The sequence below is a fragment of the Capsella rubella genome, unplaced genomic scaffold (genome assembly GCF_000375325.1).
Source record: "Capsella rubella cultivar Monte Gargano unplaced genomic scaffold, Caprub1_0 scaffold_4, whole genome shotgun sequence".
In the NCBI taxonomy this organism is placed as follows: domain Eukaryota; kingdom Viridiplantae; phylum Streptophyta; class Magnoliopsida; order Brassicales; family Brassicaceae; genus Capsella; species Capsella rubella.
Genome location: NW_006238920.1, coordinates 3,984,980 through 4,047,680, shown reverse-complemented (window position 1 = coordinate 4,047,680; position 62,701 = coordinate 3,984,980). Strand labels below are relative to the sequence as shown.

Here is a 62,701-nt window from a genome sequence, read left to right as displayed (position 1 = left end):
CCAACAAAACACGACCTTTACTCTTTTAAACGTGACCTAGGGTTAAACCCTAACCAAAAACCTCAATTGAACCGACGATTTAAAACTTAAACCGTCAAACCAAAATTACTAGTGTCGATCGACACCCGACCACAGTGTCGATCGACACCACCCGGATTTCCAGACACGGGCGTTACAATTCTCCCCCACTAACTAGGATTCGTCCCCGAATCCTCCAACACAACCGTCAGTACACAACTGACCTCACCGAGGCCCCTATCTAATCAATATACTCACGTTCCAGACCCTATTTGCTCATATACACCCACCTCCCCCGTCCATAGGTCGCAACCCGTGGATCATACCGGCTCGTCCTCAGGCCTCGGCCTTAGACTACGGTATCCAGGAAGCCTCACCACTTCCCCCGCTCTCAGGTCGCAACCCTCAAGTCATACCGGCTCACTATTAGGCCACCCGCCTTCTAGCTACGGTATCCGGGAAGTCACACGCTCGCTCTCGGGTCGTCACCCTCAAGCGTGCACTCGAATCGTCATCCGAGGCCATCACATCATATCCGAGCAAATAAGTCTAAACGCCCCCGAGCATATCTCTCGATCATATATACCTCTCGTGGTCCACTTATAACATCGCAATGCTATACTAACCACCACCCCGAGACTTTACAAAAATAGAACCGTCAAACCCGACACTTTCTATTTTTAGAAACTCGCACTTATTTCTCTTACACATGACACAACAAGTCAAATCCAAGAAATACTCATCTTATTAATCTCCAATGTCATAATCATTACACCAAAAATGAGAAAACAAAAGAGATACAACCAAAACCAAACTCAAAAACCTAACAAGCCAACGGTCTACTCCTCGACCTGCTTGTCAAACCACTTCCGGAACCTTGCCTTCATCCTGGCCACTGGCTCCCACGTCTCCTCCAAGACTCCATCACAGTCCCACTGGACTCTCATCAAAGGAATCTTCTTACGTCGAAGTTCCTTTACCCGCCTCTCGAGAACCCTCACTGGCCTCGCCTCCAAGGTCATGCTAGGCTGAAGATCTGCCGGGATCGTAGCCAACACCTCATCATCCTTGTGAAGACACTTCCTCAGCATCGACACATGGAATACCTTATGAAATGCATGCATTACCTCAGGTAACTCCAACCGATAAGCCACCGGTCCAACCCGCTCCACAATCCTGAAAGGACCCATAAACCTCGGACTCAGCTTAGTCTCGGTAAGGGACCTGTTAGGACCACGCAACATCGCCATCTTGAGATACACCATATCAGCATAACACTTCTGCCGATCATGCGCCTCTCTCATGTTCAGCTTCAGAACCCGAATCTTCTCTGAAGTCTCCTGAACAAAATCCGCACCATATATGCTCCTCTCCCCCACTTGAGTCCAGCATAGAGGTGTTCGACATGGCCTCCCATACAACGCCTCATAAGGAGCCATCCTAATACTCGCCTGGTAGCTATTATTATAAGCAAACTCCACCAAGCTCAAGTGATCAGCCCACTGACCACCCCAGTCCAACACACACCTCCTCAACAGATCCTCGAGTGTCTGAATGGTCCGTTCAGACTGCCCGTCTGTCTGAGGGTGGTAAGCCGTGCTCAAATGCACCTTAGTACCCATCTCCTTCTGGAAAGCCTTTCAGAACGCCGAAGTGAACTTCGAATTCCGGTCTGACACAATATTGGCCGGTACTCCATGAAGTCTCACAATCTCCTGCACATACTTCTTAGCTAGCACTGCCGCTCCATCGGTTTTCTTGATAGCCAAGAAATGTGCAGACTTAGTCAAACGGTCCACAATGACCCAAATGGCATCCTTGAACCGAGACACTGGCAACCCCACCACGAAAACCATCGTGATCATGTCCCATTTCCACTCTGGAATAGGGAGGCTCTGCAATAATCCACTCGGCACCTGATGCTCAGCCTTCACTAGCTGACATACATCGCACTCAGAGACCCATTTAGCTACGTCCCTCTTCATCCCGACCCAATGATAATACCGCTTCAGATCTCGGTACATCTTGGTCGCTCCTGGATGAATAGAGAACCTACTCGCATGAGCCTCACTCAAGATCTCTCGTCTCAACTCTTCATCCTTGGGCACACAAACTCGCCCATGCACAAGGATAGTCCCATTTGCTGCAACCTGATACTCTGACTCAGCATCCTTAGAAGCATTAACCAGCCCTGCATCCTTCTCCTGAGCCGCTCGAACTCTGGTCAGAAGGTCTGCTCGGTTAGCTGCTTCTAACCCTAGTGGCTCCTGAGAAATAGCACACAACCGTAAGGTGCTAAGTTCTCCCACCAAGGTCTCCATGTCCTACCCTCGAGCTGAAGCCGCTCGCTTCCTGCTCAGAGCATCTGCAACCAGATTAGCCTTACCGGGATGGTAAGCTATCTCCAGATCATAGTCTGCAACCAACTCCATCCAACGCCTCTGCCTCAAGTTCAACTCAGGCTGCGTGAATATATACTTCAGACTCTTATGATCTGTAAACACCTGAACCTTCGCTCCATACAGATAAGATCTCCAAATCTTCAGAGCGAAGACCACCGCTGCCATCTCCAAATCATGAGTAGGGTAGTTGCCCTCATGCTTCCGCAACTGCCGCGAAGCATAGGCGATCACCTTACCCTGCTGCATCAACACACAACCCAAACCAACTCCCGAAGCGTCCGTGCACACCACATACGGCTCTCCCTGCTCCGGTAAAGCCAAAACCGGCGTACTCGTCAACATCTCCTTGAGTTGAGCGAAACCCTGCTAACACTCAGGAGTCCACACAAAAGGAACATCCTTCCCCGTAAGCATGGTCATTGGCTGAGCTGTACTGGCAAAGCCCTTCATAAACAGCCTGTAGTAACCTGCCAAACCCAGAAAACTCCGAATCTCTGTGGCATTCAGCGGTCTAGGCCAATCTATGATAGCCTCAATCTTCTCTAGATCCACAGAAACTCCCTCTGCAGACACGATATGACCCAGAAAACCCATCTTTCTCTGCCAGAAACTACACTTGCTCAACTTAGCATACAGCTTCTGTTCCCGCAGCTTCTCCAACACTGCCCGCAAGTGTACCTCGTGCTCCTCAGGACTCTTAGAATACACCAGGATATCATCAATGAAGATGATAACAAACTCATCCAGAAACGTCTGGAACACACTGTTCATCAGCCTCATGAACGCCGCTGGTGCATTAGTCAACCCGAAAGGCATCACCACGAACTCATAATGCCCATACCTCGTCTTACGGATATCCGCCTCGTCGATAGGAATCTGATGGTAACCCGACGCCAAATCGATCTTAGAGAACCACGTAGCTCCCCTCAACTGGTCCAACAACTCATCAATCCGCGGCAAAGGATACTTGTTCTTCACTATGACTCGGTTAAGTCCCCGGTAATCGATACACAGCCGGAAACTCCCATCCTTCTTCTTAACAAACAACACCGGTGCCCCCCACGGTGAAACACTAGGACGGATGAAACCCTTACCCAGCAGATCCTCCAACTGTTTCTTCAGCTCCGCCATCTCCGCTGGAGCCATCCGGTACGGAGCCTTAGACAACGGCGTTGTCCCGGGCTCCAACTCAATCGTGAAGGGATCAGACCGAGATGGTGGTAACCCTTTTAACGACTGAAACACATCCTCGAACACCTGAACCACCCGGATCTTATCCACTGCTACCTCATCGACCGTCTCTGGCATGACGATCGTAGCCAAATAAGCTTCCCGCCCCTTCCGGATCATCTTATCCGCCTGAATCGCCGAAATCACTAAACTCCCCGAAATCGGTCTCACACCCTGGAAATACATCTTTGGTCCGGGACGCTCGAAGTATACTCTTCCCCGGTGACAATCCAGATGAACTCTGTGCCGCTCCAAGCAATCCATGCCCAGAATTACATCATACAACTCCACCGGACTAATGTACAGATCTGCCGGCATCGATTCTCCCGCAATCTGTACATCCACACCACTAGCCCGCCCCTGAACCGCTAGCAAAGCGCCTCCTGCGACTCTAACGGCTCCATAACAACCATCGGGATCTCCTCGGATGTTGCCACCCGTCGCGCACTCTGGGGTAATGAAGCTATTCGTAGCTCCAGAATCAAACATCACGTGGGACAGGAACCCGCTCACCAACAGGGTCCCTACACAAACCCTTTTCACTAAGACCGCCCACCCCAAAATCACAGGAAAACAACACAAATTCTAAAACAACGGAAGGAAACAGAATGAGTCTTAGAATTAAACCTGTGATCGGCCGTCCAGTGCTTGGCTCTCCTGTCTCCACGGTCGTATACCCCCACGATCCCTCGATCTGTGCCACCGGCGGTGCTCCCAGCTGAACCAACGACTGCCCTGCCAGCTGCAATCCTGGCTGCACCCACTGCTGCACCACTGGCTGCATTACCGGCTGTACCGCTGCTACCGCCATCTACTGCAACTTAGGACACCTCGTCTTGATGTGCCCCGTCTCTCTGCAGTGGTAACAGACACGGGTATCCACCCACGGCTCGCCCTTCTTCGGGCAGCTCGCCACCCTGTGATCCGTGCTCCCACACCTGAAGCACCTCCGATCACCCTGACTCACCCTGGAAGTGTCATCCCACTTCCTCTTCTGTCCCTGAGCAGGTTTGCCACCTCTGCTCGGAACCGACTGTGGCTTAGTCTTCTTCGGCTGCGCCGACGGACTAGGAATCACCCCGTGGCTCCTCAACTCGTCCTCGATCCCTGCAGCCACCTCAACCAGCTCCACACGCGATGCATAGGCCCGCACCTTGCACCGCACCCTCATGTCAAGGCTGAGACCCTTCATGAACCGACGCACCTGCATCTGCTCAGGATCTCCCGCACGCCCAGAGTACACCAAGAGTCGGCTGAACTCCGAGTCGTACTCCCGCACCGACCGCTCGCCCTGATTCAACGCCAGGAACTGCGACTCCATCCGGTCCAGTGCCTCCGCCGGAAAATACTTGGCATTAAACTCTGCCAAGAAATCTCCCCACACCGCCAATCCCTGCCTCCTCTTGGCTAGCACACTCCGCCATCACAAATGTGCATCACCCGCCAAGTAGTGGGCCGCTAGGTCCACCCGATACGCCTCCGGGCACCTCATCGACTGGAAATACCTCTCCAATCGCACCCGCCACTCATCCGCTACAGCCGGGTCGGAACCTCCGAAGAACAAGGACATCCCGAACCGCTGCAGCTGCTCCAACATCCGCAGGTAGTACGGCTGCTCGACCACCGCACCTACCCCCTCAGGCGCTACAACTCCAACAACAGGCTGCACACCCGGCATAACAGGCTGCACACCAGGCCCAAGAGGAGCCTGCACCTCAGGCCCAACAGGAGCCTGCACCGGCGGTACCGCACCCGGTAACCGCTCCAAGAGCTGCGTCAATAAATCCGCAAGCCGATCATTCTGACCCTGGGCTGCACCTGTTGGAACACCCCCAACCGGGTTTCCAACAACACTAGTACCGTTCCCGGACGAACCGGCTCCCACGGCACTCACACTCTCACCACCCACGGGCCCGTCCTGATGTGACTAGGACTCACTAACAAAATCGGCCGTAGCACTTCGGCCCACACTCGTGTCGCTATCCGAGGCAACACCACGCCCCCCACCGCAACCACGCCCACGACCACGACCACGACCACGACCGACAGCTCCACCTCTAACCATCTGCAAAACAACAGAAGGCTAAGAACACCAAACAAATCACCAAACAACACACTTACCGTGGAATCTCATTGAAGGCTCGAGAGGATGATCTAGGTCTCCATGCTCACACAATTGATTACACACACAATCATTCAGCATGCAATCCACATCATCATTCCTCATCAATGAAATTCACACATCACATCACAATTTTTACCAATTAAATCTCGTCCAAGAACCGTAAATGCTCTGATACCAAATTGAAAGAACCCATCCCATTTTTTTTTCTTTTAAACATGCAAACAATCCGGATTAACCCATTTAAAGCAAACCAGACAATCTTACTAACACAACCAATTCAACGTAACCAGCGGAAGACTTAAACAAAATTCCAATCAAACAATTCCATTAATCCAACAAGTTCAACTATCATTATTTCAGAAACGAATTCATCCTAACATGCTTCTAAATTCCATTCTAGCATCCTAACAAATCCTACAATCATCTAAACACCAATGAGCGCCTAGATCATCCTCCTCTCCTCGCCATGATTTCACGGATCACACTTTGCTTTTACCTGCATCAAAGAAAGAGATGCATAAGTATTTCATAAATACTTAGTGAGGCAATCATCCCACCACTGGCTATACACACAAGCAGAAATGAACACATTCAAGTATAACTCAAACAACCACCAATGCAACGCAAAACAACACAACATGACCCGTTCTGACGAGCAGTGTCGATCGACACCATCCGCTGGTGTCGCTCGACACTCGCGACCATCCTCGCGAGAAAGAAAGTTGGTGTCGATCGACACCCTCCCTTGGTGTCGAGCGACACCGAAACCCTAACATCGCTCCAGCCGCTTCTCATCGACGAATCCACCAACTCCAGGACTCCAGGCCTGATCTATCACCTTCCTAGACTCGTACCAAGACATCATATCACATAGACAAACATACAAACACAGAAATCAAATATCAATCAGAAGAAAAACTAAAAATATGCATCAATACTGCTTAGATCAGCCTAGTCATGCACTCACCTTTCAAAAGGACAGAAACAAGAACGAACAGATCACAACAACAGCAACCAAGGACTCTCCTAACACCACAGCTACGAGATCTCTCTTTCCAAGGACAGAAACACCAGGAACAAGCCTCAAAACACTTCTCAAACCTCACAAAACCTCTCTAGAGAACTTAGAAACCTTTTAAAAGAATAAAAGCGGCCCCCCCAACAAAACACGACCTTTACTGTTTTAAACGTGACCTAGGGTTAAACCCTAACCAAAAACCTCAATTGAACCGACGATTTAAAACTTAAACCGTCAAACCAAAATTACTAGTGTCGATCGACACCCGACCACAGTGTCGATCGACACCACCCGGATTTCCAAACACGGGCGTTACAATCCGTGTCAGGGCAGGATCCGAGGTCGAGGCAAGAGACGCTAGCGAGTCAGCAGCGGAGTTCTCTATCCTCGGGATTTTTACCAACTTGAAGTGCTCGAATCGCTCGGCCAGCTCCTTTGCCACGGCTAAATAGGCTCCCATGCGCCCATCTTTTACCTCGTACTCCCCCGAAAATTGGCTTGCTACGAGCTGCGAGTCGCAGAAAGCGCGAAGACGGTGGACTCCAATTCCTACTGTACTGCCAGCCGGAGTCCGGCTAGCAGTGCTTCGTACTCGGCCTCGTTGTTCGAGGCTTCGAACGCCAGTCTGAATGACTGTTCGATTACCTCTCCAGCTGGTGCGCAAAGCCTGACTCCGACACCGCTACCGTGTTTGGAAGAGGCCCCGTCGACATGTAATGTCCACGGACCTTCGTCTCCGTGTTCAGTGCTGGCAATTGGTAGCTCGATTAGGAAATCTGCGAGTACCTGTGATTTGGCGGCAGTTCGGGCTCGGAATTCCAAGTCATACTCGCTAAGCTCGATCGCCCATTTCGCCATCCGTCCAGACTGGCTCGGGCTATGAAGTATAGTTTGTAACGGCTGCAAAGTTAGAATCACAATCGTGTGAGATTGAAAATATAGCCGAAGCTTCCTGTCCGAGGTGACCACAGCCAGAGCCAACTTCTCCATCATAGGGTAACGAACTTCAGCCCCCGTGAACGTCTTGCTTATGTAGAAATCCGGTCTCTGCTCGCCCCTTTCTTCCCTTACTAGCACCCAGCTCACGGCGTGCTCGGACACTGCTCCATACAAAAACAGGGGTTCCCCGAGTTCGGGCTTGGCTAAAACGGGGGGTTAGATAAATACTGCTTGAGTTGCCTGAACGCTTCCTCGCACTGATCATCCCACCGAAAGTTCTTGTTGCCCTTTCGGAGGAGTTCGAAAAAAGGTAAACATTTATCTGTGGACCTCGAGATGAATCTGTTTAGAGCCGCTATTCTCCCATTCAGGCGCTGAACTTCGCGGAGATTTCGTGGTGAAGTCATTGACAGAAAAGCCTTTATCTGCCTAGGATTTGCCTCAATCCCTCTTTCGGTCACAATATAACCTAGAAACTCTCCCGAAGGAACCGCGAACGTGCATTTGGTTGGGTTCAACTTCATGCCGAATTTGTTGAGGATCGCAAAACAATCCTCGAGATGCCCGACGTGCTGGCTGGAGTCCATCGACTTTACCAACATGTCGTCGATGTACACTTCCATCGTTTTTCCCAACAGTTCAGCGAACATCCTGTTCACCAACCGTTGGTAGGTAGCCCCAGCGTTCTTTAGCCCGAAAGGCATCACTTTGTAGCAAAAAGTCCCCCGATCCGTGATAAAAGACGTCTTTTCTTGGTCATCGGGGTGCATCATGATTTGGTTGTAACCCGAAAAAGCATCCATAAACGTCAGCAGCTCGTGCCCCGAAGTGGATTCCACCAACCGGTCGATGTGCGGGAGGGGGAAACTATCCTTCGGGCAAGCTTTGTTCAGGTCGGTGAAATCAACGCAGACCCGCGACTTGCCATTCTTTCTTGACTACCACTGTGTTTGCCAGCCATTCCGGGTACTGGACTTTCCATATAAGGCCAGCCTCGAGCAGTCGGTCCACTTCAGCGTTCACCACTTCGGCCCGTTCCTTTCCCAACTTTCTACGCTTCTGCCGAACTGGCTTGAAAGTGGGGTTGACACTGAGTTCGTGAGATATCACGTCGGTGCTAATACCTGTCATTTCCTTCACCTCCCATGCGAAAGTTGACATATTCCTTCGCAAGAACCTTATCAACTCTCCCTGACCTCTGGGGGCAAGCCTGCCCCAATTTTTACTTTCTGCTCGGGAAACAACTCATTAAACTGGATCTCTTCGTAGAGGTCGCCGTTCATCCTACTCTTCATCGGGTTCTTGGCGACCTCGAGCTGTGGTTGCTATTGGATCAAGAGCTTGTGCCCAGCCAGATAGAAGCTCCTGGACATACGCTGGCTACCCACTATCTCGCGGACTCCGTTAGGCGTTGTAAATTTGACACACTAGTGGTAGGTAGACGGGACCGCCTTCATCTGATACAACTACGGAGTCCCTAAAATAGCGTTGTACGCCGCTGGTCGGTCGAAAACGGTGAACTTTACCATCTTGGACACTCCTTGCGCAGCGACCGGAAGGGTTATAGTTCCCAAGGACATCGAGGTTTCGCTGGTGAACGATAATAACGGAGCCGGGAGTCCGACGATGTGGCTCTTGTCTATGCCCATCCTTGTGAGAGTATCCAAAAAAATTAGATCTACCGAACTCCCCGTATCGACCAGCATCCTGCACACTTCGTGGTTCGCTACATCCAATGTAATGACCAGCGCGTCATCGTGGGGGGAGTCGAGGTTCTCTGTCTCCTCTTCCGAGAAAGATATCTCGGGGTAGACTTCGCGCGTCTTTTGTCTCTTTGGGGCCGATTCGTTTAACTTCCTCTGATGGTCCTTAATGGCCCTGATAAAATTCCGAAATATTCTGGACCCGCCCATGATCACGTCGATGCGCTTCTTTGTCCCCTGAGGGATTTCTTCGATAAGTGCCTTCGGTTTTTTAGCCGGAGGGAGCTCCTCCTCTTCGGGAACTGCCTCAGCTACGAGCTAAATTGCATTATGTGCTTGATCGAGCTCGTCGATTGTTATATCTGGCATCCCCCCGTTCATGAACCTTTCAGCGAGTAAATGCATGAGTTTTTTGCAGTTCCGGGTCGCGTGCCCAGCTACCTTATGGACTTCGCAAAAAGAATCGTCCTCCTTCTCTTCCCGGGTCCATTTATTGCTTGGTAAGGCCCCATTTCTACCTCGCGGCCCGAACCCTTGCTTCGATGGGGCGCCCTTAGGACCCCCCCCTCTGGTGGTCCACCGCGAAGGAAGCTGGTCCTGGCCTTTGTCCCTGCCCGCTTCGTTTACCTCCCTGGTCGAAGCTTGGTTTGGGGGCTACTTTATATTTTTTGGCGAGTGCGGCTTTCTCCTCCTCGGCTACGATCCAGTTCGATGCCCGATGAAAGGCGTCCTGGATACTGGAGGGGCGGTTAACCGTCAACTCTTCCCTGAGTCGAGACACTTGCCACAAACCGTTTTTAAGGGCGGACAGCGCCGCTGAATCGGAGAGTCCGGGAATCTGAACCATTATTTCTTTAAACTTGGTGATGTTAGACCGAAGTGAATCGTTAGGACCTTAGCTCAAGTTCCATAACTGAGCGTCGGTCACTCCTACTCATATGAAGCTCGAATATTGCTTCACGAACGTAGTGGAGAGCTGGGTGAAGCTGTCAATCGTCCCTTCCTGAGATGAGGCAAACCACAGGAGCGTTGGCCCGGCAAATGTCTCGGCGAAGAGCTTACAATACCCTGCATCCTCCTCTTGAGGCTCGAAGTCCACCCTTCCTACCGTAAGGAGGAAAGTGTGGAGGTGAACTTTAGGGTCACCTTTTCCTTCGTAGCTGAGAAATTTAACTTTTCGCGCATCCTTGATGCGCATCATAGAGATTCTACGCGAGAACGGAGTCCGCTTCGATTCTTCGATAACTCGATCGATATCAGGAGCGGAGCTCGTCGCATGGTGGACCTTTGACTGCATGGCCCGGATCTCATTCTGGAGGAATGAGATCTCCGGATTGGGCACGGTCGCCGCCCTGTGCTGGGTTGGCGTGCGGATATGGCCGGGCGTGGAGTTCCTACTCGTGGGAGGTGCTAGCGTCGACAGACCAGCCTCTCTTGGCTGGTTTTCCGCTGAGTTCGCAGCGGCTGGGGGAACTGGTCGCCCGTCCCCCGGTGACGCTGCCGGTAACCCTCCACCAAAATCGAGCATACGGGATCTGCGGAGCGTGGTGCTGACGGACGTCCCTTCCACCAGCGCGTCTAATTGGGCTGCGTAAGCGTTGTGCGCGTTGGACAGCTCGGAGGCGGTTTCGGACAAGGCGGCCACCGGAGCGGTGGACCGCTCTTCGAATCCTCCGAGCTTCTCCGAGAGCGCAGCTGTAGCTGACTGCTGCTGTTCTGTTCTCCCGGATAAATCCTGCAACAACTTCTGAATAGAACTGAGGGTTACCTGACTATCGTCGCTTGACATTTCGCTAGACTGAGGACAGAAGGTCGGAAACGAGGAATCAGTGGGTTAGGAAATAAGTGTCCCCACAGACGGCGCCAAAATGTGGGAGCTGGAATCCACGAACTGGAAACGTAGTGAACTCGAGTGGGCTCCTAATTCCCTGTCCGAACTCGTAAGTAGGATTGCGAAATGACTGAGAGAAATTTGCTTATCTTTATTTAGTATAGTTTTGCCAAAAGAAAAATCCGACCCTTTACACGTTGTTTTTCCCCCTACTTATACTACTTTAGCAAGCATTAAACATACAGCGAACTCCGCTCCGCGAATCGCGCCATTCTCATTAAAGCACCGCTTGACCCGCTGATAGCCCGTTTCGATTCCCCTTTCAAACCCTTGGTTCCTACTGGACTTCGCCTGACGGGCTGGGCAGTTCCGATAATGGGTCGTCGCCAACGGGCCTAAACGGAATGGGCTGTTAGCCCGGAACGTCAGTTCCGGTACCCACACATAGTTAGATTACTTCCAATCACTAACGTTGTCTACAAAGAGGCGTTTCAGAAATTTGATTACAATCAAGCCCTACAATCATGCTTTTTTAGTTAATATTTTTCCTTACAATTACAAATCACGAACATATTATGATATGGGAAATTAAATATGGCTTTGAGTAAATGATTAACTTGGGGAGGTATTATATAGATAAACTTAGAAAGAGGATATCATAGGACGATTCTAGCAATATAAGGCAAGAAGTTAATTTATGATCACATATTTCGGCATCTACTGCACACAAATCTATCGTTTACTTTTTGAATACCACTAAGGATACCCATTAGCAATATAATCTTTAATCTCATATGTGTTCAGGAAAAACTTAAACGAAAGCCCAATAGCAAGGTTTGTATTTCAAACGTGTGTATCCAAATTCTGTTCTCGGGTCGTTATTGAGAACGCTAAACCGAGCCGGAAAGGTTAATATCTCATTTAACCTTAATGAAATAGTTTGCTAAGGTCATATTTGAAGGACATGTTACGTAATAAACCCTTGATCGAAAGTGGTAAAAACAAAAGGCTGCAAAAATAATGAGATAGATAAAAAAAAACAGAATTAAAAACAATTGTCTTGAAAATTATTGGTTAAATGATTATATTTTCAAGGGAAAGGATTACGACATGCAAGCATTGATTAGAAGAGCAATAGAAGATGAAGAGGAATGGAGATTGAGTAAGGAAAGGCAACCCCAACAAATCCAAATGCAAAGACCAGAATCACAAAGGACTAAATGGAACCCTCCACCTCATGGCTGGGTGAAATGTAATACTAACGGTGCATCGAATCTAGAACATGAAAAATGTGGTCTAGGCTGGATTCTCAGAAACCATGATAAGGAGGTGCTATGGATTGTTGCAAGGGCTCTGCCTAGAGTAAAGACAGTGCCGGAGGTTGAGATGGAAGGCCTTAAGATGGGCAATGCTCTCATGATAAGACTAAACTACCGGAAGGTAATATTCGAAACAGACTCTCAACAACTTGTGTCACTGGTCAGAGATGAAACAAAGAAGTGCCAACTAAGCCCCATTATCAGTGATATCAAGCATCTGCTCCAGCAGTTTGAACAGAAAAAAAATTGTTTTTAATCGAGTCGCGGCCAGAATTGCAAAGGAGTCTATTTTGTGTTCAAATTATGATTCCTGTTTGTATTCTATCGTGCCAAGTTGGGCTAAAGCCTTTGTGGAAGTAGACAATGTAAAATTATCTTTGGAAAATGCAAATTTCACTCATACAGAAATATCCTAATCACAAAAGACCTAAAAGACCAGAAACAACATCTCTCTCCCTCTCTAATGGCGTTGCTGCTCCTTCCTCACTCTTCTCTTCTATCTTCTTTTCATTCTTCGCACATCCGATCTCCTAGAAAAGTAGTTCTCCCGTCTCCTTCCCCAATTCGAAATTCAATTTCCCCATCAATCTCTTCATCTTCTTCCTCCGTTACATCATCCAATTCGATCCCACAGGTCGTTGTAACCCGAGAACGAGGCAAGAACAAACAAATAATCAAAGCCCTTGTATGCATTTCTTGACCCTTCTCGCCAAAACCAACCAAAGTTGCAATTTTTTTTTTGAACTTTAAAACTTATATAATGTAGCTATAGGCTAATTTCAAGAATCTGGTTTACTCTGCCTCATTGAACAATATGAAACTTTTTTATGCAAATTAGTTGTTTTTTTCATGTAATCTGATCATATGATGATGTTTTTTGAATTTGTGTATTATTGAGTATGTAGGAGAAACATGGGATATCTTCATTAGAGCTTCCATTGATTCAACATGCTGAGGGACCTGATTTTCATCGGCTTGCTTCTATATTGAGTGGTGATTTCTGATGTAGCTATAAGAATTCATATGCTTATGTCTTATTGCTGTGTTATTGCTTAATGAATGGTTTTGAATGCCTATGTGTACTCAGTACTCAGTTTTCAAGATTGTTGTTATGATTGAGAAAAGGCTTCATAATTGTATTGTGGTGTAGATTTTGGTGTTATGATGGGTAGTTCTGACTTTTTTCGTTTTATGTTGCTAGATAAGAGCTTTGATTGGATTATTATTACATCTCCAGAAGCAGGTTCTGTTTTTCTTGAGGCATGGAAGTAAGCCCTGGTTCTTATTTCTGTGAATTTTGAACTGATTTAGTCAGCTATGTGTTGTCAAAAAATGCAATGAGTTGGTCTCTAATCTTAATCAGTTACTTCGAACAAAGTTAGTTAATATGCAATGTTTTGGTAGTGACCGTGTACTGTAATCCTAGAGTTGTCATTGTTATAGTTATTGATTGGTAATGTGACTAGTCTAGTTTTTATTTAGGTATTTAAATATATGTGCCTTCATGCATATTTCTGACACAACTGTGTAAAAAACGAGGTTAATATTAGAAATGATGGACAATTTGTGTCCTATTTTCCTGTTTTCCTTAGAGCAGCTAGCTCCCCAAAAGTCCAAGTAGGTGTAGTAGGAGCTGGAACAGCCAGGGTATTTGAAGAGGCAAGACAATTGACAGAAGGATTGCTTCATGTTGCCTTTACGCCATCAAAAGGTTTCGTAACTTTCAATTTATATAAAATTTCTTGACACTCCATTTTAGTCTTCATATCTGCAACATGTTCACCTTCAACACGTACATGCCTTCAACATGTACTCATGTATGACGATATCATCGTTATATATGTTTGGTTTGTGAGATTATGGATCATGTGCCTTATAACCCTTGTCATAGTTTGTTTCCGTGAATTATAGAGCATCTAAGATCATATTTAAGTTTATGAGATGATGAATTATCATTGAGCCAAGCTATATATTGTTCTCCGTGACATTCCCTTATCAACGTTCATGTATCTTTTTAATGTGTTTGCATCCATCAAGCCAATATATATATAGGAAATAGATGAGTGGTCGTGCATACAATGTTACAGTATTGGCTGGCTCATTCTCTTTGTTTTCGTTATTTCAGCAACTGGTAAAGTCTTGGCTTCGGAGCTTCCAGTGAAAGTTGGCAAAAGGTCCTCTGTCTTATACCCGGCTTCTCTAAAAGCAGGCAATGATATTGGTGTGTGTTGTTAGGTTTTCTCAATTAAATTGAACTTATTGTGTTGACCACATAGGAAAAAAATATTTAGGACTGAATAATAAAAATAGAACATGTGATTCATATCCTGTACAACTTTATAAGGCTGTTGCATAAGTATTGCATATCCGGAGAAATAGATTAGTAAATTACATTCTTGACTTGGCTATCATGTTCAAAGTGAGAGTATTCCAAAAGTTGAGAAACAATGGTACATTATGCTCTTTCTCTTTCCATGTAGCTGTGTGCTTTAATTCCAGGCATATGAACTAGTAACTAAATCTATGTTGGCTAGAAACATAGGTGAAGATAGCTAAGAGTAAAGTTGGTTTATGTTAATATCGTTGTAGATTCCAAATTCAGTGACTGACCAGCTTTACTCTGCTTCATGTTCGCAATATGAATCGTAGAGGAAGGGTTGTCCAAACGTGGGTTTGAAGTTACCAGGCTGAATACATACACAACAGTAAGCCGTCTTTAAACTTACTAACAAAAGCCCTTATAAAATGTTATTCATTGCATACGTTATTTGTCTTAGCCAGCATTTTTATTTGGGATTCTCACTTTTTAGGTTCCTGTACAAAATGTTGATACGGTACTTCTAAAAGAGGCATTGTCTGCTCCTGTACTTTCGGTAGCTTCACCTTCAGCAATTCGGTACGCACTATTGCAGCTTATCACCAGTCTGTTTTTTTATCACCCGTTATTGGTGCAGCAAACCGTCATTCATATAATCTCTCTAATATGGTCAAGTGGGTTTGGTTCATTGCTTACTTGATTACGACAGGGCCTGGCTGAATCTGATTCAAAACGACGAGCAATGGAGCAATTACGTTGCCTGCATTGGAGAGACAACTGCTTCAGCTGCAAGACGACTAGGATTGAAAAACGTCTACTATCCAGAGAAACCAGGACTTGAAGGGTAATATCTTAATCTTTTCATATGTTGTAACATGTCAACTAGTCTCTGAATTGAGTCCTCTTCTTACATAACTTATCGATGGAGTACTCTCTCGTCATCGGGATTTTCAATGGGTTTGAGTGTGTGTGTTGCAGGTGGGTCGAGAGCATCATGGAAGCTCTAGTTGCTCACGAAGAGTTACACAGAACCAAGTAAATCTAGTAGAAGCAATTAAACCACACTTGTTCCATCCTCTCATAGTGGAGGACTCTAGATAGGGACAGTGTCTGTAATTTATAAGACAAGGTAAAAGAAACCAAAATGATGGTGTTGATTAAAAATTCTCGAGCCCCTTTATATATATAGTGTAGCTTAGTTGCTTTTGTACCGACAAAGTATATAATGATTTGAATACTAACATCATAAGCTATCTAAAAAGCATAAAATTAATTTCTACTTCTTGTAGATGGTTTTTGAAAACCAAATTATTGTTCATATTTAATATCTATAAATACTTTTAATTGACTTCTTGTTAAATTGCTTTCGGAATATTTTTTTTCTTTCAAAATACCACATTTTCAAGTTTTGTTGCCAAAATTAGTACTATTAATTTTATGTTTCAAAAATACCATTAGAATTTTTGGCTTTCCCTAAATATGCCAAATACAAAAAATTGATTGTCAAAAATTAGAATTTAATTTTTTAAATTAAGATATAGTTTTTTAGGAAATAGGGTCTGGTGTTTAGCACTAATGGTTTAATTTGAAAATTTAAAATTTAATTTTAATCTATACTAATATTTTTAAAATATATTTTGCAAAATAACTTTTACTCATGTTTTACAAAAAATTGCATTTTAGAATTTTATTTTTGTTTCACAAAAAGTGTCATTCTATTTTTTCAATGCACCGTTTATATTAACTTTGCCCTTAAATCACTAATTATACTGACAAATCACTAATTATACTCATAAATCACTTACTAAATATAGGCATAGATGTATAGTTTAATGTTTTTTTTTTAGTTTGTGTAAATTTTCTAAAATAATATTTTTCTGAAACAGATAGAGTATTTTGTAGCGGGATTAATATCGATTTGCATAATAGTATTTTATCGGGTGATACAAAATATATAATTTTATATAGGATGAAAAGAATAGTCTATTTTTGCCTAGGTTGCATGGAAACGGAAACGCATATGCGGAAACGAAACGTTTCGGAAACGGGAAACGGGAATTTTTGAAAATTAAGGAATGGAAACGTTTTGGAAACGTATATATATAATTATATATATATATATATATACTAAAATACCAAATATAAAATCCATATTAAAAAAAAAAGAACTTTTGAAAACATAAATACTAAATAGTTAAACAAAACTCTAAAAGATAATACTAAAACGCTCAAATTCAAATGTTTGGACTAGCATCACCATTATCATTTTTATCAAATAAAACAGCTTCTATATCAGATTCGTCTATAGAAAGATCTTCAGACTCAAGTCTCCCAAGATTAGACTCATTTAATGAATCAAGTTGATCACCTCCATCATCCCACATATGATTAGGACCATGATTTATTTATTTTACATCTTTTTTTATTAGAGATAGATATAACCTTTTTTTTAATCACAATATATATCTTATATTTTATATTATTTTAATCTAAAAACGGAAACGAGAGTTTCCATCGAGTTTCCAAATAGAAATTTTTAGGAATCGTGTTTCCATGGATAGTTTCCGAGTTTCCGAGAGTTTCTGTTTCTGAAACGTTTTGGAAACGGGAAACGCAGTTCGAAAAGAGTTTCCATGTAACGTAGATTTTTGCAATCTTGTATTTATGGTCACATATTAACAAAAACAGATTGGTACAAAACTTTGAATCCTTTAGCCACTATCAAAGAGTATCTAGATGGATCGTGTGAAAACAAATTCTAAGTAGACCACAAAAGTCCTCTCGTTTGGTGACTGAATTAAATTTGAATCATATACATTATTTATTAGGACCACTGGTTAAATTGGCCTCGTGATCTTTAAAACTATGCTTTCGTAAGGTCCAACAACCATGTGGTCAATGCCGACTTGGGAATTTTGATTGAAAATTCAAAAGATGAAGTGTGGTCATCACCATACATCATTATAGACTAATCTTTTTTGTACATTAAACAACTTTAATATTTCAGACACATGCGGTCGGGAAAGGCGGCCCTGTCTTGTTTAATGGTTTACTATTCTTATCATTTGGAATATAATTCCAAAACATTAAAAAAAAAAATCTATTTGGTTCCAACTCTCAACTAAGATTTTTTATTTTATGATTTAATGTGTTTTATGTTCATTAGTCTAACTGTCTAACATACGACTTCGAACCGATTGATATAGACACAATCTGTATAAAAGTGTTATTTGCTAACGTACAATAATTTTTTTGTTAAAACTATACTTGGATAGTCTTAACTTGAAGGCTAGAAGAATGTTGGTTCTAATTTTATATATAATAGTTATTGGTATTCTTAAGAAAACTGACATTTTTTCAAAGAAAAATCTTACAAATATATTATTTTTGTTTATTTGTTTTTTATAAATATGCTATTTGGAACACTTCAAAATATCTATATGATATTTTTTTTTGCTAAAATACAAATTTTTTAGTAAATGTTAAGCTTTAAAAAAAAATTGAATCTACAAAAACCCAAATATAGTGAATAAAAAAAATTAATTGCGTTTTTGTAATTTGATAAATGATAAATCCATAAGATATATTGTACAAAAATGGCAAATCTAAAAATTTGCTTAAAAAAATGTGAAACTCATCATTGATTCTAAAAGTTATATTTGGGTTATATTTGTATTGGATTCAGTAAGTTGTTTAGTAATAACATAAAGGAAGATTCATGAAATTATATAAATCTAATCAATACACACAAGAAAATTGTAAAATAATTTAGAGGAAAATGTTTTGCATACATTTTGTAAAACATTCTTTCTTTTTTTGTCGCCAATTTTTTGTAAATTTTTTTTTTATCCGAAAAAAGTAAGGTTATGCTACAAGAAAAATCATCGTACACACTCTTAGAAGATAATCATTCTAAAAAGAAAATATTATAAGACATGCCCAAAGTCTTTTTTTTTTTATTCCTTTACCTTTAGTATCAATCAAAATATTTTAAGGGAAAGAGATTAATTTTGAGGAAGAAACTTCATGGCTTTGGGATAAGGATAGCATATTGAAACAAAATGTATTTGTCTCACTTTTAATAGAGAGGTATATATATACAAACAAAAACTATAAGTCATTACTTAAAAGCTATTAAAAATTTCTTAAAATATTGCAATTATTCATATCGTGCCAAATGTTGTTTTTTAATATTATATGTTTGGTCAGCGAAAACGGTCTAAAGCTCTCTTTCTTTCCTCTCACCTTCCTTCAATGATCCTTTTTAGTTCCCTTCATCTCATTGTTTCTTGAAACCATCTCCGAACTCATTGGATATCAGAAACAATGGAAGTGATGAGTTTGACTGCTCCATCTTCACCAAGACAATTCTCTGGTTGCTTCTTAAGTGCACCAACAAGCCCTAGAAGAATCACAGAGTTCTATAGAGAATTCAACGAGGGGACAGCAAGAAACTTCTCCGACCGTCTTACGGTTCCTTTTGATTGGGAAGAGACTCCGGGAACTCCTAGGAAGATCATCAACGATGAAGAAGATGATATTGTCGATGATTTCGCTTTCGAGATTGGTGAGAAGCTTGAAACGACGTCGCTTTTTGCTGAAGAGCTTTTTGATGGAGGCAAAATCAAACCCTTGAAGCCTCCTCCGTATTTACAATTAGATCATCAGCATCATCATCAGCCTCAGATTGTATCTCCAAGGTCTCCGAGATCACCTATTGCTCACGGTAAAGACATTATTCGCAAAGCTTTTTCTCCAAGAAAGAAACCGGTAGAGGTGGATCCTTTTGAGGTGGCTATGGATAACGCTCGGAACGGTGTAGAAGAAGAAAGAGGGAGAGGGAGACGTCAAAACTCGAACCGTAGAGTCGCCCGATCACTTTCTCCTTTTCGGGTTTCAGCTTATCCATGGGAAGAACAAGAACAAGAACAGAGAGAGGTACAAGAACAGAGGAAAGTGTCTTTGTCTTCTGTTCCGTCCACATCTTCATCAACTTGCGTGTCTTGCAAGTCATCTTCTTCAAGAAAATGGAGGCTAAAGGACTTTCTTCTGTTCCGTAGCGCATCAGAGGGAAGAGCAAGGCATAGTAAAGAATCCGTAAAGACGTTTTCGGGGTTCTTTAGGAAGCAAGAAGACACCAAGAACTCGAGTTCACGAGGAAAAGGGTCTTCACCATCTGTCTCAGCCCATGAGTTCCATTACATGGCTAAGAAAGCACAAACAAAAGATTTGAAGAAGAAGACTTTCTTGCCTTACATGCAAATAGGACGATTCGCCTTCTAAATTAGTTCATCTAAAGCCAAAAGTAAAATAGATTTATTTTTTTGTTCAATTATGTTATGTGAAGGACCAAGTCTCTTCTTCTCTCTTGTATGGTTGATTTGTGTTTGAAAGCCTGTAGAAATGAACATTTCTTGTGTACATTACTTTTCCTATATGCATTACTATGACTCACATTATGTGACTGTCCATCTTGTTACATCTACATATGTTGATTTGGTTCTTAGAAGACATGTCATTTTGTAAATGATGCATCCATTAAAAAGCTATCATTGTTATTTCAAGATTTTCATATAGATTTCAATTTAAACTCGTCCAATCTCTATATAAAAATAGTTGGCTTTCTTGTGTGTCCTGTTTTTGTGTTGGTCTTTAATTCTAGTTCCTTTGCTTTTAAACTGCTCATTCCTTTACATGCTTTACTTGTACAACCTCCTCATAGCTGATCATGGTTAAGGATATTTAAAATATAATTTGGTTTGATCCAGCAGTGGAGTTTTGATAGGTTCATCCACTTAACTTCTTCAATCACACTATTGATATTAAAGGTGTTTTGGATCTCCTATCTTGAAGATGCTTTTTTGGATCGTTCAGATTGCCTCTAACGAATGCTATGTGTTGGAAGATGGTGGTAATGATCAATGGGTTGTGTCACAGTTCTAGAAAGTGTTGTGTCTTGTGCCATTCCTCTAAATGTTACTTTGCAGAAGACACACCTCTGAAGAGAATTTCACATAGAATTAAAGGTTTCGTAATTTATGGCAAGGGCTCGATTATGGAAATGTTGCGAAATGCAAGAAATAAAACAGAGCAAAATATTAGATCACTTTCACTGCTATATGAATGTTTTAAAACCATACCTTCATATAATTGCAAGTGTATGGAAAAGTAGATGTAGCATTTAGGGATCAATCCATGGTAAAAAAAAAGTAAACAATGCATGAGTATGCAAGATATTATCAAATTATATACAAGGTGATTGATTATGATAAAATATCAGCTCAAGGTGACTGATTGAACAAAACAAATTATATATTGTACAACCTCTATAAATTAATAAACACTATAAATTAATAAATTTTGCTGGTCCTCAGTCGGGATAGTTTAAAATTAACCAAACTCGATAAGATAATAAGATAGTATTTTTTTTGAAATTTTCATGTAAAATATATTCCTAATAATATCAAAAACTAATAATCATTGTATATGTATGTATATATATATATATTATATATATATATATACAAGTAGATATAGTAATGTAATGTTTCGTGTTTTTGTAAAAATAAAATTTCTCCTTAAAATCATCTGTATAAAATAATTTTATGTTATATTTTTAAACTGTATTTTTGTAATATAATTCATAACATGTATATAAAAATAACTAAAATATTCTGTATCTTTTCAAACTCAAATTATGAATCATATTTTTTTTAGTTTTATAGGATATTAAAATATAAAAATTGAGGTCATTAATCATAAATTTGAATTTGTGTATATCATTGTATAAGTGAGTTTATCTATAATATTTAAAAATCTAATCTTATTTTTGTAAAATTTTCCCAATTTATATTTGAAAAAAAAATTTAACAACTAAAAATATCACTATAAATTGATAATTATTAATTTGTATAGTAAAATAATAAATATTAACTTATAAAAAAATTATATTATTATAAATTAATAAAATATCATGGTCCCAACATTATTATTTTATAGAGGTTTTACTGTATTAAACAAAACAATTTATTAAGATCCACACAATATGTTAACTCATTTTGATGATTATATAGTGTAATTAGATGAACTTTTTATTTGCTATTAAGAGATCACCAAGCATGAATTACAATTACAAGTCCCATAAATCACCAATATATATATATATATCAATATAATAAAAAATAATATTTTTTCTCATGTAAGGACATATCAACTTTTTATATCACTAAGAGCTGACACATCATTAAAAACTATAACAAATCAAATTATAATAATTAATACCACATAATTATTTTGCTAGTAATAGTTTCACACTCTTTTCCCCTATTTTCATATACTGATTTTTCATCCAAAGTTTTTAGACTTGGATCAGACTACATAGTCTGACCAGTTAAAGCGTGATGATATAGCATTTTTTAGTATATTTTGAGCAAAACTCGACATATATAGTTGAACCAAAATAGTCTGAACAAACATGCATGTTTAAATTGAAACTCGAAAGATTCTTGCTTTTAAGAAGGTTCATAGATATAATATACACAATAATAATGCATAATATGCAAATAACTAGGATAGAGGAGAAGAAGATGAATTGATGATAGAAGAAGGTATATGAAACAAAAGAAAATATTAAAGGTGTTTAATATATTTTAATATATTTTTTTAATATATGTTTTACTAACTAAAATGACTTTAGTTTATATGCACCGCTTTCATATTAATGAATTTTGGCTGACAAAGAAAATAAATAATGGTAAGTTTGTTGCATACGAGCTAATTACATAAACTTGTGCAACTAATGTTCATTTAAATAACTGGACTTTGTTCTCATTGTTTCTTCTTTCTTCTTTTTTTTCTTTTTTTTTTTATGGCTAAAGGATAAGGGAAATTGCAACTCATATACCTAGTTGACTATTTATTTAATAATCTAGCCTTCATAATTCATTAACTGAGTCTTTTTTTTCTAACAATTTTCTTCCTCTTATCCCTCTACAAAGCTACGACATTTTTTCATCTTCTAAAACTTTGGTTTTCATTAAATACAAATTGATTCAGTAGTTGGTACAATAAAAGCAGCTTTTGCATTTTGGTCTGCTCTGCTATTCTTCTCACGAGGAACAAAAGATAAACAAATTTCTGAAGCAAAAGAAAGTTTTTTGTAGCCAAGCTCTATAGCTTATTTAAGGGAAAATTTCACAACAATAGCCTCGGCCATGGGAGGGGAGTAGTCATTTGCAGAAGCAGATCTACCTTGTAGCTCAGATCTGGAGAGATAATCAATAAAGATCCATCCGATTCTTTCGTGTATCCTCGCCAAGCTGCATATGAGAAGCATCTGATGGTATCAACGCTCAAGTCCATCGCCAAGTTTAGCGTAGCTTGCCTTTGGATTTGAATTGGAGTATTTTGAGTAGTCGACCATTCCCGGGCTTGAGAAATAAAATCTTTTAAATCAAGCGTTCAGCGACAGACCTGTTAAGATTATCAGTAGTCGGCCAGTCATTTGGCCACAATTCAAGCGGAGCTTTCGTTGGTTTTTTTGAGCAAGATCTTCTCTCGCCATAAACTTTTTCATTTGGGTCGATCCAACTTTAACGGATAATATGTAAATTATCGCGATAACAGAGTACGTAACATGTTTAGAAATAATGAACATATAATATGAAAGGATAATATGTAAATATTAATTTACCGGATAGTATGTAAATTACCGCGATAACAGGTTATTTAACGTGTTTAAAAATACGTTATCAAATTTTATTAATCACTGATGAACAGTTTTATCGGATTTAGGGTTTGGATTTACAAAAGAATGGTTAGGGTTTAGATTTATAAATAAACAAAAATGTATTTCGGTTTGAGTTTTAAATTATTGGTTAGGGTTTAGTTTTTGTAACTAAACAAAATTATATTTTAGTTTGGGTTGGCAGCATAGTGGTTACGGTTTAGATTTTGTAACTAAACGAAATTATATTTTAGTTTGGGTTGACAAAATAGTTGTTAGGGTTTAGATTTTGTAATTAGACGAAATTATATTTTGGTTTGGGTTGAAAAACTTGTGGTTAGGATTTAGATTTTGTAATTCAACGAAATTATATCTCGGTTAGGGTTGATAAAATAGTGGTTAGGGTTTAGATTTTGTAATTATACAAAATTATATTTCAGTTTGAAGATCATTAGTACATAGATAAAAGGAAATGTAGCTGATAACTTTAAATTTATTGGGACTTTTTATTTAGTAGGCGGTTAGACTATAACTTATCCGGCTAACTTTACATTTATGTAATAATATCTTCTTTATCTACGTCGTCAAAGTCTGCATATGTTGCAAATGTAGTAGTGAGCTTGTAGAGAATCTAAGATACACACGCTGCGTTTGACAATTTTTTTTATTTTTTTTTTAATAATTTTATATATATAGACATCAGTGATCTATTAAAAATAAGTTATCGAATGTTATTAATCACTGATAAACAGTGTTACCGAATTCTATCATTAGTGATGAATAGGTATTAGTATTAATTTAATAGATAATACGTATTTTATTCCGATAACAGATTATTTAACATTGAAAGAACCCATCCCGTTTTTTTTAAAACATGCAAACCGGATTAACTCATTTAAAGCAACCAGTTAACCAGCTAAACCGACTCTAAATGGATCAAAACAGTTAAACCAGACAATCTCACTAAAACGAACAAATCAACGTAACCAGCGAAAGACTTAATAAAAATCCAAATAAACAGTTCCATTAAACCAACAAGTTCAACCAATATTATTCCAGAAACATAATCATCCTAACATGCTTCTAAGTTCCATTTTAACACCTTAACAAATCCTACAATAATCTAAAACACTAATGAGCACCTAGATCATCCTCCTCTCCTCGCTATGATTCCACGGGTCACACTTTGCTTTTACCTGCATCAAAGAAAACGATGCATAAGTATTTCATAAATACTTATGAAACCAACGGAAGACTTAATAAAAATCCAAATAAACAATTCCATTAAACCAACAAGTTCAACCAATATTATTCCAGAAACATAATCATCCTAACATGCTTCTAAGTTCCATTCTAACACCTTAACAAATCCTACAATAATCTAAAACACCAATGAGCGCCTAGATCATCCTCCTCTCCTCGTCATGATTCCACAGGTCACACTTTGCTTTTACCTGCATCAAAGAAAAAGATGCATAAGTATTTCATAAATACTTAGTGAGGCAATCATGCCACCACTGGCTATATACACAAGCACATTCAACCATTATCCAAAGAAAAGAACCAAACAACCAATAAAAGATGAACATGAAACGCTTCTGACTATCGGTGTCGATCGACACCCACCACTAGTGTCGATCTACACTCGCTGTCGACCCTCGTGGTCGACACCGGCCTCGACACTCCGTTCACGAGTCGTAACTATCTTCACGGAATGAAACATTGGTGTCGAGCGACACCCACCACTGGTGTCGATCGACACCGACTCTCTGTGGTCGCTCCAACTAACGTTTCTCGCTGGATCTCCTCTCCAAATCACCATCATGATATGAGCGAGACTTCAAAGGGTTCCACAGGCATCAATCATCATATAACATCCAAACAAGCAAATGAATCAATCAAACAATCATCAAAACACCCAAAACAATGATCAAACATGCTTAGATAAGCCTTGGTCATGCACTCACCTTATACAAGAAAGGACAGCAACGAAACAGGGAAGAACAAGGAAGGATCTGCCTCCTCAAACAGCACACGGCACGGATCTAGCCTCTACTAGCCTTAAACCACCAAGATCAGCCACCAAACACCACCAAAAGACTCACAAAAACCCTTAGAAGTTCTAGAACCTTTTCTCTATCTCTGGAAGTGTTAAAAAGCGGCTGGGAACAGACAAAACACGACCTTCCCTCTTTTAAACACGACCTAGGGTTAACCAACCCAATAACCACACAATTTCGTAATTAAAATCGACCCGATCAAACCGAAACATGCTGGTGTCGAGCGACACCCTTCAGTGGTGTCGATCGACACCCTTCAGTGGTGTCGATCGACACCCCCCCAAAACGGAACACGGGCGTTACAATTCTCACCCACTAACTAGGATTCGTCCTCGAATCCTTTAACACGTCCGTCAGTACACAACTGACCTCACCGAGGCCCCTCTCTAGTTAATATACTTACGTTCCAGACCCTATTTGCTCATAGACACCCACCTCCCCCGTCCATAGATCGCAACCCATGAATCATATCGGCTCGTCCTCAGGCCTCAGCCTTAGACTACGGTATCCTGGAAGTCTCACCACTCCCCCCGCTCTCAGGTCGCAACCTTCAAGTCATACCGGCTCACTATTAGGCCACCCGCCTTCTAGCTACAGTATCCAGGAAGTCTCACGCTCGCTCTCGGGTCGTCACCCTCAAGCGTGCACTAGAATCGTCATCCGAGGCCATCACATCATATTTGAGCAAATAAGTCTAAACGCCCCCGAGCATATCTTTCGATCAGATATACCTCCCGTGGTCCACTTATAGCATCGCACTACTATACTAACCACTACCCCGAGACTTTCCAAAAATAGAACCATCATACCGACACTTTCTATTTTAAAAAACTTGCACATATTTCTTTAACACATGACACCACAAGTCAAATCCACGAAATACTAATCTTATTAAACTCACATGTCATAATCATTACACCAAAATGAAAATACACAAGAGATACAACCAAAACAACTCAAAAACAACACAAGCAAACGGTCTACTCCTCGACTTGTTTGTCAAACCACTTCTGGAACCTTGCCTTCAGGTCACTGGCTCCCAAGTCTCCTCCAAGACTCCATCACAGTTTCAATGGACTCTCATCAAAGGAATCTTCTTACGTCGAAGTTCTTTTACCCGCCTCTCGATAACCCTCACTGGCCTCGCCTCTAAGGTCATGCTAGGTTGAAGATCTGCCGGGATCGTAGCCAACACCTCATCATTCTTGTGAAGACACTTGCTCGGCATCGACACGTGGAATACCTTATGAAATGCATGCATCACCTCAGGTAACTCCAACCGATAAGCCACCGGTCCAATCCGCTCCACAATCCTCAAAGGACCCATAAACCTCGGACTCAGCTTAGTCCCAGTAAGGGACATGTTAGGACCACGCAACATCGCCATCTTGAGATACACCATATCTCCAATCTCAAACTCCAACTCCTTGCGCCTCTTATCAACATAGCACTTCTGCTGATCCTGCGCCTCTCTCATGTTCAGCTTCAGAACCCGAATCTTCTCTAAAGTCTCCTGAACAAAATCTGCACCATAAATGCTCCTCTCCCCCACTTGAGTCCAGCATAGAGGTGTCCGACATGGCCTCCCATACAACGCCTCATAAGCAGCCATCCTAATACTCCTCTGGTAGCTATTATTATAAGCAAACTCCACCAAGCTCAGGTGATCTGCCCACTGACCACCCTAGTCCAACACGCACATCCTCAACAGATCCTCAAGTGTCTAATTGGTCCGCTCAGACTGCCCGTCTGTCTGAGGATGGTAAGCCGTGCTCAAATGAACCTTAGTGCCCATCTCCTTTTGGAAAGCCTTCCAGAACGCCGAAGTGAACTTTGAATCTCGGTCTGACACAATATTGGCCGGTACTCCATGAAGTCTCACAATCTCCTGCACATACTTCTTAGCTAACACAGCCGCTCCATCGGTTTTCTTGATAGCCAAGAAATGTGCAGACTTAGTCAAACGGTCCACGATGACCCAAATGGCATCCTTGAACTTAGTCAAACGGTCCACTGGCAAACCTACCACGAATATCGTGATCATGTCCCATTTCCACTCTGGAATAGGGAGACTCCGCAATAAATTACTCGGCACCTGATGCTCAGCCTTCACTAGCTAACATACATCGCACTCAGAGACCCACTTAGCCACGTCCTTCTTCATCCTGACCCAATGATAGTACTGTTTCATATCTCGGTACATCTTGGTCGCTCCCGGATGAATATAGAATCTACTCGCATGAACCTCACTCAAGATCGTCTCAACGCCTCATCCTTGGGCATAAAAACCCGTCCATGCACAAGGATAGTACCATTGGCTGCAATCTGGTACTCCGACTCCTTATCCTTAGAAGCATTAACCAACCCTGTATCCAAATCCTGAACCGCTCGCACTCTGGTCAGAAGATCTGCTTGGTTAGCTGCTTCTAACTCTAATGGCTCCTAAGAAATAGCACACAACCGCAAGATGCTAAGTTCTCCCACCAAGGTCTCCATATCCTGCCCTCGAACTGAAGCTGAAGCCGCTTGTTTTCTGCTCAGAGTATCAGCAACCAGATTAGCCTTACCGGGATGGTAAGCTATCTCCAGATCATAGTCTGCAACCAACTCCATCTAGCGCCTCTGCCTCAAGTTCAACTCCGGCTGCGTGAATATATATTTCAGACTCTTATGATCTGTGAACACCTGAACCTTCGCTCCATACAGATAAGATCTCCAAATCTTTAGAGGAAAGACCACCGCTGCCATCTCCAAATCATGAGTAGGGTGATTGCCCTCATGCTTCCGCAACTGCCGCGAAGCAAAGGCAATCACCTTATGATGAGGTCCTAAAAGTTGAGGTCCTCTTCACCCGCAAGAAGCTTCCAAGAGTGCATAACTTCATGCCCAAGCTGTCTAGATACAAAGAACCTCAATCTTTCCTCATTTGGCCAAATCGAGCATTAAGGACAATATCAATCAAGCATTTGATTGATTTATCATTAAGCTAGATTTTTATGCATTTATGTTGATTTATTTTCTTATTAATTGTCATAATTTTAGCTATGCACGAGCCTATATAAGCTCACCTTATTCCATTGTAAAACATATCCTTGAATTTGAAAGAAATAAGAAAAAAACGAGAAGTTTTCTCTCTTTTGAAGCTTTGGCTTCTTTTGCTTGTCTTTTCTATTGTGTGCGAATCCTTTAGAAAGCAAGTTGGATCTTTATCTTTGTGTGTGATTCACATTGATATTGATTCTTGTTCTTATCACAAAGTCATTCCGCAACTTTGTGTGGCGAACTTCGATCCATTCAAGCTTTAGGCCTTGAAACCTTGTGATCAATAAGTTCGGTGGATTCCGTGCCTATATCATCTGGTATCAGAGCTTCGAAAGCTCCTACCCAACAGGTTGTGTCATTCCAACCTTTATCTCTTTTAATTCTCTGTTTTATTGCTTCAATTCTTATAAAATCGAAAACCAAAATAAAAATCATTTTTTGCTTCAGTGTTATCTAGAATTTTTTTGTTATTGATTTTTTTCATTATTGAATCATAAAATTAAAAAAAAAAAAATTACTTGCTTCAGTTTGATATTTATTTTGAATTTTTCATTAAAAAAAAAAGATAAAAAAAAAACTATAAAATACAAAAAAAAAAAAAAAAATTTTGCTCTTGTTCTTGTTTAAGTTCTTCCTTATCATTATAAAAAGAAAAAAAAAATTTGAATTTTACTTCTTTTGGTATTTTCATTTCGAGTTTATTTGTTGAAAAAAAAACAAATAGAGAAAAAAGAAAATAGAAAATTGGCATATTTGTGTATTACCTTATTTTGTCAATTGAAGTTTGATACGCTTTCTTTCTCTTTGTTTTTGCGAGGTATAAATCCCTAAGTCTCAGCAGCTATGGACCATGGGGATGAAGAGGATGAAAGGAGTGTCTTTAACACTTCTGAGATCGATTGGGGTGAAGAACTAAACTACTCATCGAATGAAGAAGAAGATTATGACAATAGCTCTTGGCGAGAAGGCACTGACTCTGAAATCAGTCAAGGAGAAGTATATGAACGTGATGAAGGAGAAGAGACTGATTCACAAAACAGCCTAGAAGAAGTCCACGAAGTTGAATCATGGTGTGAAGAATCAGAAGGTGACTATAGTGGAGGAGAAGAGCAAGGTCGTGTCTCTTATAATGGAGAAACTGATTCTGAAGACATCTATGAAGACTCTTATATTGAAAACCGACCATGGTGTGAGATACCAAATTCAGATCAAGGAGAAGAATATCAAGAAGAAACTGATTCCCAATTCAGTTTAGAAAAATCTGAGGTAGTCTTTGAAGATGAACTAGTACGTGAAGAAGGCTTTGCCGAGGAAAGTGAAGGCGAAAGTGAGGCTGGAGGAGATGATATTGGTGAACCTCGATACATCAGTTTTGCAGGTCATCACGAAGGACCAGAAGCATACTTATGTTGGGAGAAAGACATGGAGCAGTGGTTTGATACAAATCAGATTATTGAAGAAGAGAAGACCGCCATTGCCGAAGAAACGCTCACCGAAGATGCCTTTAGACGTTGGGAACAAGATGCTTACATACGGCTTGAGTATGATGAACCAGAAGCTACATGGAAAGAGATGAAGCAGCTCTTGTATGAAGAATACGTGAAAGGGGCTGGCGATGAGCTTTGGGCACAAATAAGAATCTATACCAATCCAAAGCCAAGGCGAATGATTTTGGCTACAGCACCAACGCCCACATCAAAGAATTTCAGCTGTCCTAATCCAAAGAAAGTGTCATCAAAATTAGCAAAGAAGCCCAACAAGTCAAAGGATGTTGCACCAGCAAAGAAGATACATCAAGAATCCAAACCCTTAGCTCACAAGGAAGCTAATGAGCCATCGTTTAAACCACAAGGCAAACTGGATCAAAGTAAGTCCTCTATCACTTTGAATTTATTTGAAGTGACTTGTTATAGATGTCAAAACAGGGGACATAAAGCAAAGGAGTGCCCAACTAGACGAGTAGTAACCCCCACACACATGGAACCAAAAACAGAAAATCCCGAGGTAAAAGAAAAGATAGTTGAAATAGATTTTAAACTTCCTTGTACAAGTATCATGCACTTGTCTTTGCCCAAGGAATTTGAAACAGGTCTAGCAACTAAGGAGGAATACATGGTTGAAAGAGAAGAACCACAAAGCAAGGAGGTTGAAGAGGTTGTTGATACATGTTTAGGACGTACCATGGAGCCCACAGCTAATGACGTAGTCCCTAAGTCCACACCAATGTGTGTCCCAAACCGAATCCATCTTTGTACACTAGTAAGTGAAACTTTCAATGTTGTTCAATTTTATAATTATCTTATATTGAAAAGAAGTTTCAAGAACTGTATTCCTAGCTTTTATATTTCAAGTATAATACACTTGATATTGCCTTTGAGTGTAGAAAGGGATGTAGGTATCATGGAGAGTTATGGAAAACAAAGAATAGTCACCACTAAGCTAAGCTTCATCACGGATAAAAGCCATCAAGAAGTTGACTCCGTCCCTAAAATTGAAAAGGTTCATAGTAACTTATTTCATTCTGTTTATGAACGTCCCATGACTGCTTTAATACACTTGTCTTTTGCCAAAAGTGTTGAAACAAATATAGGTGATAAGGAGATACATGCGGGACCAAAAGAGGAATCAACGACGAATGATGCCAAGCAGCAAAATTCAGATCCCTTAATGTTCAAATCTATTCCTGAAGAGGATAAAATCATCATGCATAGCTTCTTGTTACAAGAAGAACCACCGGATCTAACCTTGAGTCGACAAGCCTTGTTGAACACGGAAAGCCTATTCTCCGAGATATCGGACCAGGTAAGTATTCCTTTCACAACATATGTGTATGATGAACATAAGGTTGCTTTAAACTATTTATTATGTCCAGGAACTAGTGAGAATATTTTGAGTTTAAATCAGAAACATGTGATACATAATTCTTGTCGTAAAACGCAAGTTTTTGTGAAACATAGCACTGTTAATGAATTGGCTCAAGCTGGAACGTGTTTACATAATTTTTGTGATTATATGACTGCCATAACACACTTGTTTCTTGTCCAAAGCATTGAAACATTTTCAGGTACCAACAAAGAATTCATGGTGAAAAAGGGAGATCAAACAAAGTTGGGGAAACTCATATACCAGAATCAAAACTGGAGTGAAACAACATCAATGATGATCATTTCATCAGCCATGAAGACTATTGGAGTCCCAAACGTGTGCCTAATCAAAGAAGAACCGCCGGACACAAGAGATCACATCCAAAACCGAGTAGAAGTCACGGACTTCACAACAAAGATTACGGCCCCGGATCAATCAAGAGGAATTTTATTATCACTTTTGCTGAAAGGAGAACCACCAGATGCCGCACGCATCACCAAACCTGAAACATACAAAGGTAAGACTCTAAGCTCCAAAATTCGAACGAAAGCTAACTTGCTTTCTCTTGGTGCAGATTGTACAGTTTTGAGGACAAAACTTTTTCAAGGGAGAGGGTATGATGCGGTCATCAGAACCAACCAAGACCCGGAGTTGACCAGACCAGCCGGTTCAAGCATCAACCAAACCGTACCGGACCAAAATGGAGAATTTTGGCGAATATGGAGTTCTGATCAAGAGCAAGGCCTAGGGTTGATTATTCATCATAAAATCACCCCTAAGTAGACTAATGGTTCAGGAGAAATAAGAAACCAACGGGCCAGATTGAAGACTCTCCACGACAACCCATCCGGACATTACCATGTTCAATTCCATCGACCATATGAAGACTTTCTTCGAACAAGATTGAGTATTCACTCGAAAAGTGCCCCTTTTATGAAGATCTATCGAGCCAGAATTGAAGAGGAACTATCCGAAAGCATACTCGTTCATGAAGACCCGTTTCCACCATACCACGAGCAAGCGTATGGAACCACCAGCCCAACCACACGACCATTCAAGTTGGGATTTGAAATCTATCCACAATATGGATATTTTAAGAGGAATGATCGAGAAACATCAGTCCATCATCGAGGTATTTTGAGAGATGGACATGAGAGCCTCCTCGGACATGTCCAATGGCGAGCTAAATCACGGTTTGGAGAATCCACTCGTGCATTTGACTGCGGCTTCATTATTCACCACCAAATAGACCATATAGAGCATTATGATCGAACCAAACCACCCCTGGTTCGAGTTGGATTTGCACTTACTCATTTGGCCTTACCCGAGGGCCATATGTCGCCGAAAATGGAACTTTCTTTATTTGGTTCCTTTGAGTCTTATGTTTGGAGACCTGGAGAACTTCTTTATCATATAGAGACAATCCAAGATGCCACACTATGCACCAGCATCCAGAGGATTAGGCGAATCCTCTTGCACCTCTACTTTCCTATTCTAGAAGCATTCACACTTGGAGCTTTTAATCTACAACGGTTCTTTCTCTATCAAAGCTGCTGCGTTTTAGAGATACTCAAAACATTCCAGAGAGTCCCAAGATGTCGCACCTATCTTCCCAAGCTCTCAAGATACAAGCTACAAGACTTTCCTTATTTTGGCCGATTTTGTCATCAAAGCTCCAACGGCCATATTATTTATGTTTTTTTGATTTGTTTTCTTGTTTTAGACTCTAGGACCGTTGTACATTGAGCCTATAAAAGCTCAGCTCGTGATTCATTGAAAAGCACGCATTATCATTGATTTAATAAACGATCGTTTTTCTTACAAAGTTGTGTCTTTGTGTTATTGTTCTTGTCTTTAGAATCTAAGTGTGGAATCACTTGTTTTCTACTGATTTTGCGGATCAGAGTGCTTGTGGAATCAAGCCTTCTTGTTCGTGTGTGATTGTGGAATCAATCGCAAACCCCATCTCCATCTCTACCTTCGTCCATCTTCCGCAACAAAGCTTGCCAACTCTTGACATCTTTTGATCAATAAGACTTGGTGGATTCCGAGCTTATATCATCTGGTATCAGAGCAGTTGAACAAGCTCCATCTCGCTCCACGTCGCATCCATTCATCAACTGAACAAAGAGAGTCGTACGACCAGTTGTTTAGTTCCATCCCCATCCGGTTCCATCACCAATCCGAGTTTTTAAACTCGTGCTCGACGCCCTGCTCGATAGTGTGCTCGACCGCTCCTACGTGTGCTCAATCGTTCGTGAACTTGCTCGACCGATCTTATGAAGTTTTTCATATCAAAGAATATTCATTCTGACAATCAAGATATGAGGGCAAATCTTTTTCAAGAGGGAGAGTATGATGAGGTCCTAAAAGTTGAGGTCCTCTTCACCCGCAAGAAGCTTCCAAGAGTGCATAACTTCATGCCCAAGCTGTCTAGATACAAAGAACCTCAATCTTTCCTCATTTGGCCAAATCGAGCATTAAGGACAATATCAATCAAGCATTTGATTGATTTATCATTAAGCTAGATTTTTATGCATTTATGTTGATTTATTTTCTTATTAATTGTCATAATTTTAGCTATGCACGAGCCTATATAAGCTCACCTTATTCCATTGTAAAACATATCCTTGAATTTGAAAGAAATAAGAAAAAAACGAGAAGTTTTCTCTCTTTTGAAGCTTTGGCTTCTTTTGCTTGTCTTTTCTACTGTGTGCGAATCCTTTAGAAAGCAAGTTGGATCTTTATCTTTGTGTGTGATTCACATTGATATTGATTCTTGTTCTTATCACAAAGTCATTCCGCAACTTTGTGTGGCGAACTTCGATCCATTCAAGCTCTAGGCCTTGAAACCTTGTGATCAATAAGTTCGGTGGATTCCGTGCTTATATCACCTTACCCTGTTGCATCAACACACAACCCAAACCAACTCCCGAAGCATCCGTGTACACCACATACGGCTCTCCCTGCTTTGGTAAAGCCAAAACCGGCGTACTCGTCAACATCTCCTTGAGTTCAGCAAAACCCTGCTCACACTCGGGAGTCCACACAAAGGAACATCCTTCCCCGACATCTTGGTCATCGGCTGAGCTGTGCTGGCAAAGCCCTTCACAAATCGTCTATAGTAACCCGCCAATCCCCGAAAACTCAGAATCTCCATGGCATTCTGCGGTCTATGCCAATCTCTGATAGCTTCGATCTTCTCTGGATCCACATATACTCCCTCTGCAGACACGGTATGACCCAGAAAACCAATCTCTTTCTACCAGAAACTGCACTTGCTAAGCTTAGCATACAGTTTCTGCTCCCGCAGCTTCTCCAACACTGCCTGCAAATGTCCCTCGTGCTCCTCAGGGCTCTTAGAATACACCAGGATATCATTGATAAAGATGATAACGAGCTCATCCAGAAACGCCTGGAACACGCTGTTCACCAGCCCCATAAACGCCGCTGGTGCATTAGTCAACCCGAAAGGTATCACCCCGAACTCGTAATTCCCATACCTCGTCTTGAACGCCGTCTTACGGATATCCGCCTCGTCGATAGGAATCTGATGGTACCCCGATGCCAAATCGATTTTAGAGAACCATGTAGCTCCCGTCAACTGATCCAACAACTCTTCAATCCGCGAGAAAAGATGCATGTTCTTCACCGTGACTCGGTTAAGTCTCCGGTAATCGATACACAGCCGCAAAATCCCATCCTTCTTCTAAACGAACAACACCAGTGCTCCCCACGGTGAAACACTAGGACGGATGAAACTCTTACCCAAAAGATCCTCCAACTGCTTCTTCAGCTCAGCCATATCCGCTGGAGCCATCCGGTAAGGAGCCTTAGACAACGGCGTCGTCCCGGGCTCTAACTCAATCGTGAAGGGATAAGACCGAGATGGTGGTAATCCCTTCAACGATTGAAACACGTCCTCAAAGTCCTGGACCACCCGGATCTTATCCACTACTACCTCTCTGACCGTCTCTGGAATCACAATCGTCGCCAAGTAGGCTTCCCACCCCTTCCGGATCATCTTCTCCGCCTACATCGCCGAAATCACTAAACTCCCCAAAATCGGTCTCACACGCTGGTAATACATCTTCGGTCCTGGCCGCTCGAAATAGACTCTCCCTTGGTGACAATCCAGATGAACTCTGTGCCGATCCAACCAGTCCATGCCCAGAATGACATCATACAGCTCCACCGGACTAATGTATAGATCTGCCAGCATTGGCTCTCCCTCAATCTGTACATCCACACAACTAACTCGTCCCTAAACCGCTAGCAACGCGCCTCCTGCTACTCTAACGGCTCCAAAACACCCATCGGGGTCTCGTCGGATGTTACCATTCGCCGCGCACTCCGGGGTAATGAAGATATTCGTAGCTCTAGAATCGAATATCAATTGGAACAAGAACCCGCCCACCAACAGGATTCCTACACAAACCCTTTTCACTAAGACCGCCCACTCTAAAATCACAGGAAAACATCACAAATTCTAAAACCACATAAAGAAACAGACTGAGTCTTAGAATTAAACCTGTGATTCGCCGTCCAGTGCTTGGCTCTCCTGTCACCACGGTCGTGTACCCCCGCAATCCCTCGATCTTTGCCACCGAAGGTGCTCCCAGCTGATCCAATGGCTGCCCTCCCAACTACAATCCTGGCTGCACCCATTGCTGAACAACTGGCTGCATTACCGGCTGCACCGCTGCTATCGCCATCTGCTGCAACTTAGGACACCTCGTCTTGATGTGCCCCGTCTCTCTACAGTGGTAACAAACACGGGTATCCACCCATGGATCGCCCTTCTTTGGGTAACTCGCCATCCTGTGATCCGTGCTCCCACACTTGAAGCACTTCTGGTCACCCTGACTCGCCCTGGAAGTGTCATCCCACTTCCTCTTCTGCCCCTGAGCAGGTTTGCCACCTCTGCTTGGAACCGACTGCGGTTGGGTCTTCTTCGGCTGCACCGACGGACTAGGAATCACCCCGTGACTCTTTAACTCGTCTTCGATCCCGCCGCCACCTCAACCAGCTCGAAACGCGATGCATAGGCTCGCACCTTGCACCGCACCCTCATGTCCGGGCTGAGACCCTTCATGAACCGACGCACCTGCATCTGCTCAGGATCTCCTGCACGATCCGAGTACACCAAGAGTCGGCTAAACTCCGAGTTATACTCCCGCACTGACCGCTCGCCCTGAGTCAATGCCAAAAATTGCGACTCCATCCGGTCCAGTGCCTCCGCCGGGAAATATTTGGCATCAAACTCTGCCAAGAAATCTCCCCATACGGCCAATCCCTGCCCCCTCTTGGCCAGCACACTTCGCCACCACAATTGTGCACACCAGCCAAGTAGTGGACCGCCAGGTCAACCCGATACGCTCACCTCATCGATTGGAAATACCGCTCCAATCGCACTGCCACTCATCCGCTACCGCCGGATTAGAGCCTCCGAAGAACAAGGACATCCCGAACTGCTGCTGCTGCTCCATCATCCGCAGGTAGTACGGCTGCTCGACCACCGCACCTACCCCCTCAGGCTGTACAACTCAGATAACTGGCTGCACACCAAGCTCAACAGGTTGCACACTAATCCCTACAGGAGCCTGCACCTCAGGCCCAACAAGAGCGTGCACCTCAGGTCCAACAGGAGCCTTCACCTCATGCCCAACAGAAGCCTGCACCTCATGTCCAACAGGAGCCTGCACTGGCGGTACCGCCCTTGGTAACCGCTCCAAGAGCTGCGTCAGTAGATCCGCAAGCCGCTTATTCTGACCCTGGGCTCCACCTACTGGAACACCCCCAACCGGGTTTCCAGCAACACTAGTACAGTCCATAGACGAACCGGCTCCCACGGCACTCACACTCGCACCACTGAAGGGTCCCTCTTGATGCGACTGGGATTCACTGACAAAATCGGCCGTAACACTCTGGTCCACACTCGTATCGCTACCTGAGGCAACACCATGCCCCCTACCGCGACAACTCCCACGACCACGATCACGACCGACAGCTCCACCTCTAACCATCTACAACACAACAGAAGGTTAAGAACACCGCACAAACATCACCAATTCACACAACTTACCCACCACTGGCTATACACACAAGCACATTCAACCATTATCCAAGGAAAAGAACCAAACAACCAATAAAATATCTCCTCTCCAAATCACCATCATGATATGAGCGAGTCTCCAAGGGGTTCCACAGGCATCAATCATCATATAAACATCCAAACAAGCAAATAAATCAATCAAACAATCATCAAAATACCCAAAACAATGATCAAACATGCTTAGATAAGCCTTGGTCATGCACTCACCTTATACAAGAAAGGACAGCAACAAAACAGGGAAGAACAGGGAAGGATCTGCCTCCTTAAACAGCACACAACACAAATCTAGCCTCTACTAGCCTTAAACCACCAAGATGAGCCACCAAACACCACCAAAAGACTCACAAAAACCCTTATATATATATATATATATATATATATATATATATATGCATATTTTTTAAAAACGTAAACAAAAGGAAATTAAATTAATATCTGTACATTTTTTATAGGGAAAATTCCTTAAAAATTCCCCATCTAATTTTAATTTGAAAGTTTAATACCCAATGTTATTTGATTGGAAATAAAATGCATGGTTTATTAAATTTTGTTCTATTAATACTTTAAATATATATAAATTGTCGAATCGAATAAACCGTTTAATCGGATTGATGGAATCACTAAACCGAGGTTGACGAAATCACTAATCCCTAAACACACGGGTAATTTGGGGTTATCCGAAGACTGCATTGTCTTTCGCTATTACCCCAAATCGAATTGGGATCGATAAACTCTAAGTTTAGTGTAATTCCATTAACCTCGGTTTAGTGATTCTGTCAATCCGATTATCGTTTGTTAAGCGATTTCTTCGATTCGACAATTTTTATATACATGATGTATTAATAGACAACAAATTAATAAACCATGCATTTTGTTTGGAATCAAATAATATTGGGTATTAAACTTGCAAATTAAAATTAGATGAAGAATTTTTAAGGAATTTTCCCGCTAGAAATTAAAGTGTACCTTACAATCTTATAAAAATTATGTATATTCCTTTTCACCAAAAAAAAATTTATGTATATTTCCTCGATTTATTTATTTGTACATACTCTTGTTACTTTGTTAGTTTGGTGCATCAACGAATCAGAATCAATAACAAATTGTAAAGCAATTTAACAAGTTCTGTATTATTCAAAAAAAAAAAGTTCTGTATTATTCTCTTTATATACGTCCCTTCATTACTTTTATATTCTGAATTCTTCTTTTAACTTCGGTATATAAACCACTAAATTCACGAAAAAAATATATTACTAAAAGATAAAAAGTGCAAAAATAAAAAACAAAATCATGAGAGGCGCCATTTTTAATAACTTTGACCGCTTTGGGATTGAACTCGTGAAATTTTCAATTACATTGGCTAAATTTTTAACCAACACGAAAAGAAAAAAAGAATCAAAAAGAGAGAAGAAACTAAAATCAAGAATGAGCTGAGGATGGTGTATGTGTTTGTGATGGAGGCTCATGGTCTAAAGAGTCTTGTTTCTCTCCATCAGTCTCATCAAGATCCGCCACGTGTCCTTCAGATTCAACAGAGACACCGGAGGAAGTATGGTGCAAAGGCTGCCGAGGAGGAGGAGGTGACGGTGATGGCCGGTGGTGAGGAATGATATGACCGTCGATACAAGAACCACATCTACTCTCAGCCCATCTCTCCATATCGTAATCTCCATACCCTAAGATGGTTTTGCCGGAGCAAAGCCGACCAATAACGCTAGCAAGAACACATAGAACAATGACGATGATAAAGACGGCAATAAAAGGACCAATGGTGGTGTTGCCGGAGGAGGAATGTTGTGGAACCTCCGTAGCTGGTGGTGGTTGCCAGTACAATGGCATTGACGCCATTGTTATTAGAAGAAGGAAGAGACACTTGAAAGTTAATGGGAAGAATCTTAAATGGTGACCTTTGAAAAATTTAGTATTTTTTAATTAATTTTTAGGAAAATGAAGTGAAATGGTGAAGACAGTGCATTAAACCTGCAAGAGAGACTGTAAAAAAAGGACAAGAGCTAGAGAATCTATCAGAAACAAGAGACTTCAGGTCAAATTTGGACCGAGAACGACAACACTAATAATAACAAATTTTTTTTAAAAACTAATAGTAATTAAAATTTTAGATTTTTTTACCTTAGTTTCATTAATAAAATGATGGTAACTTTTGGTTATTTTTGGGGATTTCTTATGAATTTTGCCAAATCATTCAAATATTTTAAATGTGCTATTTTTACTTCAATTTTGTGGATTTGTCATTTTTAAGTGTTTAGAAAAATGTGTTTTAATGATTTTTATATGCTAAAACACATAAGAAAACATGGAAAAAAAAAACTCTAGTGTAAACTCGTGTTTGAGATCTTAAAAAATAGTAAATAAAAAATATTTAAAATAAATGGAAAAAACTATAAATGCCACTGAAAAAAGTCTTTATCTAATTAACTCTTATTTTTGGTCTTTGAGGGAACTCACTTTTTCAGGTTCTGTCTGAAGCAATAGCGTAAACATGGAAATTGGAAAACAACGTTGTCTTTTGTGTGTTGTTAAGTTGCATCCAACTAAGCTAAACTCAGTTAGGTTCTGTCGGCACTCTCTCTTGTGGCGCGTGACTCCCACTGTAGAGATTTTCTAAGTTTGCTTTTAAGGAGATATGTTCTTCTTTTGTGAAAGAAATTATATCCAATCTTTTTAGACTACGACCTGTATCAAAATTTTATTGTTGAAAAAAAACACTTAAACCATTAAATTAATTAGATTTAACAACATATTATTTAAAACCCCATATTAAAGCTCAACTGATTTAAAATATAAGAATTATACAATTTGAGTGTACTTGATTTTTTATTATTCAGATTATGTTAAATCAATATTTTCAGTGGTTCAGATAATTTAACAAGTTTGAGGGTCCGAATGGTAACAGCATAATTAGTAATACGGGAAAAATGTTTTTAAAGAGCGGTACGGTAGAACTGTGGGACAAAGTATTTGCAGGACAAGTGCGGTTTCTGTAGAATAAGCGGTATAGAGTAATGTTTGATTGGTAAAATAAAGAATTTGCCGGACAAAAAAAATTTGTGAAAGGTAAAAATAAAGAAATTAGTGTACTATGGGAAAAATGTCAAAAAAATCTCCAACTTTCAAATTGTGGACGAAAAAAGCATGAACTTTCGAGAAGTCATTTAAATCCTAAAGTTTTGTTTGACTTTCAGATAAAGTGGTAAAATTTCATTGACCTGGCCATTTTGGGCATGACGTTAAATTTCCGTTAATCGAACTATCTTTCTATTAAATATCCTTCTCAGACTCAAATCGTATCCACATAGGATCGAACTCATGAGCTTATGGACTCTCCACATGCTTTGAACCATTGGGCCTCAATAACATTTCAATGTTATTACAAACAAAAAATACATATAAACATATACGCATACATATACATATATATATATATATATATATATATATATATGCAATTAATTAAAAATAAAATTATTTATTCGTTAAATAGAAATTTATGATTTGATATAAAACTAAAAGAATATTAAGTTCAATAATTACGATGAAATACAATAAAAATTATTAAAATAACAAAACTAAGATAAATATGAAATAAAAAAACTAAAATTATTAATTAAAAGCCATGATTTTAATTTTTCTTCCAAAATACCAGAATTTGGTTTTTTTCCAAAAGTACCACAAAAGTTTTATTTTTCTAAAAATATCATAAACATAAAAATCTGATTTTCAAAGATGTAGAATTTTTTTTTTAAATGTTTGGGTTGACTATTTATATTTAGGGTATAGTTTTTAGGGGTAGGGTTTAGTGTTTAGGATTTAGAAATTAATTTTAAATGTTAAAAAAATTAGTTTTTGTTTTGTGGTATTTTTGGAAAATAAATATTTTAATGGTATTTTTGGAAATATACCTATTTTCATGGTATTTAAGAGAATTCCCAATTTTATATTTAGTGTCTATTTAGTTTAAATTTTAATAATATTTTTTTATTTTATGTATATAATAATAATTGTGTATTTTAAAAATCAAATCAACCATTGAAATTTTTAGTTTATTATTTTTAATTAAATGTGTTGTCTTGTCTATATACAAACTTTGTTTGGTGTAATATACTGATGTTATTGTCGCTCAATGGTTAAGTGTGAGAGAAAAAGTGTGCAAAGGTCATGAGTTCAACCCTTTATGAGCGCACTTAGTTCTTATTTTTAATGAAACGACGTCGTTTTAAAAAAAAAACAAAACGACGTCGTTTTGGTTGAACGAAAACTCTAACAGAATGTTAACTCAGTTAACGGAAATTTAACGTCATGCCCGAAATGGCCTGGTCAATGAAACTTTACCATTTTATCCGAAAGTCAAATAAAACTTTAGGATTTAAATGGCATTTCGAAAGTTCATGATTTTTTTGTCCACAATTTGAAATTTGGAGATTTTTTTGACATTTTTCCCATTATTTTTTTATATTAATAAAACATATATTTTTGTAAAAGATATCATAAAAAGGACATTAGCAAGAATTTCTCAAAATTTATTTGAAATAAATTTCAAAAATATATATATAGTTGTGCCAATTAAAACTGTTAAATAACAAAAATATAATAGAAAACAATTATTTACATTTGTTTAAAATAACTTCTTTAAGAACTAATAAAATTATATAATTTTAATATAACTGATTTTAAAAAGTGAGAAAAATAAATTTCTGATTAGACATTAATATAAACATATGTTTACAAAAGCGCACAAAAATTTCCAAAACACATGAAAGTATGAGCGTTATTACTGTTACATGCGTTTTTCAAATTTTCTTTGTAAAACTGAACCGCACTTTGAACCATTTTTTTATTAGCAAAAGTACAAACGCACTGCATTTTAAAAATTTGTGTTGATTGGTAAACTAAAGTGGAATCTACAAAAAATTGTCTCGCTTTTACAAATCCACCGTTCCCATTCACGCCCTGAGTAAATCATCTAAAACTACTTTAGGTCAACAAAATTTATTGACTAAATGTTTCTAGTAAAGATATTTTTATAATCATTAGTTGAACAATATCCAATTTTTGGTTAGGTTTCAGGATGGAAGGAGAGTATACAAATTTTGAAAGAATCATCTTTTTTTTTTTTGTGAACCATAATATATTAAGATAAACTCAAACTCCAATAAAGGAGGAGATGTTACATGAAACAACAATAGTCTTCAGTACAAGATGAAAGGAAAATGTGAGAAACTTGGTCTTATGAAATCTAATATCGGTCTTGATATCGGCGATTTCATTTGCTTGGCCATTGGAATTGAGAAGAAGAATGAGTTCTTTGCAATCCGAATAACAGGCCAGCCTTGATACACCCAACGCTAAAGCCACGCTGATCGTGGCCTTCAAAGCAAGTGCCACTGCTATTAAAACAGAGGAAACAAAGGGTCTTGAGATCCAGTTTTGTTGGATAGTTGCCTTAAGTGGATCCTTGATGAACCACACCAACTTGCAACAAAAACTTTTAGCCATCCATGATTTATTGGGATAGTTTGACAAAGATGTCAGCTTCCATGAAGCCTAACCCTTTATAAAACCTGTCAACACCACAAAAAACACCAAAGCTAACACTTGGGACTAAGCCCTTAGCAACATAAACAATTAGCACAAGGCTAAAATAGATATCTAAACCTTAACAAATAAATGAAAGTGAATTTTAACTAGTTTACAAAATTTGGCCAAAAAGAACTGAATCAACTCTCTATCACTGGTCATTACAAGAATAACACAACATTTATGTAAAAATTCCAAAAACCTTAATCTTGAAGTGATAATTAATATAAAATTTTGATCACACATATATTAAATCTGTCTTAATAGTTTTTTGTATTTTTTTAAAGATACTAGATTTGGACCCGCACGTACGTGCGGGAATGATTTCAAAATCAAAATTTGCTATTAAATTTTGAAATGTATTACGTATGTACGGGGTATATTTTTAAACATAACTTTGAGAAATGCTGTTAAACATTCATATTCTAAAGTCTAAACCCGTACCAGTTCAATATTTGATTTGTTTTTAAATCAGTTTACATAAAAGAACGATACGATTTGGCTTTCTTAAAGTCAGCAGTACATTAAACAAATAGTAAAAGAAATGTGGTTTGTCTATGTCGTTATGTCTCGTGAATCATATATTTGTCATGTTTTTCCATCTTATAACTATTTTAATAATAATCTATCCATTTTAGATTGTATATTTTAGTCAAATATATAAGAAAATATGCAAAAAATAAGACTTACACGTAAATGTAGGGTTTTTTTTGTTGATAAAATTATTTCCAATATAGCATTTATAACATAAATTATTGGTTTGATTTCATGAAGTTTGTGAATGTCGGACCGACATGATAGCGTATACAAATTGAGTGTTAACTGTGAGCTATCAAACTTGATAAAAACAATGAAAGAAATTTAAACATCTGGCCCCAGATGTCCTAAATATATTTGTCACTGAGGTCAAACACGTTCGCTATGCATGCTCCATACTTCAAAATTGAAAGAACCCACCCCGTTTTTTTAAAAAAAACATGCAAATCGGATTAACTCATTTAAAGCAAACCAGTTAACCAGCTAAACCGACTCTGAATGGATCAAAACATTTAAACCCGACAATCCCACTAAAACAACCCAATCAACGTAACCAGCGGAAGATTTAATAAAAATCCAATTGAACAATTCCATTAAACCAATAAGTTCAACCATCATTATTCCAGAAACATAATCATCCTAACATGCTTCTAAATTCCATTCTAACACCCTAAAAAATCCTACAATAATCTAAAACACCAATGAGCGCCTAGATCATCCTCCTCTCCTCGCCATGATTCCACGGATCACACTTTGCTTTTACCTGCATCAAAGAAAGAGATGTATAAGTATTTCATAAATACTTAGTGAGGCAATCATCCCACCACTGGCTATACACACAAGCACATCCAACCATTATCCAAGGAAAAGAACCAAACACCCAATAAAAAATAAAAACAAGAAACGCTTCTGACTATCGATGTCGATCGACACCCACCACTGGTGTCGATCGACACTCGCTGTTGACCCTCGCGGTCGACACCGGCCTCGACACTCCGTTCGCGAGTCGTAACTATCCTCGCGGAACAAAACATTGGTGTCGAGCGACGCTCTGTGGTCGCTCAAACTAGCGTGTCTCGCTGGATCTCCTCTCCAAATCACCATCATGATATGAGCGAGTCTCCAAGGGGTTCCATAGGCATCAATCATCATATAAACATCCAAACAAGCAAATGAATTAATGAAACAATCATTAAAATACCCAAAACAATGATCAAACATGCTTAGATAAGCCTTGGTCATGCACTCACCTTTTACAAGAAAGAATAGCAACGAAATAGGGAAGAACAAGGAAGGATCTGCCTCCTCTAACACCACACAGCATGGATCTTGCCTTTACCAGCCTTCAACCACCAAGAACAAGCCTCAAACTCACAAAACACTCACTCAAAGGCACCAAAAGATCAAATCTTACTCTTTGCTCTTTGTTAACTTCTAAAAGCGGCTACCCCTGAGCTAAACACGACCTATGGTTAAACCCTAACCAACCTCAATCAAAACACAGTTAAAATCAAACCAACCAAACCGAACAATTACTGGTGTCGAGCGACACCCCTCGCGACACCCCTCAGGATCGACACCACCCAAAATAGAAAACGGACATTACAATTCTCCCCCACTAACTAGGATTCGTCCTCAAATCATTTAAAACGTCCGTCAGTACACAACTGACCTCACCGAGGCCCCTATCTAATCAATATACTCACGTTCCAGACCCTATTTGCTCATACACACCTACCTCCCCCGTCCATAGGTCGCAACCCATGGATCATACCACTCCCCCCACTCTCAGGTCGCAACCCTCAAGTCATACCGGCTCACTATTAGGCCACCAGCCTTCTAGCTACGGTATCCGGGAAGTCTCACGCTCGCTCTCGGGTCGTCACCCTCAAGCGTGCACTCGAATCGTCATCTGAGGCCATCACATCATATCCGAGCAAATAAGTCTAAACGTCCCCGAGCATATCTATCGATCAGATATACCTCACGTTGATGAGGTCATCAGAACCAAACAAGACCCGGAGTTGACCACACCAGCCGGTTCAAGCATCAACCAAACCGTACCGGACCAAAATGGAGAATTTTGGCGAATATGGAGTTCTGATCAAGCGCAAGGCCTAGGGTTGATTATTCATCATAAAATCACCCCTAAGAAGACTAGTGGTTCAGGAGAAATCAGAAATCAACGGACCAGATTGAAGACTCTCCACGACGACCCATCCCGACATTACCATGTTCAATTCCATCGACCATTTGAAGACTTTTCTCGACCAACATTGAGTATTCACTCGAAAAGTGACCATTTCATGAAGATCTATGGAGCCAGAATTGAAGAAGAACGATCCGAAATCATAATCGTTCATGAAGACCCGTTGTGATTTTGGATCGTTCATCACTAAGACCGCCCACCCCAGAATCATAGGAAAAACAACACGAATTCTAAAACGACAGAAGGAAACAGACTGAGTCTAAGAAGTAAACCTGTGATCGGCCGTCCAGTGCTTGGCTCTCCTGTCTCCACGGTCGAGTACCCCCGCGATCTTTCGATTTGTGCCACCAGCGGTGCTCCCAACTGAGCCAAAGACTGCCCTCCTAGTTGCAATCCTGGCTGCACCACTACTGCACCACTGGCTGCATAACCGGCTGCACCGCTGCTACCGCCATCTGCTGTAACTTAGGACACCTCGTCTTGATGTGCCCCGTCATTCTATAGTGGTAACAGACACGGGTATCCACCCACGGCTCGCTCTTCTTCCGGCAGTTCGCCATCCTATGATCCGTGCTCGCACACCTGAAGCACTTCCGATCACCCTGACTCACTCTGAAAGTGACATCCCACTACCTCTTCTGTCCCTGAACAGGTTTGCCACCTCTGCTCGGAACTGTCTGCGGCTGGGTCTTTTTCGGCTGCACCGACGGATTAGGAATCACCCCGTGACTCCTCAACTTGTCCTCGATCCCCGCCGCCACCTCAACCAACTCCACACGCGATGCATAGGCCCGCACCTTGCACCGTACCCTCATGTCAGGGCTGAGACCCTTCATAAACTGACCCACATGCATCTGCTCAGGATCTCCTGCACGGCCCGAGTACACCAAGAGTCGCAAAACTCCGAGTGATACTCCCGCACTGACTGGTCGTCCTTAGTCAACGCCAAGAACTGCGACTCCATCCGATCCAGTGCCTCTGCCGGGAAATATTTGGCATTAAACTCTGCCATGAAATCTTCCCATTCTGCCAATCCCTAACCCCTCGTGGCCAGCACACTCTGCCACCACAAATGTGCATCACCGGCAAAGTAATGGGCCGCCAGGTCCACCCGATACGCCTCCGGGCACCTCATCGACTGGAATTTGACTTCAGGGACATCTTGGAAATGTTAAAGTCAGATTCTCCTTTTAAAGACATTGTCTTATCTTTGTACAGAAATGACACTTCATTTTTCTTCCAATTTACATTGCAATCACCCAACGTACTCAACTAATAGACTCCCAAAATAATGTCAATTTGGCCTAGCTCTAGTTACACAAAATCCGTTGTAAACTCCAAATCTTGAACTGTAAAACTTACTTTTCACAAACTCTCATTCCTTGGACTGTGATCCTTTTTCCCAGCCTCACATTAAAGTTTGGATCTTCTCTACATTTCAACCTCAGTTTCGTAATAGCTGCTGGAGATATAAAATTGTGGGTTGCCCCACTGTCGAGCATAATAATGACACTAGCAGTTCCAACCATACCCCTCACTTTAGTCATTGAAGGTGAAGATATACGAAGAAAATGAAAGTGTAATACATTCACATATAGGTTCTTCAACAATATCCTCTTCAATGTTCCCTTCCAAGACCTCTACTTCATAACCATTCAAAACAGTCAACACTCGCAATTCTTTGTTTGGACATTTATGATCTTTGTGCCAAGCTCCATCATACTTAAAGTATATTATTTTTCTTGGCTTCTCATCTAATTCCGCCCTGGAATCATGTCTTCTTGGTTTGTGGTCTACTCTACCCACTTGTTTCTCAGCCCCTTGTAAAGAATCTGTAACAATGATTTTCATTTTCCAATTATTGGTATTGTAATTGGTGTGAGCTTTGTAATCCGAATTGTATCCCTCATTACTCTCTTTATTAGCTAACAACAGCTCCTTCTTAACCACTCTTATGATAATACTTGACTCCATGCTCTAGCTTCTGCAACCATCGTAGGCAAATTTCTTGGATTTTGCATATGAACTAACTCTTGCATCTCCTAAGTTAACCCGTTACGAAATATGCCTTCCAACTCTGGCTTGGGCCTCTAATCGTCAAGTTACCAAAGCTCAACAACAAGCTTGCCTTAAACTGACTACAACTCTCAAAATCTTTTATGTTTATTTCCTAATTGTACCTGCTCAAAGCTTCACCTTGTAAACTCACTGATACCAAAACTAATTTCTCAGCATCATTATAACCTCCATTTCTGATAAACCTCTCCACTGTTGCAATCCAACCAAAGTTTCCCGAACTCTCAAAGGCTGCCATATCTACATTTTTGAGAAGATTTTCTCTAATCCCAGGCCTAATCTCACTAAGAAATGGATCCAGAGAAGAATTTTGTACCTGAATTTGTCGATTTTGTGCCACTACTACACCGGACTGACTTGAGCCACCCACCTCATACACCGTCCCCCGCCCCCAGTAAGGATTTAATCAAGAAATCCAATTTCTACCCAATGTCCACAAATTGCTGATCATGAATCCCGATCTTCGCACCCATATCTACCCTAAAAAATCAAGTTTTGTATCTATTCGATTCTCTGAAGCCCGAATCTTGTTCTTCATGTCCGTCAGTTGATCATAAAACTCTAAAACTCAATTGTCAAAGCTTCTGCTTGGTCCTCCGTCGACAACTCCCTTATCGGCGACAAACCATGTGTCAACACCATCATCATACCTTGAATCTTCCGATTGAAACAATTCCCCAAATCTTTTTAACCAAAACTCACTTCTTCGATTTCGTTCGGTCCGAGTCACGAGCACACCATTTGATAAGAAAGAAGAAAATGATTCTTTATTATCTGAAGTCTGAACTGAATAGTTACACAATTGAGAAGAAGAGCTCTCTCTCTCTCTCTCTCTCTCTCTCTCTCTCTCTCTCTCTCTCTCTCCTCTCTCTCTAGCAACACATACGCTGCTTTTAGACTATGTGCATTGGAGTTAAATAAATTCAACTGCTAAATCGTTACAAAAGGGCTGTTGAAAAAGTAGGAAAATCTACGTCGATTCAACTATGATGAATTTATTTCAACATGTTGAAAGAAAACCCGCGCATGCCATGTGTCATCACCTAATTGGAGTGTGTAGTTAACACACACGTTGGACGACTGAATCTTTTCTAGTTTTTTTTTTTGTTTTTTTTAAATAATGACACTTGTTATATTCTAATTGGCCGTTGAGATTTTGGAGAATTTCATCTCATCCTATCTATTCGCGATCAATTATTATATAATTAAAAAAAATATGAAAATCTATAACTTTTTAACTCTACAAATAGAGACTTGTTTCATATTATTTGGACATATAAAATAAAATACCATTTCTACTATAAATTTCTTATTATTCTCTTATAATTTCTATATTTAATTTTTAGTGGTTGACATTTCAAAAACATTATTCAAGAATCATAAAATAAATAAAATATTTATTACAAGATTATGTCACATTAATTAATATAATTTAATTTAGTCGATATTTTATCTTAATTTATCAGTAATTATTATAAATATGCAATCATGAAAATAAAAATATATAAGAAAATAAAAATATGAAATAAAAATAGTGGGGTAGTGGGTTGAATTTTCTTAAACAAATCCATTGTAGTGCTTAGAATTTAGATGGATATTGACTAATTATGTGAAAGAAAGAGAAAATGATGTGGAGTGTTAGACCATCTCCAAAAGGGGTTGTTAGTGGAACTGTTAGCTTAAAAGTGATTTAAATTAAATAAAAAAGAATTAGAATGTTAGATAAGGGGTTTAAGGGGTGGTTTCTTAGGCCATCTTTAATGGTATAATCGACCGGGCCTTAGGCTATTATTAAAAGCCCGAAAAAAGAAAACAGTAGAATTGGAAGGTCCATTCGGTTGTTGTTGAAGATGTTTTTGGATTCGATTCTTAGGCGACATGGCACACGTTGATAGGTTAAAAAATAAGTAAACGAAACGATATATTTTTTTGTGTTTTGTGAAAAACAAAAAAACCCAAATCGAATTTTCTCTCTGAAACCCTTGATGGAGAGATTGAAAGGAGAAACGATTTCATGCCTTTGAAATGACGATTGAGAAAACTCAACGATTGAGAGATGGTGAGAGAACAAAACGATTGAGAGATCTTGAAAGAACGATCTCTCTCTGTCAAAGAAAACGACAACGACAAGGATCTCGTCTTCTTCTCCGTCGTGGCACCGTCTTCTCCATCCAGTTCGTCTCGTCGTCACCGTCTTGTGGATCTTGTTCTTATCCTCCTCAGCGTCTCATCCCTGATGTGTCTCCATCCCCAAATCAATTATACAAAGGTACATGCAAGTCTCTTCTCTTCCTTCTTCTTCTGTTGTAAAGTTCCTTCTTTCGCTGAATTTACTTACCAAGATGCATGTAAAGTTTTTTCTTATTCATTCACACAAAAATTGCCTTGGATAGATAGATCTGTGGAGTTCGTTAGTGTATGGGCTTGTTTAATCTCGAGTCAAAACTTCATTTATGTGCTTCGGATATGTACGGTTTAATTTGTAGGCATCGAAATAATTTGTCAGTTCTACAAGTTATCAGCGGTAGTGTTCGGTTATAAGTATTTTGAAAGAGGATTTGTATGTGTTGTTAGTTTGATATTTCTTATGGGAGTCCGTTTTGAATTTGATTTCCAACTCGATGTAACGATTACTTTGTTGTGTTAGAAGAAATAAGTTTAGAAATGATATGTATGGAAAGTTATTAGAGTGTAACCATCAACCTTAATATATGATTCATATGTTTTCATTATGCATTTGATTTATGTGGAAAGATTACCCTTTATGCATATGATTATACTGAACCTTAACTCTTATTGTTTCCGTTGTTTGTGAGGATTGAAGTTAAGATAGCAAGGATACCTCAATCGGATTATAAACACTATTTTCTCCAAACTTATAGGTATGTGACACAATCCATTTAGTTCATAGTTAAAGGCATCATATTTTCTTGAATGTGAGGTCGATGAAGTGTAAAACAGTTGTGTATTGTTTACTCAATTTTTAATGTCTGAAATGTTAATTGTTCTTCCTTCCATAATTAGCTCACAGATCTGTTAGGCTCAATATTCTAACCTTTTGTTCTTTTAAATGCTTAGATGTCTAAAATTGTACTGTCTGAAATGTAGTATTGGTCTGTTAATTGTACCTGGATATTGAAATTTGATTGTCTTGCTTGATAGTTCTGACATTTGTGAAAAGTTTATATCTCTTAGCTTTGTTTTGTTGTTACACAACCACTTGATCTTGTTTCAACAAGATTACAAATTACAATTTCAAGTAAACGATCTTCTATGCTTTATGAACTTTGTTTGTATAATACCATTCTAACCTATAAAATGTGCTATCTTGGCAAATTGAATGAGTATAGAAGATGAGTTCTTTGTGATTGTTTCCCTTCATCCTTTAAACCATTCTTTCCAATGGATTCAAATAATAATTCGTATGGGGGTTCTCTTGGATACTTTAGCCTCAACAACTTCCCTTATGACAGCTTCTCTCAGAATGTAAACTTTGGGTCTTCTTAAGCCAGCCAATTCTATGACAAAAAAAAAAAAAAAAAAAAAGCCAGCCAATTCCCTGGTTTTAGTCAACAACCTACTTATGCCAGCTAAAACCCTTCTCAACCCACCCAAAACCCTTCCTTCAGCCAACATGGTCCAACTCAGTCTCAAGCCACCCCAAATGCTAATAAGGAGAGAAGGCAGAGGAACAGCTCAGATGATCTAGTATTGATAAGCGGCTGGTTAAACACATCCAAGGATGTGATTGTGGGCAATGACCAAAGGTCAGGCACCTTCTAGAAGAGGATTTCTGACTATTATGCAGCAAGTGAACGTGTATTGAATGATGCTGAACCTAGGCTGCCTGACCATTGCAAGCAAAGGTGGGGTAGAATCAACAAAGAGGTTAGCCATTTATGTGGAGCATTTGCAACTGCTGAGGGTGAAAAACCAAGTGAAATGAATGATGTAGACATTCTGAAGAATGCTCATGAAATTTACAACACTTTACAAGAAGAAGTTTACACTAGAGCATGCATGGGTGGAGTTGAAACAGGAACAGAAATGGTGTAGTCTAGGTGCAATGAATCCTTTTAGAAACACATCAAACAAGAGAAGGAGAGGTGAGGAGGCGCCACCATCTTCTGGTTCTATTGAAAATGAGGAAGAGAGCAGGCCTGAAGGTGTTATTGCAATGAAAGCTAAAAGGTATAAGGGAAAAGAGAAGGCTGGAGCTTCTGCTGAGTATTCGACACTGTGGGAGAACAAACATAAGGATAATGAGGCCAAGAAGGAACTCCAAAAGATGTCCATTCTTAACACTCTCATTGCCAAGATCCAACCACTCGGTGAAGATGAAATTGCTCTTAAGAAAAAGCTCATGGCTGAACTATTCTAAGTATTATCTGTCTAACAATATATCTCTAAATGTATTATCTATTTTATGTTAAGTAGCTAAGTTGTTTGAAATATCTTAATGTATTAGTTGTATGAAAATATCTAAATGTCTGAGTTGTATAAATATCTAAATGTTTGAGTTGTATGAAATATCTAAATGTTGTATGAATATCTTAATATTTGAGTTGTATGAAATATCATAATGTCTGAGTTGTATGAGTTCTTTGTAATATGTAAATGTATATGATCTTTGAAAAATATATATGTATGAGTTGTTTGAATCCATAACAGATCTGAGTTGTGTCTAACTACTTCTCATTTGTTTACAATAAGATATACAGTTTTTGTTGGTTCATGTTTGTGTTTGGTACACCAACCAATTTTGTAGCTAATTTTGATTTGTTTTTGGTTTGTAACAGGGCACTTCATCTTTTCTGATAAAAGAACCATTCAGATTGAGGCAACCCTGCTCTACTATGGTTACTTGTTTTAAAACCTTTTCTCGTCTAGTAAGTTCTTCTAAAACCCTTTGCTTCTATGCTCTGATCCTGTAGAATAGAGAATTATATATTGTGTTATAACATGGACTTACTATCTGTTGTTTGAAAGTTATATATGTTTGCTACCATTTGTGTACCTAATTAATCTGTTTTGGTTTGTAACAGGGCAGTGAATGCTATTGTTATAAACCAACCAACTAGATATGAGGCAACCCTTCTCTACTCTGGTTAGGTCTTTTATACCTTCTCTCCTGGAGATAGTTCTTGTACAACCTTTTGCTCTACTAATGTACTATAGAGATTGTGTTTAATCATGTAATGTTAGATAGTGTTTAACTTTTTGCTCACATGGACTGTTAATTATAGATAGTGTTTAATCATGTTTTGGTTTGTAACAGGGTAGTGAATGTTTAATCAAGTAATGTTAGATAATGTTTAACCTTTTGCTCACATGGACTGTTAATTATAGATAGTGTTTAATCATGTTTTGGTTTGTAACGGGGCACTGAATGTTTAATCATGTAATGTTAGATAGTGTTTAACCTTTTGCTCACATGGACTGTTAATTATAGATAGTGTTTAATCAGGTAATCTGGTTTGACAAGAAGTTTATCCGATTCTTTTCAGGTGAAGTCTAATATGGGACATGATTATAGCTACTCACAACCATCTACTTCAGATCCGAGTGACCAATACTCACAAGACACCGCAGATAGGGAAACAAAAGGATACATTGATGGATGAAGCTCAGAGCAGTTATCACTTTGCTCAGCCTATTCAACCAGAGGTTGAGGTTTGAATTCCGAAGTAATGTTATTGTGGATGTCAACCTCTTCTTCATACCTCATACACAAGAAATGATCCGGGGAGAAGGTCAGCTAGAATTATCTTAATTCTTTGTTAGTTATGAACTTGCTGGATTATGTATGGCTGAATTATGACAAGAAGAAATTGTTTTTGTTGGTGGTGCAGGTTCTACACTTGTGAAAATGTCTCTGATGGAGAGATGAACATCCACAAGTGGTGGGATGTGGCAGTTATGGAGGATTTGAGAGAAAGGGCCACATTAGATGAATTGTCCCAAGAAAAGGTGAGAGACCAATATAGTAAAAGTGATGAAAAGATTAAGGCACTTGAGAAGGTAGTTCATGAGTTGCAGAAGAGTAAGCTTGTAGTGGGATATGAGTTGGTTATTGGTGCCAGCTTTTCTATATAAAAGAAGGAAACCTTTCCCCTTCCATTGTAACTCATAATCGCTTATCACATCTCTTTCCATACAATCGTATATCACCTTTTTCTCTCAAAATAAACCTCTACTGGAAAACCTTTTTCTCTCAAAATAATCCACTTACCAACACATAAATCTCTTCCAAAACTCAACCAATATTTTCACTCAATTTCTCCAAAATTACATCTTCCACAAACACAACAATCGTCTCTAAAATTACATCTTCCACAAACACAAAATGGCTTCCTCTTCAAATAATTTTCACTATCATTATAACGCTAATAATGATAATGGATATGACAAATATTATCAAGACCTATTTGATAATCAAGTAGATGCGACATTAGAAGGTATACCGCCATAAAGAAAAAACGTACGTATATTGAAAGAAATCGGGAAGAAGGCCACGAACGTTTGTGGAACGATTATTTTAGTGACAATCCTACTTACACGGAGAAGCTATTTCGAAGACGGTTTTGAATGAACAAACCATTGTTTATGCGTATTGTCAATCATCTCTCTACAGAAGTTCTATATTTTCAACCGAATAAGATGCAACATTACGAAATGGTATATCACTGCTCCAAAAAAGTACTGCAGCAATTCGACTATTAGCATACGGGGGTGGGACGGACACGGTTGACGAATATTTACGTCTTGGTGAAACAACAGCTCGTAAGTGTTTGGAACATTTTTGTCGTGGGAATTGTTGACTTGTTTGACGAAGAATACCTAAGGCGGCCTACAGAAGAGGATCTCCAAAGGCTACTCTATATTGGAGAACAACGAGATTTTCCCGTGATGGTTGGCAGCATTGATTGTATGCATTGGGGGTGAAAAAATTGTCCAACCGCATGGAAAGGTATGTATTCAAGAGGTACCTGAAAACCAACTATTGTTTTGGAGGCGGTTGCTTCACAAGATCTCTGGATTTGGCACACGTTTTTTGGTCACCTAGGTACTTGTAACGATTTTAATGTTCTTGATCAATCACCAGTATTTAACGACATTATACAAGGTCAAGCTCCCCAAATGAACTACTATGTCAACGGAAGGGAGTATAACATGTCTTACTATCTTACGGATGGTATTTACCCCGACTATGCGACATTTATTCAATCCATCCGACTACCACAAAGCCCAAAACATTCTTTGTTTGCAACACGTCAAGAATGTGCACGGAAAGATGTTGAGCGTGCATTTGGAGTCCTCCAAGCAAGATTCGCCAGGGTTAAGAATCCATGTCTTTTATGGAAAAAAGGAAAAATAGCATATATTATGAGAGCATGTCTCATACTCCATAATATGATTGTCGAAGATGAAAGACATTCATACACTCTCTTTGACAAACATGAATTCCAAGAAGGTGCCCCGGATCTTACGTTTTCAAAAAATATGGCTACAAATCTCGATGGTATAGGTGATCGTCGCAGAAGAATACGTGATAAACAAGCGCATCACCAATTGAAAGAGGATTTGATTGAGAATACATGGACTAAATTTGGACATCTTTCAAATGATTAAAAGCTTTATAAACTTTGTATTAATTTCATAAAAATTTTTGTGCTTAAATTATTATGTTTCTATATATTAATGTTTGTCATTTTAATGTTTAAGTTTGTATCTTTTGTGTTTCTCATTTTTATCTAAATTGTATTTTTTCAATAATTTCGATTTGTATTTTCTTTATATTTTAAGTTTCAAATATGTTTTATGTTTATTTTTTATAAGTTTTCAATTTATTGTTAATTATAAAATTTAATAAATAACTAATATATTTATATTATTATATTATTAAAATTTTAAGATACTAGAAGTTCAACCAATAATCACCACTTAATCAAATGTTCTTAACTTACTCTTTAATATTATTATTATACATATAATTCCCTAAGATACATCTTCTAAGTTATATTTATAAAGATGCTCTTAGATAACAGGTTTAAGGGGTGGTTCTTAAAGATGACGTGGCAGCGCAAGATTGGTTGCAAACTGTAGGAAAAAATATTATATTTAAAATAAATATTTTTTCTTTTGTATGTTTTAAATTGTATGTAATTAAATCTTTAGTATGTTTTATATTTTATTTAATGCAATATAATTTTGAATTTTAATATTTTAACGAAATAAATTATATTTATGAGAAATAAAATATTTATTTTTAAGAGCTCTTAATGAGGTTCACTATTCGAGGAGGACAAAATAAAACATATCTAATAGGTTCATAACGTTTAATTAATCATAAAATTTTATTGAAAAATATCTAAGAACTCTTAACAAAGGTTCACATTTGGAGATGCTCTTAATATTACGGTGTTCAATAATGTTGCAAATAGTCTCACGACTCAATACAAAAGCGTAAATAATCGTAAATGTCATTTGCTACAGTTATATACATGTATTTTTACTCTCACGTTCTTTCTTCTTCTTCTGCATGTGTGTATTTGTTTTATTCTTTCTCCTTATATACACTTGTAGAGGTTTATCAAAAGCAGCTAAAGAAGTGCCAAAAGCCAGTACCGAGGATGCGATTGCGGCTGCTAAAGAACGGTTCAGCCTAATGATTGATTGATACTTTTTAAAATTAATTAAAATAAAGATCAGAGAATGGTTTCCAAGTCTTTTCCAATATTAAAAATAAAGTAATTTCCTCTAAACTCCCATATATATGTTTTGTATGAATAAAGAGTTCAAAATTATAAAAGCAAGGAGACGTCGTTCGTATGGTATCTGCATAGCCGAAATATTCCAATCTAAGCAAAACCGGACATGTTACTTGCATATAAACTTAAGTAATGACGAGAAGATCCAAATCTTCCATTGTATCTCCATATCCGCAATAACAACACCGTCGGCCTCACCGTGTCTCACTAGTAAAGCCCAGGTAGGGTTACTGGTGTCGTTATATTTTGCTATAACAGCTTCCCACTTCTTATGGGTTGGGTTGATCGATGACAGTTTCACCTAGATAAACCAATAATTAATCGTAACTTTAGGGTTATAATGATTTTTTTTTCTTTTACTTATTCTACAAGTAAGAAAGAAACTTGAAAAAATACTTACAATTACACTTAAGTTTTTGGAGTGGCAGTTAACGTAGAAAAATTAAAGCGCACAAAAAATAGGTTAATCTTTTGTCCGATCTGCTTTGTTACTTCTTCTTCAGTCATTGACTCATCATTGTTTCTTTTCTTTAAGCTTTGATGAAACCTCTTTGTAAGGTTTTTAGGGTAAACTATATATATGACTAGCAGTTGACCCGCGCTGCGCGCGGGAGGTTTATAATTTTGTTTTGTTAAATTTTTATTCATATTGTTATATTTTATTATCTTTTATAATTGATTTTCAAAAAATATTATAATTATTTTCTCTTTATATATTATCTTTCATTACTCAAATTTGGATTAAAAGCATTTGATTCAATTTATGAAATATCATTTTTTTCTTTTTGATCATGTTATAAACTAAAATTTCACTTTCCGTTTTATTTTTCCTCTTTATAATTTTATATATACAATATCAAAATTACATAAATATTGATTTATTTTACCATAAATTTAAAATTTACTTCCATTCTAAAACTCAGTAACATATTTAAAATTTTAAACTATGATCAGCTTAAAATGAAAGTTGAATTATATTATTACCACTAATAAAAAAAATTCAAGTATTGTTTTTCTTATTTTAACATTTCATTTATTTTACATAATTTATTTTTATATGTATAAAATTTCTATTAATTAAATAAGTAACATAAATATGTACTAAAATAATGTTTTAAACTTATTTTAATGTAAAAACAAAAATGTGGCTTAGGTGGATGCTTATGTGGCATCATGAGAAGAGAATAGCTAACTTTATATATATAGATACGTAGATTTTTTTTACAAAAACTTAATCTTCACGGAATTTTGAAATTAGTTGTTTTAAATTAAGTTACTTGTTTCAAAAATTATTATTTTTATTCTAATTTTAACATATGGCAGGTAACTCAGCAAAAATTTGTACATGTGGCATATGACTCAGTCTGCATACTTGGGAGCTGATTCATTGTAGTTGACCAACATAATCCTGGTCAATGTTGATTTTGGCACAAATTTGATAGTTCATGGTGTTTATTCAAAAACAATATTCAGTTCATGTTGAAATTCACACGTTATCAAAGTTGAGGTATACAAATACATTTTTGAAATTGTTCAGGTTGAAATTTGCCCTTTACCTGGGTGGAGAGTTATATATATGGTTTTGAAATCTTCTATAAACAAGACAAACAAAATATATCGAAAAGGAAAAATGTAACAATTAAGAATTAGAGAAATAGAAATATCCTATTTTATTTACTTTTCATGTAATATAGAAACATCCTTTATAATTTCAATTCCTGACATTTTATATTTCATACGGTTTTGATAGGTTTGATACATATATTATACATCCGGAGATGAATGTGTTGATATGTCATACATTTATATTTCGGAAACATTAAGTATATATGACTAAACCAAACTCTATGTCAGGCATCTATATTTCTGGACAAAGGAAAGTTAAATCTCCCACTAAGAATTTTGAGAATCGACTCAAATCAAATCCCTAAAAAACATTTGACGCTGCCAGGGAAAACGGGGAAAATGAACCCAAACTATTCCCCGAAGGCATTTTCATACTCAAACTCGCGTACTCTGAATTTTACAACCCAAACCAGCTTTGAATTCAAATAAACAACCTGAACCACATCAATTTTTTTCGATTTCAACCTCGACGTTAACATTATCCCTGTCCATCTTGAAGATTTGGACAATTAAGCTTAAGCTTTTGTAAAACCCAAGTCCAAAAGCTTAAGCTTGATTGTCCAAATCTTCAAGATGTGCAGGGATATTGTTAACGTCGAGGTTGAAATCGACAAATAATGATGTGGTTCATGTTAGTTATTTGAATTGAAAGCTGGTCTGGGTTGTAAAATTCAGAGTACGCGAGTTTGGGTATGAAAATGCCTTCGGGGAATAGTTTGGGTTGATTTTCCCCGTTTTCCCGACGCTGCCATGATACTCTCCAAAAAAAACCAAATTTTGTAAAACGATTATAGAAAAGATGTGATTTGAAGTTGCGAGCAGCATTTATCGGCAGTTTTCTTCACCGAATCTGACGAACGATCCTTATACTTTTCTCCATTCACCAGCAACAGTCTTTTGACAGCAGTTGAGTTCTCTCAAGCATATGAGTTTAGAGAGTGATTTTGGGTGAGTAAAGCCTCAAGTGATTGCCCAAAGGTTGTATTATACACCTTATATTCTATATTTCAGTTGCATCAATTGTTGCATGCAATTGACATGTGTAGGTTGGGATTGGCCAAGCAAAGCTTCTCTCTCACTCATACATTCTTCTTTTGTCGGAATTGGCCAAGTGTCTTCGATTGCCAAATAAAAGAGACACTTATTGAACAAAGAGCAAAATTCTTTGATAATCTTGATAATTCTTCGATAAAAGATCTTTGAATCGTCATATTGTTGGTTGTCATGCGATAAGTGATTGTCGAAACCGTGCGAGGTAGGACAAAACACGGGGAAATACCATGCGGTGATTTGTGATATAAGTGGTTTTCCTAGAGTCTTTCTATGATTTAGGGTCTTTTGGAGTCTTTTCAGGATTACGAGCAATTTGGTACGGATAGGAGCAATTTGGAGCTTTTAGATGCGTATGAGCTGAGCGAGCTGAGCTGGGGACGATATCTGTAGGGGTGTCGATCGACACCACCCACCAGTGTCAATCGACACCGGTTATAACATGAAGAACTAACTCGAGTTTCCAAGATTTGAAGATTTACAAAAGATGCCCCAAGTTCCACCTAGTTGCAACATTGGTCCCTGCCGTGTTATATTCTATTGCAAATTATTGAGAGATTTGCTTGAGAGATTTTGGAGAGAAAGATCAGAACTCCATGTAGAGAGAAGATTTCAAACTCCTTTGTTTCTCTTTCTTATTTCGTAATTTATTCAGTTCATGATTTGCTTCTTACATGATGTGTGAGTAGTCTTCTTATTATGTTTAGTGATTCTCACTAAGGATTTCATGACTTCTTCGGTAGATTTGTTAGATTAGAATTCATACCCTTAATTGTTCTTCACCATGGGTTTTCTGAATGCTAGTTCTAGACTGATCACCTGGAATTTAGATCTTAGGATAATTGGTCTGACACGAAAGTGTAATTACTTACCTGATAGAACCTAGGGTGAACAAAATTCCTATACGCAAAGAAATTTGGTTTATGAATTTTGTAAACATATCGAACTTGAAGTTTAATGAGAGTTTAATCTTTATGATTTGCAAAGAAAATTGGAATTCTAGTTTTAGAATTCGATAATCATCGCAACGAAAACTTGTAGATTTTACCTTTGTGTTCGAGTTCAAGAGCCGCATTTAAATGGAATCCTAATTAATTTAATTTGTCTGATTTAATTGATTTCCTGAGAATATATTTAAGCCTAGCATTTCCTCCCAATTGAATTTAAATCTTTCTTTTAAATTTGCTGTTTTTAATTTAAAACCTACTTTGTTTAGGTTAATTTGATACCGGGGATTCAAGCTTTTTATTTATTTTGTTACTCTTTTGCTACTTTGTCGATCGACACCAAGGAGTAGAAAATGTTCAGTAGGTCGTTAATGATGAAGCAGAGGATAAACTCGAACACTTGGAGAATACAAAAAGCCTGCATAACTTCTCCTTGCTAAGAATACTGTTAAGTTTGCTGCAACAGTACTAAAAATGCTGATTATGAGAGGAAGTTAAGGCCAACCTTGATTCCGTGCATAAATTCTCCTTGCTAAGAAGACTGTTAAGTTTGCTGCTGAGATTGAACCATTGAACCAGATGAGGATGAAGAAGAAGACGTGAACTACGTGAATGGAGCGGGATATCAGGGTCAGAAGTTTGGTAACACACAGGGGAACATATAGAAAATCGAGTATGGTCAGAAGAGCACTTGCACAGGTAATCAGAATTCTTCTAGGTACACTTCAAAGCCTGAGTACCAAAAGACAAGAAGTTTCACAAGTAACTACGGGAATTTGTCTTACCAACCAACTCCATCGTCATCTACAAAAACTGAGATGAAGTATATGCTAGAACATATTCTAAAGGGTCTAGAGAAGATGACCGTAGATTTTAAAGGAAAGATGGATGCCTTATACACTTATTTGAATGGAAAGATAGAAGCTTTGGACACTCATACCAAGAACTTGGACCATTAATTTTCTACCTGGAAAGACGGATCCCAATCCTAAGCATCCTTGCCACGTAGTCACCTTAAAGAGTGGAAAACAACTTAAATCAGTGTTAAAGCCAGGCTTAACAATTGAAGATGTCATTAAGTTATGAGACATAGATGATGAAGATCTTGTTGATTCGCAGCCGGTGTCGATCGACACCAACACCAACAATATATGTCGCTCGACACCACCAGTCAATGATGGAGAGATGTCGACCCAGATCGACACATAGGCGTCGACACCACAGACAAGTGTCAACTGACACTAAACTGTTGTCGATCGACACCCATCACGTACATAACTAGTTTATGCTTCACCGCCTTCCACGACTTAGAAAAGATACTACAAACCTATAGGCCATTTTCCTAAGAAGTCTAAGAAGCCAAAACATGAGCTTGAGGAGGAAACATGCATGGAGATATTATAATCACTCAAGATTGAGATGTGTTTTATTTGATTGTGTGCAGACTTCACCTACAGTCAAGTGAACTATAAAGAAGATGGTGAATAAGAATTTTTCAATAGAGGAGGTGGTTATGATGGTCTCTGTACTAGTCATTGCTGTTCTTCAGAATATTATTCTAGAAAAAAGCTCTCAGATCCTAGGAATTTAGTCCTACATTCAAGACAGTGTCTAAGGTTCTTCAAGCGGGTTACTGGTGGTTGACAATGTTCAAAGACGCTCATGCATTTATTTCTCGGTGTGATGCTTTTCAGAGGTGAGGGAAGATCAATAAGAGACATGAGATGCCACAAAAATTCATCATTGAGGTTGAAGTCTTTGATTGTTGGGGCATTGATTTCATTGGTCATTTTCCCTCATCTTACGGGAAAAAGTACATTTTAAACGCTGTTGACTATGTCTCTAAATGGGTGGAAGCTATTGCTAGTCCAAAGAATGATTATGTGGTGGTTCTTTTGTTTTTTAAGACCATTATATTCCCTCAATTTAGAGTGAATCGGATTGTTATAAGTGATGGTGGCTCTCACTACATTAACAAGGTTTTTAAGTAGCTTCTGCAAAAGCATGGTGTTCAACATCGTGTGGCATATCGTCTTCAGACAAGCGGAAAAGTTTAAGTCTCTAACCGGCAAATTAAGGAAATTGTAGAGAAGACAGTTGGTACAACCAGAAAAGATTGGTCAGCAAAGTTAGATAACGCACTCTGGGCGTATCGGACAGCATACAAGACACCACTTGGGA

At 39.2% G+C, this 62,701-nt stretch overlaps 3 protein-coding genes, 1 long non-coding RNA gene and 1 pseudogene across 5 annotated transcripts; 3 read left to right on the top strand and 2 right to left on the bottom strand.

Moving 5' to 3' along the window:
- Positions 1 to 12,954: 12,954 nt before the first annotated feature.
- Positions 12,955 to 16,112, top strand: LOC17888077 (uroporphyrinogen-III synthase, chloroplastic). Its single transcript, XM_006294588.2, has 9 exons — positions 12,955 to 13,270; positions 13,491 to 13,578; positions 13,787 to 13,853; positions 14,178 to 14,296; positions 14,711 to 14,806; positions 15,235 to 15,290; positions 15,396 to 15,481; positions 15,612 to 15,746; positions 15,881 to 16,112. The coding sequence occupies exons 1-9, from the start codon at positions 13,049 to 13,051 to the stop codon at positions 15,939 to 15,941; spliced, it is 930 nt and encodes a 309-aa protein (XP_006294650.1). The 5' UTR covers positions 12,955 to 13,048; the 3' UTR covers positions 15,942 to 16,112.
- A 3,029-nt stretch (positions 16,113 to 19,141) lies between these two features.
- LOC17888752 lies at positions 19,142 to 20,383 on the top strand. Its single transcript, XM_006296128.2, has one exon. The coding sequence runs from the start codon at positions 19,229 to 19,231 to the stop codon at positions 20,183 to 20,185; it is 957 nt and encodes a 318-aa protein (XP_006296190.1). The 5' UTR covers positions 19,142 to 19,228; the 3' UTR covers positions 20,186 to 20,383.
- A 6,284-nt stretch (positions 20,384 to 26,667) lies between these two features.
- LOC111830964 lies at positions 26,668 to 37,620 on the bottom strand (annotated as a pseudogene).
- A 1,414-nt stretch (positions 37,621 to 39,034) lies between these two features.
- Positions 39,035 to 39,616, bottom strand: LOC17888428. The gene has a single exon (XM_006296103.2). The coding sequence runs from the start codon at positions 39,555 to 39,557 to the stop codon at positions 39,129 to 39,131; it is 429 nt and encodes a 142-aa protein (XP_006296165.1). The 5' UTR covers positions 39,558 to 39,616; the 3' UTR covers positions 39,035 to 39,128.
- A 10,504-nt stretch (positions 39,617 to 50,120) lies between these two features.
- On the top strand, positions 50,121 to 54,291 carry LOC111831183. Of its 2 annotated transcripts, XR_002834409.1 has the most exons (6): positions 50,121 to 50,395; positions 50,951 to 51,008; positions 52,926 to 53,015; positions 53,172 to 53,233; positions 53,634 to 53,879; positions 53,979 to 54,291. It is a non-coding gene; the product is annotated as an uncharacterized LOC111831183 (long non-coding RNA). The 2 variants fall into 2 exon arrangements; XR_002834408.1 differs by lacking the exon at positions 50,121 to 50,395 and having other exon boundaries at positions 50,453 to 51,008.
- The last annotated feature ends 8,410 nt before the right edge of the window (positions 54,292 to 62,701 follow it).

What these genes read in the sequence shown, in the direction of transcription:
- LOC17888077 (XM_006294588.2), top strand. Translation starts at nt 13,049, where the DNA reads ATGGCGTTGCTGCTCCTTCCTCACTCTTCTCTTCTATCTTCTTTTCAT. An exon ending in AACAAATAATCAAAGCCCTT is followed by an intron (nt 13,271 to 13,490) that starts GTATGCATTTCT and finishes TTGAGTATGTAG; the next exon opens with GAGAAACATGGGATATCTTC. An exon ending in GCTTCACCTTCAGCAATTCG is followed by an intron (nt 15,482 to 15,611) that starts GTACGCACTATT and finishes TGATTACGACAG; the next exon opens with GGCCTGGCTGAATCTGATTC.
- LOC17888428 (XM_006296103.2), bottom strand. Translation starts at nt 39,557, where the DNA reads ATGGCGTCAATGCCATTGTACTGGCAACCACCACCAGCTACGGAGGTT.
- LOC17888752 (XM_006296128.2), top strand. Translation starts at nt 19,229, where the DNA reads ATGGAAGTGATGAGTTTGACTGCTCCATCTTCACCAAGACAATTCTCT.